The 60,948-nt window shown below is 40.6% G+C and overlaps 4 protein-coding genes across 4 annotated transcripts; all 4 read right to left on the bottom strand.

The window, feature by feature from the left end:
* Window positions 1-1,715: 1,715 nt before the first annotated feature.
* Window positions 1,716-7,220, bottom strand: LOC117246513 (uncharacterized). The gene is made up of 2 exons (XM_078164297.1): window positions 7,076-7,220; window positions 1,716-3,927 (listed from the first exon to the last, which is right to left on the bottom strand). The coding sequence occupies exons 1-2, from the start codon at window positions 7,166-7,168 to the stop codon at window positions 2,971-2,973; spliced, it is 1,050 nt and encodes a 349-aa protein (XP_078020423.1). The 5' UTR covers window positions 7,169-7,220; the 3' UTR covers window positions 1,716-2,970.
* Window positions 7,221-13,624: 6,404 nt separating this feature from the next.
* LOC144459721 (uncharacterized) lies at window positions 13,625-27,321 on the bottom strand. Its single transcript, XM_078164255.1, has 2 exons — window positions 27,016-27,321; window positions 13,625-16,067 (listed from the first exon to the last, which is right to left on the bottom strand). The coding sequence occupies exons 1-2, from the start codon at window positions 27,106-27,108 to the stop codon at window positions 14,355-14,357; spliced, it is 1,806 nt and encodes a 601-aa protein (XP_078020381.1). The 5' UTR covers window positions 27,109-27,321; the 3' UTR covers window positions 13,625-14,354.
* A 3,457-nt stretch (window positions 27,322-30,778) lies between these two features.
* LOC144459724 (uncharacterized) lies at window positions 30,779-40,396 on the bottom strand. Its single transcript, XM_078164281.1, has 2 exons — window positions 39,983-40,396; window positions 30,779-37,508 (listed from the first exon to the last, which is right to left on the bottom strand). Exons 1-2 carry the CDS (start codon window positions 40,073-40,075, stop codon window positions 36,300-36,302), a joined length of 1,302 nt encoding a protein of 433 aa, XP_078020407.1. The 5' UTR covers window positions 40,076-40,396; the 3' UTR covers window positions 30,779-36,299.
* A 9,611-nt stretch (window positions 40,397-50,007) lies between these two features.
* LOC144459722 (uncharacterized) lies at window positions 50,008-59,578 on the bottom strand. The gene is made up of 2 exons (XM_078164256.1): window positions 58,998-59,578; window positions 50,008-54,942 (listed from the first exon to the last, which is right to left on the bottom strand). The coding sequence occupies exons 1-2, from the start codon at window positions 59,088-59,090 to the stop codon at window positions 53,314-53,316; spliced, it is 1,722 nt and encodes a 573-aa protein (XP_078020382.1). The 5' UTR covers window positions 59,091-59,578; the 3' UTR covers window positions 50,008-53,313.
* Window positions 59,579-60,948: the final 1,370 nt, after the last annotated feature.

The raw sequence follows: 60,948 nt of genomic DNA, 5'->3' as shown, positions 1-60,948 counted from the left end.
AGAGCTGACCAATCTGCCTGGAACTTGACCTTACCTCCAAACTTCCCTTCTAATCCCCTTCTTTCTAAGACTGTCAACCTCACCTCTAAAGCCTCAAGCTGTTTAACACTCAGGCTGCCTGTTCTCGGGAAACAGCACTTATTGACCCACAAATCTAACTGAGCCACGCTCTCCTTTCCACAATTAATCTCCACAAACTTCATGCCTCAGGCTCAATTTTCCCTTTTGAGGTATTGCTCTGTCCAGATCCCATTGTAATCAAACTCTCAGTTTTCTTAGTAGTATTAGAAGTAAGTCAAATTTGTGGAAGCAAAAATCAATCTCAAAACATGTGCAAACTTATCACTTTAAAGGAAATTTTTTTTTCTACCTTTACCCTAAAATGCGCACGACTTACAAAAAGGAAATAAAGAAAAACGCGCTTCACTCACTCTGTTCCACTTTGATAGCAAGTGTCTCTACTTCTTCTCTAACCCAGACAGCTTCTCACCACCTTTTCTTCTGCCCTGAACAGCTGAAATAATCAGGTGTTGTGTTAGGTTCCTAACCTACACTACTTTAGGTCCCTGACCTAAACTGAGCTCACACTTTTCCTGCACTCAGTTTCCCAGAAACGGTGCCTGGCACATCTGCCAATCTATCACAATAGGTGGAAAAGTCTTTTCCTGCGCAGTCCTCAAAACTCACCAGGAAAGACAGCAAGGTGTTGACAGCCACCAAGTTCGTTGGACCCCAACGGTGAAGGGAATCCTGGTTTTCCAGACGTCAGGCCCTCCTCTCAACCTTCCTTTGTGGGGGAGTTTGAGGTGTAAGAGCCTCAGCTCTTGCTGTGCGCACAGTCTTCACACCGTCAGTCCAGAATTCCAGAATCCGCTCACAGATGAGGTTCCTTCGTGGTCGCCAATTTTGTGGTGGCAAAACTACTATTTAATGAACAGTTTAAAGAAAAAGTCTTCACACGTCGACTGTCTTTCTTGAGTTTTAATAAGCATTCATGAATGGAGACACTCAAACATACAACCGCATGAACAGTCAGTCAGTCAGTCAGTGCCCAGCAAGTCCTCTCGCCCTGCTATCTTTATAGTTCCCATAACACATGCACATCAACAGTCAAAATATGTGGCTCCTTGACATTCCTAAAACACATCTCCTCAGACTAACAAGGACACTTCTTGTCCTCCCTGGCTCATAATCTTGGTGTCTGAGCCTCCCTGGCTCGTGACCTTGGTGTCTCTCACTGCTGTCACAGTAGGGGTTAAATGAGCAACACACATCATTAGGCTAGAAGCTCAGTTTCATCAAAACAAGTAACCTTATACAACATTATAGGTTAAATATCAGAATTTTCCATCACAATAATCACACTCCTGATTTCTGTTGTTTTTTTTCTCTGGAGCTAAGTGTCTTATCAATACAGTCATTTTTTTGTGGTCTTCTCTGCTCCCTTATCTGCCATTTTATGTCCTTTCATACCAACATGCAGCAGTTACTGTTGCTATGGCAGCAGAAAATAATAATGAAAACACTAACAGGGTGTATGCAGGCGTTAGAGTGAAACCAAAGAATGAATCTCAGGACGCTGAGACGCTCCTCAGGATCAGCTCCACAGTTTTATAGCTTCTATAAAACTGTGGAGCTGATCCTGAGGAGCGTCTGAGCTTTAGTAGTGAGACTGTGACAGGAGCAAAGACCAACACCAGGAACTTTAATCCCACTGCAGAGTCTACAAACTATTTTTATTAAAGGCTGAACTCATCTGATGATATGGACATTACAATCCTCCACACACAAACAAACAGGCTTCAACTCAACTTCTGTCTCTGTACCTCCAACAAGAGTCAAAAAGAAGAAGAGCTCCGCCCTGCTGAACCTCCGTCTTTATACAGGTGGAGCTCAGGAAGAAAAACTCAGCTGTCTTCTACATGTGGACAAACACAGGACATATGCAAGACACTGGATAAGACATCAAATATGTTACAAATGATAACATACATCATATTAATCTGGTATTTAAGTTGTTGATGATGCTCAGAGCTCAGAAGACTTTGGTGTCCTGATGTCATCAACAGGAGCAAACAGTCTGAGCTGGAAACCTGAACATTGTGGAGGGGTTTTCATGTCCCTGTCATACTGGGAGCTGTGGTGTCCCAGCCATTGCTCCTGGTCGGGTCTTGAGAGACAAAGTGGTCCAAGGGGAGGGGCCAGACTAACAGTGAGTCAACAGACCATGATGGATCAGACCTGGAGCACCTCACCATGACAACACAAACAGAGCCCCCTTCTGGAGGCAGGCTAGAGAGGGAAGCTGCACACGGGACCAAAAATCAGTCAAGTCACTAAACATTTCATTCAGCATGTTGAGTCAGTTTCTGAGACTGCAGAGCCTGTCTGTGACAGAGGTCTCAGGCTGATGCAAATACTTTGATCACAGTCATGGTAAGAGGCATCACTATCAGTTTTCAAATGCTTATTTGGTCAATCAGCCTATATATATCTACATGGACTTGACTCATGGGGCTCGGTGGGGCACAGTCCCAAAGATCAACATGGAGTCACCATCCTGTGGGCTCACCAGTCGCAGAGATACGCTTCAGGGTCGGGTGCATTGTGAGCCGCAACATTGCCCCGGACAGTTGCATGATTGATTTTGAAAAGTTTGTGGTCAGCTCTCACACATGGGAGTCCTACAGGGAGGAATCTGTTGGTCCAACATAGAGTTACAGTTGAAATAAAAAACAGATAAAAATAATCAAAGACAAAAGTAAGACATCAACACATCTATCAGGGCATGGGGAGGAAGCAGTAGGAAGATGTTTGCCTGGCCCTGAAAATGTCCAAAACAATGCAGGGTAAACACATTTGTGGGCTTTAATGTCACTACCAACACTGGTCACATCAGGACGGGTTCTCTCTGGTGTGAACACGTTGGGGGATTTTTAGGTCATACTGTTAGATAAAAGCTTTCTCACACTACTCACAGCTGTACGGGTTCTCTCCTGCATGCCGGCATTGGTGGGTTCTCAAAATACTGCACCGGGCAAATAATCTTCCACATTGGTCACACCAGTACGGTTTCTCTCCTGTGTGAATACGTTGGTGGCATTCTAAAGCCCCTGATTGTGCAAAGGCTTTGCCACATTGATCACAGCTGTACGGTTTCTCTCCTGTGTGAATACGTTGGTGGACTTTTAAGGGCCATGACAGTGAAAAGGCTTTGCCACATTGATCACAGCTGTATGGTTTCTCTCCTGTGTGAATGCGTTGGTGGACTTTTAAACTCCCTAACAGTGAAAAGGCTTTACCACATAGATCACACCTGTATCGTTTCTCACCGGTGTGAATATGTTTATGAGATATTAAGATTCCGATGTGGGAAAACTTTTTCCCACATTGATCACAGCTGTATGGTTTCTCTCCTGTGTGACTGCGTTGATGGGTTTTCAAGTGACCTGACTGTGTGAAAGCTTTGCCACATTGATCACAGCTGTACGGTTTCTCTCCTGTGTGAATTCTTTGGTGAGTTTCAAGGGACGTGCGTTGCGAAAAAGTTTTCCCACATTGGTCACAGCAGTGCGACTTCTCTGCAGTGTGAACACGGTGGTGACTTTTTAAGTTACGTAGAGTGGTGAAAGCTTTGCCACATTGATCACAGCTAAACAGTTTCTCTGCTGTGTCAATGTCTTGTTTTTTTGAGCTCCCTGACTCTGTGAAATCCTTCCCACTTTGGAAAACACTGGACAGTTCCCCTTCAATGTGAATGCGTTGATGGGCTTTGAGGGCACTGCAGCGCAAAAATGTTTTCTCACATTGATTGCAGCTGTATGGTTTCTCTCCAGCTTGAACTCTTTGATGAATTTTTAAAGATCGAGATGTTGTGAAGGATTTGTCACGGTGGTGACGTATAAGTTCCTCTCTTCCTCTCTGTTCCTATAGCAACAAACAGAAAAAGAGTTAATGAGTTGTCACGGTGCAGCCAGCCAACTAAAACCATAAATAACATTGAAAGCATGTCTGCCAAACATAACCCACAATGTCTGACTAATGCATTACCACCAACAAATGTTATGATAAATAACTTACAGAATAGTTTTTATTTAGGTTTTGACTTTTTGATAGGAATTGATACCAATACTACTTATCAATGTGACTCTCACTGATACTTCTCTCCATAATTTAGTGGTTTAGTGGTTTTGGATTGGACCTGAGATTCTTGACTTGTGCTCATGTCTCCCCCATGACTTTACAGGCTAACCGCCACACCAAAGTCTTTTCTCATTTTCTTTAAATATTTATCAGTTACTTTTCATAACCCACATAAACCATTTGTCATAAATCAGACCAGACTGCTTTCATTGACTTAACAATGGCAGCATCTACAAACCCAACACAGTGGGTGTCGCTACATGTACCTTTAAATTTGCTTTGCAAGCCGCCAATAAACATAGAGAAGAACAACAACTGCAGCACGCTGTCTAGAGGGTAAAACACGTCGCAGTGTGGATGTCTTTCACAGTTTCAGAGGAAGACAACAGGATTACACCGAGGGTCTGATGTCTGACCACCCGACAACCCCCAGATCAACAAACAGCCTGGAACCGGTGAACAGGTTATATATCCCGCTTTATAGACACAGCGCTGAAGGACCATCTCCAGAGTGTTAGCACGAGCTAATTAGCAGCAGCGGCTAACATCCAACACCGAGCTTTTAAAAGGCTCGCCTCTGTAGTTAAATGTATTAATAACCGCTCGCCATGTGGTGCTACAGTTAGACATTATTTGTATTGTAACCTCTCTGACTGCGTGTGTGTGTCTGAGCTGAGTGTTAATGTGTGAGATGAATCAACAGTAGCTGTAGGCTGGTGTATGATGGGATGTTGAGACGGCGTCTGGGCGTGACAATATATAAACATGTGATCCAGCAGATGTAAGGCGGAGCTGCTGATGTTGATGTTCATCAGCTGTCAGTGTTTGTCTGTTAGTAGAGACTCCACTCTGCAGTGTAGTTTATACAGAGAATTACACAGTAACACTGGGCTTCTTCATCATCATCACCATCATCATCATCATCATCATCCTCTGTCTTAACATTAATGTTACATTTAATACTGATTAAAATGTGTCAAATGAAGTCAGTTTGATTTGGTTCGGTCAGAGCTGTGGAATATTAAATCAGTCTTTCTGACCCTCAGGTGAACATTAACTACAAGTTATACACTTCTTTTAAAATACAAAAATGTGAATTTATCAGTTATCAGTATCGGTTAAGAAAAATCCCTATTGGTGCATCCCTAGTTTTTTCAGTATCTCAGATAAGCAAACGTACACGCTATGATAACTGTCAACTTCCATATCACAGTATACCTTGAAACTGGTACATCGCTGCAACCTTACAGCACACATGGCCAAACTGCCGCCTGCGTCACCATATGACACATCTGTTTTTCTATACATAACGACATTTCCACCATAAACTGGTGCACAACACTTCAAAATGCAGTAAAATAAACGTTTGGTGCTCAGACACACACACATCCCTGCCAGTGTTAAAATTAAATCGTGCTAATCACCCTGTACTGTCATCTCCATATTGTAACAGTGTGGTTTAAATTTCCACTCTCGGCTACTTTCAACAGCTCAGGCTTGTTGGAGATGAGTCAGGCCTGCGCAGATTCGATCACCAGTGATTGCAGCACAATGCATGCTGGTTAGATTTGTGTCCAACTTCATCCTGACTTGCTCGTCCATCATACAAAAGGGATTTTCGAAGGGAGATCCAAGATGGCGGCGTAAACAGTATCACTTTGCAGACTCCGGTAAACACTGTCAGACTATGTCCTGAAAAACTGTTAACTTCCACAAAAAACCTCCCAATGTGTAGATATTTACACCAAAATTCACCAAGTCTTGTTGAGATAAATGCCTTAATTGCTCATCCAAATGTGAAGGAGAAGGCTAATAATAACTGGGCTGCTAGCTGAGTGGGTACCGGACTTCCAGACCACGACTACAACCTGTTAGCTGTCAAGGAGGCATGTGATGATGAAGACATCGACACAACGGAGTAAGATTTACATATATAGTGTTATATGTTGTTGACTTGATGGATGAACATGGCCATTTTATTCAATGTGATTCCTTTGTAGAAAAGTTTCATTTAAAATGCTCCGTCAGAGAGTTCAGTCCAATTTGTAAAGCCATTCCGCTTCCTTTGAAACACATGACACAAAGCACTCTTACATATTCACATGTGGTTATTAAGTTGCCTGAAATAAAGATTGGTGAAGTGTATGTTGGTGAGAAGAAATGTAATAACAAAGTCATTGCTAATGTTTTCAAATGCAAATTGTTTTCTGATTTTCAAAAGTAAGAATAATCCATAACGGGAACATTTTAATTAATAAATGTTTCCATTATCTTAAATGGCCAATTTCACCAAAAGTAAAAGACGTTCACTTTAGAATTGTAAACAATGTTTATCCAGCCGCTGAAACTTTACCACAAAGATTTCACTTTCAAGTAAATCCTTATGTGTATTTTGTTCAAGAGAACCCGAAACTATTGAGCATTTATTTTTATCATGGGTAAATATCATATACACCATTGCAAATGGAAAAACTGTAAAGCCTCCATATTTTGCTTTAAAAATGAACTGAAGAATTATTTATCGTCCATTAAGATATGATCTAAAAATAATCAGTCCCTTAAAGACCTGTATGAAGTCATGTTTAAGTCTCTTACATTTTCATTTCATCCTTGCTGCTGTTCATTTTCTTTAAATCTCCAACGAGCCTATTGTTTCTTCTGCGAGCTCTCGCGAGAACACGCGACGCACTGCGCGGGAAAATACCCTGCAACACAGACCGTCTCAAGTGTTTCTTTACTCTGAGTGAGTTAAAGATGAAAACAGGAAACACGGAGACATAAAAACCTTTTTGCTTTGTTACATTTCCTTTCTCCAGATGTGATGTGGAACCAGAGAATGAGCGGATGATCCACGGAGCCTCGAGACTCTTCCTCGTGTCTTTAGTGTGGCTGCTGTCAAGCCCTTTTTATCCATGACGTCATCAACACTCACCTCAACATCGCTGCTATCAGAGGACGAGCCTGCTGCTTGTCTTCTCCGGACCTTGTTGCTCCGGTGCTCCGGGTTCTGCTTGTCCTCCTCCATTCCGCTCCTCTACTGCTCCTCCTGCTCCTCCTGCTCCTCCTCTCTCATGGACTCTGATGTCCTGGGCTGAGTCGTTAGAAGCCTTCCTGTTATAAGCCCCGCCCCTCTTAGTTACTGTTGCTAAGCAAGAAGATTTCCCGCCAGGAAGTAATGAGTTCTTTTCAAGTTGCTTGAATAGAAAAGTTGAATGGGGGATCTATAGAACTTTAGGGACTGTTCTTTATTTATCAGAGGAAGGGGTGACTGGGTGCAACTTTTTTTTTTACCCTCCCTGAAGCTCCAAATATTTTTCCTCGAGCCTCCCTGAGTTACTGGGGGAAAATCCACCAACCTCCCTCCACCATATAATAGATTTTTATAACATAGCTTTTGATGTCTGAAAGTTAAAAGTTGAAGACAGAAACCTGGAGTTGAAAAAAAAGCCTCAGTTTAATTAACAGTTCGTACAAACAGTTTATTCAATATCACTATTTCAAGCTCACATTTATTTATTTAAATGTTTTTACAGAAGCATTTGTCACACGTGATGCGTCCAATTACAGTCGGAAATTTGAAAATCTAACAATGATTTCTGTTTTTACAGTTTCTGGCTGATAAATGGTGTCATTCTGGTGAATACTGTGTTTTTGATTTTGTTTTGCTTTCAGAAAACTTTGTTTTCTTTACTACACTATCACATTTTTTGGCACCCTGTACCATGTCATTTTGGGCATACTACACTGTGACTTTTATTTTGACATACTATACTATGACTTTTGTTTTTAGCGTGCTGTACTTAAACATTTTTGTTGATTTTTTGCCATATACTTTGACTTTTTTCTTACATATTATTTTATGATTTTCATACTACACTATGACATTTTTTATGTACTATACTCTCAAGGCAATTGAATCAAACGCAACTGGACATAGTTTTGTCTTAGAAGACGTTTCACCTCTTTTCCAAGAGGCTTCATCAGTTCATGCTTGTCTGACTAGGCTGGAACTAAAAAACAAGTCTTCACAAGACCAATGATGTCACTGGTTCGTTAGTGCTCCAATGGTGTGTCAAAGACGGTCGTTGAAACTCCTGCTGCAACGGTGGTCGTTGGACTCGTTAGAGTCACATGAGGCCATTTGTGAACGACCATTGTTTTTAGAGGTTAAGCTGTTAAGTCTCCTGGGCAAGGATGAAAGGACAGCATTATAGGTGGGGGATAGGTGGTGTCGCAGACCTCCTCCTCTGTTGAGAGATGGTTTTTCCAATTTCACATAGATGGCTTCTTTTACACCTCTTTCAAACCATCTGTCTTCCCTGTCCAAAATGTGCACGTTGCTGTCTTCAAAGGAGTGTGCTTTCTCCTTGAGGTGTAAATAGACAACTGAGTCTCGCCATGACAAGTTAGCCCTTCTATGTTGGGCCATGCGTTTGTTTAGTGGTTGTTTTGTTTCACCAATGTACAAGTCTGGGCATTCCTCACTGCATTGGACAGCGTACACCAGGTTGCTCTTCTGGGTGTGTGGTGTACGGTCTTTTGGATGTACCAGTCTTTGTCTGAGTGTGTTACTGGGTTTGAAATACACAGGGATGTGGTGTTTGTTGAAGATCCTCCTGAGTTTTTCAGATACCCCAGACAAAAAAAAACCCAGGTTAAATACCTGTTTTGTTTCCACACTAGTTCCAGCCTAGTCAGACAAGCATGAACTGATGAAGCCTCTTGGATAAGAGGTGAAACGTCTTCTAAGACAAAACTAAGTCCAGTTGCGTTTGATTCAATTGCCTTGAGATAACTATGACCTGGATAAATGAGAATATCCACAGGTATTTACTACACTATGTCATTTTTTTCTTAGCATGATGCACTTTGACATTTTTCTGGCACACTATACAATGACATTTTTCCCGCCATACTACACTGTGTGTTCTCACACACACATTCTTATACTAACTGATTAACATGCTCATATACTCCACATTTAATAATGACCTCATGTACTCAGTAACTCACCTATAATCCTGTCTATTAGGGATATACCATAATATTGGCACATCATCAGTATTGACCGATATCTTTAAAATGAACTATCAGAATCAGCCAACATGCTTTTTCTTATTCCGCACAATGAATGAATATTACATTCAAGTATTGTATTTAGTGTCTGCATCTGCTGGTGGGCCATCATGATAAGAGTATACATGCTTAATATTATGTTTATTCCACTACAGAAGAGACCTGATGATCCCCTAAAATAAGTGGGAAAAAAGTGGATATATCGATATTGGTATTGGTATTTTTTTTTTTTGACTTTGCTTCTTTTTATCATGTCCACACATAATCATCTCTTCCACATTATATTTGTTGAAGTTGTCAGATAACCAGATAAAACCTTAACCTCTGTTTCTGTCTGAGCCAACGAGACAAACTTTCATGTGTTTGTTGCCGTGTCAGCCACGGTCCAGAGAGACGACAATGATCTGTCACCCACCCCCAAAAAAGCCTCTCAGAATGTGGAGAGTTCACACAAGTCACCTAAACTGATGTGACAAAAACACATCTGATGAAAAAAGCGAGGTGTTTGCACTCCTGAATTCAGCACCAAAAAGTGTCAGTGAAACTGTGGAGCTGATCCTGAGGAGCGTCTGAGCTTTAGTAGTGAGACTGTGACAGGAGCAAAGACCAACACCAGGAACTTTGATCCCACTGCAGAGTTTACAAACTATTTTTATTAAAGGCTGAACTCATCTGATGATATGGACATTACAATCCCCCACACACAAACAAACAGGCTTCAACTCAACTTCTGTCTCTGTACCTCCAACAAGAGTCAAAAAAAAGAAGAGCTCCGCCCTGCTGAGCCTCCGTCTTTATACAGGTGGAGCTCAGGAAGAAAAACTCAGCTGTCTTCTACATGTGGACAAACACAGGACACATGCAAGACACTGGATAAGACATCAAATATGTTACACTTGATAACATACATCATATTAATCTGCTATTTAAGTTGTTGATGATGCTCAGAGCTCAGAAGACTTTGGTGTCCTGATGTCATCAACAGGAGCAAACAGTCTGAGCTGGAAACCTGAACATTGTGGAGGGGTTTTCATGTCCCTGTCATACTGGGAGCTGTGGTGTCCCAGCCGTTGCTCCTGGTCGGGTCTTGATAGGCAAAGTGGTCCAAGGGGAGGGGCCAGACTAAACGTTTCATTCAGCATGTTGAGTCAGCGTCTGAGACTGCAGAGCCTGTCTGTGACAGAGGTCTCAGGCTGATGCAAATACTTTGATCACAGCCATGGTAAGAGGCATCACTATCAGTTTTCAAATGCTTATTTGGTCAATCAGCCTATATATATCTACATGGACTTGACTCATGGGGCTCGGTGGGGCACAGTCCCAAAGATCAACATGGAGTCACCATCCTGTGGGCTCACCAGTCGCAGAGGGACGGCGACCACCGACACCATGGCCTCCCTCCCACTGACAGTTAGCAGAGTTCCCCACTCCTCCAGGGTGGCAGAACAACATCCTGCATCCCACGAAGTGACCTCGGCTCCGCGCCGGGTGGCTCATCGTCCCACTGCAGGGTCTGATCAGCGACCTTCATCCCGGCAACTGACTTCCTGTCGCAAGATCCTGAAGGAAGCCTTCCTTGCCCTGCACCAACGGGGAGTCCTTCGGGGTCTCCTGTTGCTTCTCCACCACCGTGCTCACCGGCTCAGATGCACCATCCCCAGCCGACGGCGTCAGCACACAGCACAGAGGCTGAATGTGCACTCTCCAGCTCTGAGAACCCACTACTGTCAGGTCCTCGTCCCGTCTTTTCTCCAACTACATTAATTGTCGGTGATTCCATAATCAGAAACGTCCGTTTCTTTAACGCTGCCACTCATTGCTTTTTATTTATTTATTTGTTTATTTATTGAGAGGACAGTGCACATTAATGAACATTGCTGTAAATGTGCCAGTGTTAGCCAAAGGCTAATTTTCAACTGCAGTCCTCTGGCATGATGTTAAAAAGACCTCAGGCCAGACCTGGCTTTCCTGGAGCCACAGTCCCTATCACTTTGGATAAACTCCCAGGGCTGCTCCGCTCACTCCCTCTACTCCCTCTACACGGCAAGTGATTGTCCTCGTGGGGACAAATGATGCAGCTCGGAAGCAGTCTGAACTGACCAAGAAGGATTTTAACGACCTTCTTAACCTTTTAAGCACTGTTTTTACATGTCAACACGCAATTACAATTATTGTCACCTATAAGCCTCCAAATGCCAATACAAGCTCCTATTTATCGAAGACTGAAAACCCAGAACAAATCCTGTCTCCTCTATGACCCAGTGGAGTCAGTACATAAAAAATTCACTACTGCATACAAGATACAATCTCAACAGAGTAAATTACCATGGGTAAATTCTGAAATTCTGCAATTACTCAAACAGAAGGCACATTCTCTTCAAAGGTATAGATCATCAAAAACGCTGGTGAATAAAACACATTTTATTGAGATCAGAAATAAATGTTCGACTGAACTGCGTAACGCTAAGATTGCTTATTTTCAAAAGCAAATTACTCAAGCTGCATCTAACCCTAAAACATCATGGCAAACACTTAAAGTCATTACTGGGGAAAATGAAAAAAAAGAATGTCAATATTCAGATTTCTCTACATGAAACTCTTATCACTGAATCTGAAAAGATTGCAAGTGCTTTCAATAATTATTTTGTCCCATCTGTTAGAGAATTAGCATCAAAATTTGATACCCCCTTTTGTCCCCCATCAGTTTTTTTTCATCACTTTTCCTTCTATGAGATTACACAAACAGAGCTGTCTGAGACATTTAATTCTTTGAAAAATTCTCATGCCCGTGATATTTATGGTTTGAATATGCATTTTTTAAAGATTCAGGCTGATAGTTTCATGCCCCTTTTACATCATCTGATGAATCTCTGTATCAGGCTTTCTGTTTTTTTTGCAAAGCCTTTGATATGGTGAATCATCAGATTTTATTGCACAAACTTAGTTCATTTCAAGTTTCTTCTTCTGTGGTAATGATGCTCTCATCATACTTATCAAACAGGTCTCAGGTGGTCAGAATCGGTCATATAACATCTTCCCCTTTAATATGTGATATGGGTGTTCCACAGGGTAGCATCTTGGGTCCCTTACTCTTTCTATTGTACATCAACAATCTTCCCGATGTGTGCAGATACTCCAATTGTCTGCTATATGCCGATGACACTGTCATTTTTCTCTCTGACACAGAGCCTAATATTGTAAACTTTAAACTCTGCTCTGATCTTGGTATCCTACATGACTGGTTGAATGGTAACCACTTAACTATCAATGTCAAGAAAACGGAATGTATGTACTTCCACTCGCCCAAGAGATCAATATTCATCTCAGACCCAATCCACTTTGCTAATCAAAACCTATCCATTACAGAAACCTATAAATATCTTGGAGTATCTCTTGATTCACATCTCACTTACCGTAATCATGTTCATTATTTAACAAAGAAACTCAACCAGAAATATGTATATACCAAGATCAGACCATATCTTACCAACGTTATCTCTAACACGTATCTACATGCAGTCATTCTCTCAACAATATCCTACTGTCTCCCAATCTGGTCCCTCACCACAAAATAAATTACTGAACCAATAGCCAGACTGTACAATAGAGTTTATAAGATCCACGGTAAATTTCTCCTCTGGACTCACCATTGTACTGCACTTTCAAATTTGAATGCCTTGACCTTTCAGAACTACACAAATAATCAGGCTATTAAATTTTATCATTGGATACAAAACAATAACATGTCTCCAGCACTTGCTGATCTAGTTCCAAGACACAACACAGGACAGGAATGCATCACTAGATCAGTCTCCCAAGCACATATCCCAGCACCAGCCTATAAAAATAGCTATGGTCAGAAATCATTTTTTCACACATATACCAAACAATTGAATGAGATCCCATTTCATATTAGAACAATAACCTCTGTTGTACATTTTAAACAGGCATACAAACACTGCCTGATGGAAGGATACACCCACAACCACTGATTTAACCCATAATTTGTGCGTACTTCATTCAAGTCCATGCCTCTCTATATGTTCATGTTACTGTTTGCTTTTATGTTTTTGTTAGATGTCACTGTTTTTGTGATATGTTTCTGTCTTTATGTGTTGCAGAACCAGAACCTACTGTAAACCAGTTTTAACTGAGTCAGGCCTGATTAATTGTGACTGATCTATATTATGTTATTTTTACAGGAAAGGATTAAAAGTAATAATGAATGAATGAATGAATGAATGAAATGAGTGAATGAAAGATACGCTTCAGGGTCGGGTGCATTGTGAGCCACAACATTGCCCCGGACAGTTGCATGATTGATTTTGAAAATTTTGTGGTCAGTGTACAGAAATTGCTCAACTTCAGCAAACACTGAAATGAAGAGACTCGGAGAACCACGGAGAAAAGTTACAGCCAGTGGGATTACTTTAATTGCAAAGTACAACTCAACAATACAGGTCGTAGAAAACAGCGGACACAGCCCCGCTCATGCAACTTCCAAAAACCTTTATACTATCTGAGTGAGTGAGCATCTGTTCGTTTGTGTGCGTGTGTGCAGATGTGCCTGGGTCTGGGACCTAACCGTTCTGCCAAGTTTGATTTCCTGGAAATGATCGTACAAGAATTACTCAATTTCTCAAAAACAACTCCTAAAAGGAGTCCTTCCCAGTAACTCCAAAGTACAACAACTCGACAGTATTCAAAAACAACTTCTTAAAAGGAGTCCTTCCTATTGCGAAATCTGACATCTGGTCAACTGTTTCTATGACCTTTTGAAACTGACATTATTTTCACATTTGATATAGAACAATACATTATCTGCCTCTACATCAGCTCTCACACATGGGAGTCCTACAGGGAGGAATCTGGTGGTCCAACATAAGGTTACAGTTGAAATAAAAAACATAAAAATAATCAAAGACAAAAGTAAGATATCAACACAGCTATCAGGGCATGGGGAGGAAGCAGTAGGAAGATGTTTGCCTGGCCCTGAAAATGTCCAAAACAATGCAGAGTAAACACATTTGTGGGCTTTAATGTCACTACCAACATTGGTCACATCAGGACGGGTTCTCTCTGGTGTGAACACGGTGGATTTTTAGGTCAAACCTTTCGATAAAAGCTTTCTCACACTAGTCACAGCTGTACGGGTTCTCTCCTGCATGCCGGCATTGGTGGGTTCTCAATTGACTGCACTGGGCAAACAATCTTCCACATTGGTCACACCAGTACGGCTTCTCTCCTGTGTGAATACGTTGGTGGCTTATTAATGTCCATCTGTGTGCAAAGGCTTTGCCACATTGATCACAGCTGTACGGTTTCTCTCCTGTGTGAATACGTTGGTGGCTTTTTAAGACCCCTGACTGTGTAAAGGCTTTGCCACATTGATCACAGCTGTACAGTTTCTCTCCTGTGTGAATACGTTGGTGGGTTTTTAAGGTCCATGGCGTTGCAAAGGCTTTACCACACTGATCACAGCTGTATGGTTTCTCTCCTGTGTGGATACGTTGGTGGGATTTTAAGGCCCCTGACTGTGCAAACGATTTGCCACATAGATCACACCTGTACAGTTTCTCTCCTGTGTGACTGCGTTGATGGGGTTTCAAGTTACCTAACTGTGTGAAAGTTTTGCCACATTGATCACAGCTGTACAGTTTCTCTCCTGTGTGACTGCGTTGATGGGGTTTCAAGTTACCTAACTGTGTGAAAGTTTTGCCACATTGATCACAGCTGTACCGTTTCTCTCCTGTGTGACTGCGTTGATGGGCTTTCAAGTTACCTAACTGTGTGAAAGCTTTGCCACATTGATCACAGCTGTATGGTTTCTCTCCTGTGTGACTGCGTTGATGGGTTTTCAAGCTACCTAACTGTGTGAAAGCTTTGCCACATTGATCACAACTGTACGGTTTCTCTCCTGTGTGACTGCGTTGATGGGTTTTCAAGCTACCTGACTGTGTGAAAGCTTTGCCACATTGTTCACAGCTGTATGGTTTCTCTCCTGTGTGACTGCGTTGATGGGTTTTCAAGCTATCTAACTGTGTGAAAGCTTTGCCACATTGTTCACACCAGTACGGTTTTTCTCCTGTGTGACTGCGTTGATGGGTTTTCAAGTGATTTGACTGCGTGAAAGCTTTGCCACATTGATCACAGCTGTATAGTTTTTCTCCTGTGTGACTGCGTTCATGGGTTTTCAAGCTACCCAACTGTGTGAAAGCTTTGCCACATTGATCACAGCTGTATGGTTTCTCTCCTGTGTGACTGCGTTCATGGGTTTTCAAGCTACCTAACTGTGTGAAAGCTTTGCCACATTGATCACAGCTGTACGGTTTCTCTCCTGTGTGACGCCGTTGATGGGTTTTCAAGTTACCTAACTGTATGAAAGCTTTGCCGCATTGATCACAGCTGTACGGTTTCTCTCCTGCGTGAATTCTTTGGTGAGTTTCAAGGGACGTGCGTTGCGAAAAAGTTTTCCCACATTGGTCACAGCAGTGCCACTTCTCTGCAGTGTGAACACAGTGGTGACGTTTTAAGTTACGTAGGGTGGTGAAAGCTTTCTCACATTGATCACAGCTAAACAGTTTCTCTGCTGTGTCAATGTCTTGTTTTTTTGAGGTCTCTGACTCTGTGAAATCCTTCCCACTTTGGAAAAAACTGGACAGTTCCCCTTCAATGTGAATGCGTTGATGGGCTTTGAGGGCACTGCAGCGCAAAAATGTTTTCTCACATTGGTCACAGCTGTATGGTTTCTCTCCAGTTTGAACTCTTTGATGAATTTTTGAAGATCCAGATGTTGTGAAGGATTTGTCACGGTGGTGACATATAAGTTCCTCTCTTCCTCTCTGTTCCTATAGCAACAAACAGAAAAAGAGTTAATGAGTTGTCACGGTGCAGCCAGCCAACTAAAACCATAAATAACATTTAAAGCATGTCTGCCAAACATAACCCACAATGTGTGACTAATGCATTACCACCAACAAATGTTATGATAAATAACTTACAGAATAGTTTTTATTTAGGTTTTGACTTTTTGGTAGGAATTGATGCCAATACTACTTATCAATGCGACTCTCACTGATACTTCTCTCCATAATTTAGTGGTTTAGTGGTTTTGGGTTGGACCTGAGATTCTTGACTTGTGCTCATGTCTCCCCCATGACTTTACAGGCTAACCGCCACACCAAAGTCTTTTCTCATTTTCTTTAAATATTTATCAGTTACTTTTCATAACCAACATAAACCATTTGTCATAAATCAGACCAGACTGCTTTCATTGACTTAACAATGGCAGCATCTACAAACCCGACACAGTGGGTGGCGCTACATGTACCTTTAAACTTGCTTTGCGAGCTGCCAATAAACACAGAGAAGAAGAACAACAACTGCAGCACGCTGTCTAGAGGGTAAAACACGTCGCAGTGTGGATGTCTTTCACAGTTTCAGAGGAAGACAACAGGATTACACCGAGGGTCTGATGTCTGACCACCCGACAACCCCCAGATCAACAAACTCTCTGGCACCGGTGAACAGGTTATACATATATATATAGGCTGGTGTATGATGGGACGTTGAGAGATGTAAGGCAGCAGATGTAAGGCGGAGCTGCTGATGTTGATGTTCATCAGCTGTCAGTGTTTGTCTGTTAGTAGAGACTCCACTCTGCAGTGTAGTTTATACAGAGAATTACACAGTAACACTGGGCTTCATCATCACCATCATCATCATCATCATCATCATCCTCTGTCTTAACATTAATGTTACATTTAATACTGATTAAAATGTGTCAAATGAAGTCAGGTTGATTTGGTTCGGTCAGAGCTGTGGAATATTAAATCAGCCTTTCTGACCCTCAGGTGAACATTAACTACAATAGGCTCGTGACAAACTGTCAAAAAGGGCTGTAGTTTTTGAGATACCCCATACCGGAGGTAGAACAAAACCTAACAATGTTTTTCCTCATCTCTAAGGTCTCACATATATGAAATGGATTCTTAGGTTTAAATATTTTACTGCAAACATTGTTAAATTGATACATATTGTTATACACCCTAAACCTAAAAAAGAACCAAAAATAGCCTGTGCTGAATCCAGCAGTACTAAATATGTGAATATAACATGCATAGTCAGTGTGTTATATCACTAAATGTATGAAGTGTTCCAAATGAAGGAAAGTGAAACATTGACATAATCAAGTCTCCAAAGCCCATTATCAATGGTGAGAAGAATGTTGACCAATTCAGTGTTACTACAAACTAAGTAAGTCACTTGAGGTTACTGCTGCCTATATGTATGATGCATTTCATAAATGGTAGGTTCATATGACACCTTTTAATATATAGTTCCTATGGAAACAAAGATTGAAATTGAAAGGAGACAAGAAGGCGACAAGGATACAGGATTGTAGTTTGGCCTTGATGATCCTTTTAATAAAACTATAAACAAAACTCTCTGAGGAGGAATGACCCCTCTCCTCACGCTAAACTCTATCTCTTTGGCTGGTGTTTTTCATGGGCTGTGTAGTCATCACTGTCACTCATCCACATTATCTTCAGTGACAAAGTGGGTCATATTTGGGCAGTCTGGGAAAGAGCAAGAACAAAACTCAGTGCATGTCAAGCCCACTGAAAGACACTGGCATTTGCTTGTGCCATTGTACTTTCCATCTTTATAATACAGGTGGGTGATGTCTCTAACTTCCTTAGGTGCTGGTGCCTTCTGGAACACGATAGGTTCAACTGACCCATCTTCTCTGAGCCTCCATCCTCTACCAGCTAGGTTCCAGAGATGAGGCTTGGCCAGGTGGCTGTGATGCCACACTGCTGTTTGGTATAAGGCTCTTAACACATGTTGCTGGAAGGCATCTTCTGTTGGGGGTAGATTTGCTGCCGATGAATCTGTGGTAAATGCTCGTTTGTACCTCAGCTCATCGAGGTTGGTGCAAGGATGGCAGGTGGCTTTGAAAATGGTAAGGAGGTCAAGAGGGTTAGCAAGTCAGGTGCTGACTGCTTGACAGATCTTTACAGTGACCAGGAAGAGGCTGACACAAGACTGGTGTTACATGCAATACACCTTGCAGAGTCACATTCCCGTCTCATTGTCAAATGTGATGATACAGATGTACTGGTTTTGCTTGTGTATTATTCAAGCAAAGGGATGTTTGAATCCTTACAAGTGTCCATGCACTCTGGACATGGCTGAAAGGAAAGATTTGTCCCAGTTTGTTTACGCTCTTTACGCACAAAACACGTACCGAAATGGAACCGAAACCGTGGCCCAAAAACCGAGGTACGGACCGTACCGTGGGTTACCTGTACCGGTGCACCCCGAACTATTACCCAGTCCCAATCCCAAAAAAAGAAATACAAAAGGAGATTTGATGATCAAGATGAACGACTCAAACTCTTTGAACGTCGGATGGAAGGCAATACTCAAGCCATAAAAGAAAATAAAGATGAAATCGGTAAAATGAAAGAAGAAATAATGTGCCTGAAAAAGGAAAACATCTCCTTGAGACAGGCGTGTTTGGAGCATGTCAGATACAAAAGAAGATGGGACCTCAGGCTAATAGGTCTTCCTGAAAAAGAAGAAGAAAACACAAGAGAGGTGGTGATTGGAATCCTTACCCGGGTGAATCCACGGCCAATGGATAAACTTGGTGAGACAGTGGACACAGTACATCGCTTGGGAAAGAAGAATGACGCCACTACCAACAAAATGCCCAGACCAATAATCATACAGTTTGCAATGCCAACTATTCAAGATGAGATATGGAAAAATCAAGAGAGGCGAGAGTCTGCACAGAGATGAACATTCAGTTCAAGGAGGACTTTTCAAAGGAGGATCGTGAAGCTCCGGCTAAGCTGTGGCCCAAGGTGCAAGAAGCCAGAAGAAATGGGAAAAGAGCCTTTCTCAAAGAAGGCTAAGCACTCATTGAGGGACACAGAATTGATCCATAACTGATATTTTCAGCAAGGTAATATTCAAGCACTTTGTCAAAATATACATGGTTTCATTACAAGTATATTTGATGAGAATTTAAACTGATAATACTTCATAAGACAAAATTTAAAGCCCAATAAGTTGGTATGGTTATGTTCTAAGGGCAACATATTTCATTCCTGCATTATAAGCAAGTTAAAGACATATTGAAAACAGATACATTATAGATTATGTCTATTTCTTTTTTATCTTTGAATGTTAGGGGGTTAAAAACAGTGTTAAGTGAAAAGCAATCTTTTTATTTTGCAAGGAACAAAAATCAAAATGTGTTTTCTTACAAGAGACTCATTCTGTTATGACTGACGAAAAGTTTTGGAAAGGTCAGTGGGGCGATTCTGCCTCTTTTTTTGCACATGGAACTTCTCATTCAGCTGGAGTAATGGTATTATTTAACAGGTTTCCAGGCATGATAACTGACAATCAAACAGATACATAACGTCATTGGTTAATGGTAGTAGTAGAGATAAATGACAAACGTTACATTTTAGTGTGTATTTATGGTTAGAATAATAAAGCTGTGGACAGGGACATGTTTGCAGAGCTAGGTAAACTTGTGAATGATGGAAAATAACCTACACTTCAGATCAAGTGATAATGGGTGGAGACTTCAACATAGTTGAAATGTGATTTGGAGATTTCAAAACTGCCTATTAAATTGTCAGATTTCCATAAACAGGTACTGCATTACTGGAAAATGATATAGACCCATAATTTCACACCACATGGCTCCACCTTGTGGAATAATAGAACCATTACAATTAGTAAGAAAACCTTGTTTAAAAAAGAATGGTATGAGAAAAAAGTGTTATATGTTGTTGACTTGATGGATGAACATGGCCATTTTATTCAATGTGATTCATTTGTAGAAAAGTTTCATTTAAAATGCTCCGTCAGAGAGTTCAGTCCAATTTGTAAAGCCATTCCGCTTCCTTTGAAACACATGACACAAAGCACTCTTACATATTCACATGTGGTTATTAAGTTGCCTTTTGGTAAATTTAATAAACCAACTTGGGTGGCAGTACCAGAAACACAGACGTTTCGGCAGAAAGTTTCCAACTTAGGTGGCAGTACCAGAAACACAGACGTTTCGACAGAAAGTCTTCTTCAGTGTGAAGAAGACACACTGCAGAAGACTTTCTGTCGAAACTTATGTGTTTCTGGTACTGCCACCTAAGTTGGAAACTTTCTGCCGAAACGTCTGTGTTTCTGGTACTGCCACCCAAGTTGGTTTATTAAATTTACCAAAAGGACATTTGTAAGTGCTGGCATTTTTCCCTTTTTTGCTGTTTCTGGCTGTGCACCTGCCGAGGGGATTATTTTGAGAGTGCTTGCTTCTTTCCTACGTTATTAAGTTACCTGAAATAAAGATTGGTGAAGTGTATGTTGGTGATAAGAAATGTAATAACAAAGTCATTGCTAATGTTTTGAAATGCAAATTGTTTTCTGATTTTCAAAAGTAAGAATAATCCATGACGGGATGGTCAAGCTCCGTCATATCTTAGAGAGCTCATAGTGCCATATTATCCCACCAGAACACTGCGCTCTGAGAACGCAGGGTTACTCGTGGTCCCTAAAGTCTCCAAAAGTAGATCAGGAGCCAGAGCCTTCAGCTATCAGGCTCCTCTCCTGTGGAATCATCTTCCTGTTACGGTCCGGGAGGCAGACACCGTCTCCACATTTAAGACTAGACTTAAGACTTTCCTCTTTGATAAAGCTTATAGTTAGGGCTGGCTCAGGCTTGTCTTGTACTGTGCCAACCCTAACTCAGCTTCTTCTCCGGAGCCTTTGTGCTCCACTGTCTCTCGGATTAACTCATATCGCAGCGGTGCCTGGACAGCGTGACGTGTGTGGTTGTGCTGCTGCCGTGGTCCTGCCAGATGCCTCCTGCTGCTGCTGCCATCATTAGTCATTAGTCATACTTCCACTGTTATTATACACATATGATTATTGTCACATATGTATACTATCAGATATTAATATATACTTTCAACATATTGTACCACAGTAGCCAGAATTATAATACTATTACTTTCATTAATGTTGTTGTAAGCTACTGTCATTACCGTCTGTCCTGCATCTCTCTCTCTCTCTCTCTGTCCGTCTCTGTCTCATTGTGTCACATGGATTACTGTTAATTTATCATGTTGATCTGTTCTGTACAACATCTATTTCACGTCTGTCCGTCCTGGAAGAGGGATCCCTCCTCAGTTGCTCTTCCTGAGGTTTTTACTGTTTCTTTTCCCCGTCAAAGGGTTTTTTTGGGGAGTTTTTCCTGATCAGCTGTGAGGGTCCAAAGGACAGAGGGATGTCGTATGCTGTAAAGCCCTGTGAGGCAAATTGTGATTTGTGATATTGGGCTTTATAAATAAATTTATATATATATATATATATATATATATATATATATGTAAAAATATAAATATGTCGTTTTCATGATCTGAATCTGTGAAATGATTCAAGATGTCAGATGAATGTAATGCAGTAAAACGTACAGTATTACTTCTGAAATGTAGTGGAATAAAAGTACACGGGAGCATAAAATAGAAATACTCGAGTAAATTAAAAGTACCTCGACGCTGTACTTAAGTAGCTTCAGTACTTCAGCAAATGTATGACTTTAGTTTCCACCACTGTCCATTAGGTCCATTAGTCAACTAGTCGCCCGCATGTTTATGATATTAATGTAATTATTAAATTATATATTTTGGTCACTTAGTCGCAGAAAAAAACAACAACAAACAAACAAACATGAAACTCTGTTAGGAGCTGCGCCTTATCAAAATAAATCCAAACCGGTTTGCTAAGTTTTAAACAGTGTTATTTTGGCAGTTATTTTGAGAGCGCACTGTGTCTTTTAAAATTGTTGCTGTTGCATGTTTTCAAACATGTCAACAAAAACAGCTAGCCTATCAAGAAAGTTTTTAGCCTTTTAAGAAAACACTCTAAAACTTAAATTTAACTTCAGGGGACATACAAGTTCACCGTAGCCTACTTTTTGCTGGTTAATCTGTGAATCGCCTTTAACGGGACTTTAATGTGAAAGGACAGACACAGGAAGTGTCCACGCTCAGCAGTCAGACAGGAGTCAGGTTCATTTCCCGGGCCGGTACCTGCGGTTATTCCACAGGCTAGTTAATAACATGTCGGGCAGGAAATCCAAAGTGTGGGATCATTTTGAGAAGGTGAAGGACGAACCCAAGGTGATATGTAAACTCATCTTCACTGGTCGACTACAAACATGACGTATCATCTGAAACATGGAAGTAGCTACATGCCCATTAGCCCACAGCGTCATTAATAGTGATGTCATGAGAACTGATGCTCATGATACCTTTTGATACCACGATGAAAAAAACCCAGCGATACTCAGTGTTTGAAAAACCGGAAGAACCGATACCAGCGTAAGAATCAGTGCTATGATTCTTCTGGAACTGATGGGGACAGTATACGCCATATAGCGTTACAGTCCATGCCTACATTCAGAGTGAGGGGGTGACGAGGAAGAGGAGAGAACGGCTGCCTGCTAAAGCCCACATTCAGAACCAGTCACGGCTGCACTTTAGGCCAGAGAATAGATCTGTTAGTAATATATGCAGTTTAAAACACCATTTTGTCTGTTTATTAATTGATTTGAACTCGTTCCGAGTTGCTTCTGAACCGTCCATGCGGAGCCTTGCCTGGACTCCTGACATCTCCCTCTCTCCCCCAGCCCCTCCCCTGGGAGAGAGTCCGGTGGTCTCCTATGAGCCCAGCCTTCAAGACGGGCAACACTCTGTTAAATGTCATTCAGTTCATCAGAAATATCCCAATTAAAATCAGTAGCCTAATAAGCAGATATGTTCCATGTTATTTTGTTTAATTTCAACAACACAGAGAACAGCTTCATGCTGCATGTGAGCTAACGGTCAATGTTTTTACAACAAAAAATAGGTAAAGATGAAAAGAGAAAAAGAACAAATATAAGTAATATCAATCTGTTGATAGAAATGTTATTTTATATGCAAACATTTTAATAAAGTATTTCTTGTACATGGGGGCAGCTTTACTAAAAACTACAGTATATTTTTAACATCACAATTAACAAGTCATGTGGAAAGCAGGCGAAACAACACACACTAAACAGGGAACCAGAGTGCCCCCCTACAGAGGCTGAGCCCCCAGTGTCCTCAGATCCTGGACACGCCCCTGTTAGAGTCTGTAAATTATTAGGTTCGTTCGAGATGAGCCAGGCCTGTGCAGATCATAGGTGCAGATTCGATCACCGGCGATCGTCGCACAATGCATGCCGGTTAGTTTTGTGTCCGACTTCATCTCGACTTGCTCTGATGTATTACAAAAGTGGACGGCGATAAAACCGTGAGAGCCAGTTTTTAGAGCCAGGCGCTGCAGTTGCTCTCCACCGACTGCACCGCCTGGCTCTCAGCTGATCTAACAGCTGATTGGTTCAGATGTTGACTCAACAATATGACGTTTTAGATAAACTACTCATTTTTGTTGAATTTTAGAGATTAAGATTGTATTTGTCTGATCTGAAGGTTTATTCTGTGACAGAAAACATGTTGTGTGACTGACGGTGAAGGTTAGTTGTCAGAGACTAAATAGACCTACATTCATCATAAACTACACAGAGTCTACTGTATATTAACACTAGGGATGGGTCACAATTTTCGAATAGTCGTTTTATTCTGAAAAATCGATTTTTTAATGCGACTATTACTATTCGCCGTCTTATTTCCCCCCTTTATTTGACATGCAATTCAGCTCCTAACCGCAAGAGGGCAGTCTAGGATTACTACAGCGGTGTGAGATGGGCTACCAGCTAGTTTGATGCTCTTCTACAAACAGGAGAAACACGCAGAGACTACTAGAGTCATCAAAAAGTTCTGTGTGGAACAACTTCGACAAAATAAACGAAAATGAGGTGCAGTGCAAACTCTGTGAGGCAAAGCTTGCGTATCACATGTCTACAACAAGTATGCACAGTCATTTGAGAGCAAGGCACGCAGGAGGCAGCGAGGGACCGTACGGCCAGGGTCCACCGAGCCCGTCAGTGGCGCGACACGTCTGCAGCATGAGTCCCGTAGCAGCTCGCCCCCCTGTTAATCAATTACAGCGACTCCACCAGCAACAGGAGCAGCGTGACAACCCCCGTCTGTCGCGTGACAACTTTCTATTTTATGCGGCTCTTCTATTTTTGTCGCTTTATTATTCGAAAAATCGTCAAGTAGCCTAGTTGCCATGATTTTCGGATAGTGTTTTTGCTTGTGCTGCCCATCCCTAATTATCACTGGACTTTTTTAATTATTGGAGTATTTAGCAACACAGACACTTGTGGCCAGTGAGGATTCTTAAAATAACAGATGTGAAGCCCTGACTGTATCTGACTGATCTTTAATGAAAGCTGTTGTCTAGTATTTTTTTTTGCTTTGAAAATATGAACCTTATTGTTGAACACAGTGGGTCTCATTCATGAAACGTGAGCAGACGGAATTTGTGCGTAAACTGTTCGCAGACGGAAATTTACGTGCATGTCTGCATTCATCAATATTTTAGTAGCTCCGATCTTTTCGTAGCTACTAACAAAATCTACTCCTGCTCCTGACCACTCGTAGTGCTTGTGTAAATTTAGTAAAGCATATAAATATTGCTCTTCACTATTGGAAATTACAATTTTAATTCGTGTTGCACTCTGTTATGTACACAATACACAGATGCCTTTGAACAAGACAAAATATTAAAACTATAACACATTTAGTTACATTAGTTGGCAATTAGCAGGTTTAAGATCCAGATTAGGTTCATGATTGTGAATTATCTATGTAAATCGACTCAATAGATTACACATTCTTTCTACATGTTGAATGATGATAATAAAAATATCTGTGAGGACAGCCGGATCACAGCCTCTTCAGCCTCGGTGCCTGGGTTCAGCAGGAGCAGCAGGTAAAAGAATTATTTGAGACAATACGTGTTTTTTTTGTTTTTGTTTTTGTTGTTGTGGCTTTTTGATCATTTGAATGAATAAATCTGATTTGAAAAATGTTTAATTTACGTTGTATTAAACAGAGCTTTAGGCTATTAAGATTCAAATAATTTGAAGATGATGCATACAAACTGCTGCAGGCTATATGTTATCGCATCATTTGTTAAAATAAATGTTAAATAGCTCTACATTCCGACAGCCATCACTGATTTAGAGTTTATCCATTACGCACAAAACATCTCTGGCTTCCTGTTCCCACTTCATTCAAAACCCCACAAATGAATCTTCTGTTTGTTTGGTGACCGCTACGCTATCAGTGATGGTTTTCAGAATGTATTATGATACAACACCTTACCGTCTGGGTTTGATGTTGACTCCAGTGGAGGCATGTTGCTGTCTCCGTCAGAAATAATTCCTGACAGAGAGGTCTCCCCAGTTATGCCAGCGATGTGCTCGTGTGCAGCAGATAGTTGTGACTGTGAGCCTCCTCCTCCTGTGGCTGCTGTATTTTTTGTGTGTGTGCTTATGCGTTTCTTTGCCTCCAGTTTCATATCAAATCACCTCTGACATGTTTCTTTGTACCACGGAGACAACATTAACAGCATCTGTTACCTCCCTCCAGGCCTTCACTTTGCCTGTCCCTGTCACACCACTACTAACTGAAGACAATAAAATGTTTTCTCTTAAGTCCACTTCACCCAAAATTATTTCCATCTCCGCTTCGGAAAAATTCTTTTTTCTTTCTCTCTCTTTCTTTGTTTGCGCCATGACTGACAGGTCGACTGGATGCACCTGCACCTCCTTATATGGTGGCCATTGGCTATTCATGGGCGGGGATTTATGCTGATTGCTGATTACCGGGAGCGCGCTGTCACTTTACGATGGATTGGCATTCATGATCATACACACGTGTTTACGATCAAATCTGAGTTGCCCGCAGCGTTCCTGAATCCAGAGTAGGTTTTTAGTAGAGTAGGCTTTTATGTGCAAATCTACACACAGATTTACTCACTTTTCATGAATGAGACACAGTGTATTCAGCCTGTGTAGCTGAGGGGACGGGTCAAACTGACATGATGCTGATTTACAGGAGAATTCATGTCAAATGGAGGATAAACCATGAACATAAACTACAGATCACCTGTAAAGCATTGTAATAAATTAATCTATCATAATTAAAACAACTGGAGACTGAAAACAAACTGATATATGAGTCTGATCACTTTTTTAATGAACTGACATCATTCCAGACAGGATGTTAGTGTGTCTGTGACTTCCTGTACGGACTGAAGGCTGCTGGAAACTGTCCGACTTCACCGCGGCTTTTTGTCACCGCCTCCTGCTGCAGCTCTGCTCTCGTCTATTCTCCAGGCGAGGCGCAGTTCATCTCCAACGAGCTTAAGAACTGACGTTGTTCGTTCTGCAAGCTCTCGCGAGATCACGAAATGCGCCGCGCGGGAAAATCTCCATGAAGAAACCACACAGAGCCGTCAGTGTTATGTGTACAAAACATGAGCTGATAACAGCTCCACTATAACTGGACACCCAGAGACAACAACCTGTCCTTCATCACCACCTGTCTCTGTCCGTCAAACCGGAAGTCCACTGTCCCTGAATCCCAGCAGACAGAACAACCCGGAGCACTGACCGCAGACTGGAAACCAGTACAGGAGGAGAACAAAATGGCCGCCACGAGGCTCAGAGTGAACCAGAGAATGAGCGGATGATCCACGGAGCCTCGAGACTCTTCCTCGTGTCTTTAGTGTGGCTGCTGTCAAGCCCTTTTTATCCATGACGTCATCAACACTCACCTCAACATCGCTGCTATCAGAGGACGAGCCTGCTGCTTGTCTTCTCCGGACCTTGTTGCTCCGGTGCTCCGGGTTCTGCTTGTCCTCCTCCATTCCGCTCCTCTGCTGCTCCTCCTGCTCCTCCTGCTCCTGGGCTGCGTCAAGTAGTATGGATTGTAGTAGAGCAAATTAGTATGTCCGAACCGTAGTAGGGAGGAGCAGTATGCTACCACCCCTACTAAACACGCCTACATTGTAGTATGATCGCAGAGCATACTGCGGGGCTACTACTTACCCAAAATGCACCGCGGGCTTCTTCTTCGTCTTCTTCTTCATTGTAGACGTTACACGGCATGTTACCGCCCTCATCAGTCTCCTATTTAAATGCAACGTGCTCGCTGCCAGGCAAGATTCAAAACACACACACACACATATATATATATATATGAGAGAAGACCACAAAAAAATGACTGTGTTGATACGACACTTAGCTCCAGAGAAAAAAACAGCAGAAATCAGGAGTGTGATTAAACAGAGACTGAAGGAAAGGTGGGGAAGCACTGGGAGGAAGAGAGGAAAGGACGGTGGTTTAGAATTGGCTTGATTTCTTTAACAAACATGGGATGAAGGCGATGAGCAATGAAAGAAGAAATTACCCAAAAATAGCAAGAAATTAGAAAAAAAGAGAAAATTAAAAACAAGAAAAAACAAAACAAGAAAATGAGCTGGAAGGAGTGCTTATAAATTATAATCTTTGTGTAACATAATTTTAAAATGTAATTATAATTATAGTTATCCCCAGGCTTATACCTTTTTTTTAATTCTTTAAAAATAATTTTCCATGTTTATTTATTTAAAAACAAATTGCAATATGTGGGACATTTTTCACCAAGTTGCTCATTGCTCATTTTCCTGTTTCTTTTTTTTACTCCAGGTTTTAATATTGCCAAACTTAATCATCATTTGTTTTAACAGTACTAGTATTTATTATTATCATTACTTATTTTATTATTGTCATTTGTTGTTGTCTTTTGAATGTCAGACGAATGTGAATGTCCAATATCAAACTAACTTAATACCGGCATAAAACAGACCGCTTTGTTCATAATCATAATAGCAGAAATACATTTTTGACCAATGAAAACTGTGTGTGTTGATAATTGGATATTTGTGCAACTTAAATCTTTAGCTTGTTGCATATATATATATATGTATATATTTATATATATATATATATATATATATATATATATATATATATATATATATACAGTACAGGCCAAAAGTTTGGACACACCTTCTCATTCAATGCGTTTTCTTTATTTTCATGACTATTTACATTGTAGATTCTCACTGAAGGCATCAAAACTATGAATGAACACATGTGGAGTTATGTACTTAACAAAAAAAGGTGAAATAACTGAAAACATGTTTTATATTCTAGTTTCTTCAAAATAGCCACCCTTTGCTCTGATTACTGCTTTGCACACTCTTGGCATTCTCTCCATGAGCTTCAAGAGGTAGTCACCTGAAATGGTTTTCCAACAGTCTTGAAGGAGTTCCCAGAGGTGTTTAGCACTTGTTGGCCCCTTTGCCTTCACTCTGCGGTCCAGCTCACCCCAAACCATCTCGATTGGGTTCAGGTCCGGTGACTGTGGAGGCCAGGTCATCTGCCGCAGCACTCCATCACTCTCCTTCTTGGTCAAATAGCCCTTACACAGCCTGGAGGTGTGTTTGGGGTCATTGTCCTGTTGAAAAATAAATGATCGTCCAACTAAACGCAAACCGGATGGGATGGCATGTCGCTGCAGGATGCTGTGGTAGCCATGCTGGTTCAGTGTGCCTTCAATTTTGAATAAATCCCCAACAGTGTCACCAGCAAAACACCCCCACACCATCACACCTCCTCCTCCATGCTTCACAGTGGGAACCAGGCATGTGGAATCCATCCGTTCACCTTTTCTGCGTCTCACAAAGACACGGCGGTTGGAACCAAAGATCTCAAATTTGGACTCATCAGACCAAAGCACAGATTTCCACTGGTCTAATGTCCATTCCTTGTGTTTCTTGGCCCAAACAAATCTCTTCTACTTGTTGCCTCTCCTTAGCAGTGGTTTCCTAGCAGCTATTTGACCATGAAGGCCTGATTGGCGCAGTCTCCTCTTAACAGTTGTTCTAGAGATGGGTCTGCTGCTAGAACTCTGTGTGGCATTCATCTGGTCTCTGATCTGAGCTGCTGTTAACTTGCGATTTCTGAGGCTGGTGACTCGAATGAACTTATCCTCAGAAGCAGAGGTGACTCTTGGTCTTCCTTTCCTGGGTCGGTCCTCATGTGTGCCAGTTTGGTTGTAGCGCTTGATGGTTTTTGCGACTCCACTTGGGGACACATTTAAAGTTTCTGCAATTTTCCGGACTGACTGACCTTCATTTCTTAAAGTAATGATGGCCACTCGTTTTTCTTTAGTTAGCTGATTGGTTCTTGCCATAATATGAATTTTAACAGTTGTCCAATAGGGCTGTCGGCTGTGTATTAACCTGACTTCTGCACAACACAACTGATGGTCCCAACCCCATTGATAAAGCAAGAAATTCCACTAATTAACCCTGATAAGGCACACCTGTGAAGTGGAAACCATTTCAGGTGACTACCTCTTGAAGCTCATGGAGAGAATGCCAAGAGTGTGCAAAGCAGTAATCAGAGCAAAGGGTGGCTATTTTGAAGAAACTAGAATATAAAACATGTTTTCAGTTATTTCACCTTTTTTTGTTAAGTACATAACTCCACATGTGTTCATTCATAGTTTTGATGCCTTCAGTGAGAATCTACAATGTAAATAGTCATGAAAATAAAGAAAACGCATTGAATGAGAAGGTGTGTCCAAACTTTTGGCCTGTACTGTATATATATATATATATATATATATATATATATATATGCAACAAGCTAAAGATTTAAGTTGCACAAATATCCAATTATCAACACACACAGTTTTCATTGGTCAAAAATGTATTTCTGCTATTATGATTATGAACAAAGCGGTCTGTTTTATGCCGGTATTAAGTTAGTTTGATATTGGGAAAATGAGCAATGAGCAACTTGGTGAAAAATGTCCCACATATTGCAATTTGTTTTTAAATAAATAAACATGGAAAATTATTTTTAAAGAATTAAAAAAAAGGTATAAGCCTGGGGATAACTATAATTATAATTACATTTTAAAATTATGTTACACAAAGATTATAATTTATAAGCACTCCTTCCAGCTCATTTTCTTGTTTTGTTTTGTTTTTTCTTGTTTTTAATTTTCTCTTTTTTTCTAATTTCTTGCTATTTTTGGGTAATTTCTTCTTTCATTGCTCATAGCCTTCATCCCATGTTTGTTAAAGAAATCAAGCCAATTCTAAACCACCTTCCTTTCCTCTCTTCCTCACAGTGCTTCCCCACCTTTCCTTCAGTCTCTGTTTAATCACACTCCTGATTTCTGTTGTTTTTTTCTCTGGAGCTAAGTATCGTATCAACACAGTCATTTTTTTGTGGTCTTCTCTGCTCCCTTATCTGCCATTTTGTGTCCTTTCATACCAACGTGCAGCAGTTACTGTTGCTATGGCCACAGAAAATAATAATAAAAACACTAACAGGATGTATGCAGGCGTTAGAGTGAAACCAAAGAATGAACACGCGATAGACGCTATAAAACTGTGGAGCTGATCCTGAGGAGCGTCTGAGCTTTAGTAGTGAGACTGTGACAGGAGCAAAGACCAACACCAGGAACTTTGATCCCACTGCAGAGTCTACAAACTATTTTTATTAAAGGCTGAACTCATCTGATGATATGGACATTACAATCCTCCACACACAAACAAACAGGCTTCAACTCAACTTCTGTCTCTGTACCTCCAACAAGAGTCAAAAAGAAGAAGAGCTCCGCCCTGCTGAACCTCCGTCTTTATACAGGTGGAGCTCAGGAAGAAAAACTCAGCTGTCTTCTACATGTGGACAAACACAGGACATATGCAAGACACTGGATAAGACATCAAATATGTTACAAATGATAACATACATCATATTAATCTGGTATTTAAGTTGTTGATGATGCTCAGAGCTCAGAAGACTTTGGTGTCCTGATGTCATCAACAGGAGCAAACAGTCTGAGCTGGAAACCTGAACATTGTGGAGGGGTTTTCATGTCCCTGTCATACTGGGAGCTGTGGTGTCCCAGCCGTTGCTCCTGGTCGGGTCTTGAGAGGCAAAGTGGTCCAAGAGGAGGGGCCAGACTAACAGTGAGTCAACAGACCCTGATGGATCAGACCTGGAGCACCTCGCCATGACAACACAAACAGAGCCCCCTTCTGGAGGCAGGCTAGAGAGGGAAGCTGCACACGGGACCAAAAATCAGTCAAGTCACTAAACATTTCATTCAGCATGTTGAGTCAGCGTCTGAGACTGCAGAGCCTGTCTGTGACAGAGGTCTCAGGCTGATGCAAATACTTTGATCACAGCCATGGTAAGAGGCATCAATATCAGTTTTCAAATGCTTATTTGGTCAATCAGCCTATATATATCTACATGGACTTGACTCATGGGGCTCTGTGGGGCACAGTCCCAAAGATCAACATGGAGTCACCATCCTGTGGGCTCACCAGTCGCAGAGATACGCTTCAGGGTCGGGTTCATTGTGAGCCGCAACATTGCCCCAGACAGTTGCATGATTGATTTTGAAAAGTTTGTGGTCAGCTCTCACACATGGGAGTCCTACAGGGAGGAATCTGGTGGTCCAACATAGGGTTACAGTTGAAATAAAAAACAGATAGAAATAATCAGTCAATCAATCAATCAATTTTATTAATAAAGCCCAATATCACAAATCACAATTTGCCTCACAGGGCTTTACAGCATACGACATCCCTCTGTCCTTATGACCCTCACAGCTGATCAGGAAAAACTCCTCAAAAAAAACCCTTAACGGGAAAAAAACGGTAGAAACCTCAGGAAGAGCAACTGAGGAGGGATCCCTCTTCCAGGACGGACAGACGTGCAATAGATGTCGTACAGAACAGATCAACATAATGAATTAACAGTAATCCGTATGACACAATGAGACAGAGAGAGACAGAGAGAGAGAGAGAGACAGACGGTAATGACAGTAGCTTACAACAACAATGAAAGTAATAGTATTATAATTATGATTCTGGCTATTGTGGTACAATATGTTGAAAGTATATATTAATATCTGATAGTATACATATGTGACACTAATCATATGTGTATAATAACAGTAGAAGTATGACTAATGATAACAGCAGCAGCAGGAGGCATCTGGCAGGACCACGGCAGCAGCACAACCACACACGTCACGCTGTCCAGGCACCGCTGTGATATGAGTTAATCTGAGAGACAGTGGAGCGCAAAGGCTCCAGAGAAGCCAAGTTTGTGACATGCGGTACGGCCGAGAGAGAGAGAGAGAGAGAGAGAGAGAGAGAGAGAGAGAGAGAGAAGGAGAGAAGGTGCCCGGTGTATTATAGGGGGTCCTCCGGCAGACTAGGCCTAAGTCAGCCTAACTAGGGGCTGGTACAGGGCAAGCCTGAGCCAGCCCTAACTATAAGCTTTATCAAAGAGGAAAGTCTTAAGTCTAGTCTTAAATGTGGAGACGGTGTCTGCCTCCCGGACCGTAACAGGAAGATGATTCCACAGGAGAGGAGCCTGATAGCTGAAGGCTCTGGCTCCTGATCTACTTTTGGAGACTTTAGGGACCACGAGTAACCCTGCGTTCTCAGAGCGCAGTGTTCTGGTGGGATAATATGGCACTATGAGCTCTCTAAGATATGATGGAGCTTGACCATTTAGAGCTTTATAAGTTAACAGTAGGATTTTAAATTCAATTCTGGATTTTACAGGGAGCCAGTGCAGAGAAGCTAAAACAGGAGAAATATGATCTCGTTTCTTAGTTCCTGTTAGTACACGTGCTGCTGCATTCTGAATTAGCTGGAGAGTTTTTAAGGACTTACTAGAGCTACCTGATAATAGAGAGTTACAGTAATCCAGCCTTGAGGTAACAAAAGCATGGACCAATTTTTCTGCATCTTTTCGGGTCAGGATAGGCCTAATTTTCGCAATATTACGCAGATGAAAAAATGCAGTCCGTGAGGTTTGTTTTAAATGAGAATTAAAAGACAAATCTTGATCAAATATTACTCCGAGGTTTCTTACGGTAGTGCTAGAGGCCAGAACAATGCCATCTAGAGAAACTATGTCATCAGATAAAGAGTCTCTGAGTTGTTTGGGGCCAAGAACAATAACTTCAGTTTTGTCTGAATTTAACATCAGGAAATTGGTGCTCATCCAGGTTTTTATGTCTTTAAGGCAATTTTGAAGTTTAGTTAATTGATTACTTTCTTCTGGCTTCATCGATAAATACAACTGTGTATCATCCGCATAACAATGGAAATTTATAGAGTGATTTCTTTTTTTTTTAAAGACTATTTTGTGGGCTTTTTGCCTTTAATGACAGGACAGAGTGTGAAATGGGGAGACAGAGAGAGAGTGGGGACTGACATGCAGCAAAGGACTGCGAGGCAGATTAGAACCTGCAGCCGCTGCAGCAAGGCAATGCCTCTGTACATGGGGCGCCGACACTATCCACTACGCTACCGATGCCCCTACAGAGTGATTTATAATGATGTTACCTAAAGGAAGCATATATAGAGTAAATAGGATTGGTCCGAGTACAGAACCTTGCAGAACTCCAAAACAAACTTTAGTACGTAAGGGGGTGTCGGTGGCTTAGTGGTAGAGCAGGTGCCCCATGTACAAGGCTGTTGCCACAGCGGCCCGGGTTCGACTCCAGCCTGTGGCCCTTTGCTGCATGTCACTCCCTCCCTCCCTCCTTCACGCTTGTCTGTCCTGTCAAATAAAGGCTAAAAATACCCCCAAAAATATCTTTTAAAAAAAAACAAAACTTTAGTATGTAAGGATGACTCATCATGAATGTAAACAAACTGAAAACGATCAGATAAATAAGATTTAAACCAGCTTAGTGCTGAACCTTTTAGGCCAATTAAGTGATCCAGTCTCTGTAGCAGAATTTGATGGTCAATAGTGTCAAACGCCGCACTAAGATCTAATAAAACAAGTACAGAGACGAGTCCTTTGTCTGAAGCAATCAGAAGGTCATTTGTAATTTTAACTAGTGCTGTCTCAGTGCTATGATGCACTCTAAATCCTGACTGAAATTCCTCAAATAAATTATTATCATGGAGAAAATCACACAGCTGGTCTGTGACTACTTTCTCAAGGTTCTTTGACATAAAGGGAAGATTAGATATTGGTCTATAGTTGGCTAACACCTCTGGATCCAGGGTGGGCTTTTTAGGAGAGGTTTAATTACAGCTACCTTAAAAGACTGTGGTACATAGCCTGTTAATAAGGATATATTGATCATATCTAATATATGAGTGTTAACTAAAGGAAAGACCTCCTTAAGTAGCCTAGTTGGCAGGGAGAAGCAATCTAAATATATATTAGGTCTTACAGCTGTGTTTGAGGTTAGATAGGTACTATCTGAGGACAGGAGGTCATGAATTTTGCCTCTAATAGTTAGAATTTTGTCATTAAAAAAGCTCATAAAATCATTACTGCTAAGGGCTAAAGGAATACAAGGCTCAATAGAGCTTTGACTCTCAGTCAGCCTGGCTACAGTGCTGAAAAGAAACCTGGGGTTGTTCTTATTGTCTTCTATTAATGCTGAGTAATAGTTTGCTCTGGCATTGCGGAGGCCCCTCTTATAAGTTTTGAGACTGTCTGTCCAGACTAAATGAGATTCTTCCAGTTTGGTTAATCGCCAATTCCTTTCAAATTTTCACGATATTTGTTTTAACTTACGGGTTTGAGAGTTATACCAAGGAGCGAACTTTCTTTGCTTTGTTAACTTCTTTTTAAGAGGAGTTACAGAGTAGAGTGTTGTTTGCAGCGAGCCTACGGCACTATCAACAAGATGATCAATTCAGAGAGTTTAAAGTCGGCATGGGAAACCTCTGTTACTGAAGGACATGGTATTAAATTTAACGATGGCGTAATCATTTCCTTAAATAATCAATGACAGAAGTAAGATATCAACACAGCTATCAGGGCATGGGGATGAAGCAGTAGGAAGATGTTTGCCTGGCCCTGAAAATATCCAAAACAATCAAGTCAAGTCAAAATTTATTATCGCCCAAAATCACAAGAAATGCCTCAATGGGCTGTATATAAAAACACATAAGCAAATTACAAATAACACAATAAATAAAATATATAAAAACAAGTGAATGGCTATGTAGAACAAAATAAACAAAAACAAGACAAAAAAAAAAAAACTTTTGAAGGAATCGACTGTGTGGGCTTCACGGATTTGAATGGGAAGGTGGTTCCAGAGGAGAGGGGCTCGGTATGAGAAGGCTCTACCACCTGCTGATGATTTATTAATTTTGGGGATGGATAGGAGACTGACATTATGGGATCGTGGAGGCCTGATTGATAAATGTGGAGTAAGTAGAGATGATAAGTAGGACGGTGCAAGTCCGTGTAATATTTTATAAGTTAAAAGTAGAATCTTGAAGTCCGATCTAGTGTGTACAGGGAGCCAGTGTAATGAAATGAGAACCAGCGTGACATGGTCAAATTTTCTGGTTCTGGTTAATATCCTGGCAGCAGTATTCTGAACGAGTTGTAGTTTCCTAATGGTTGAATTTGGTAAGCCGGAGAAAAATGTATTGCAATAATCTAATCGGGATAAGACAAAAGCGTGAACCAGTGTTTCTGCATCAGTCATGGAGAGAATGGGACGAATCCTGACAATATTGCGTAGGTGAAAATATGCTGTTTTTGTGATATTATTAATATGGTCTTCAAAGGAGAGATTTAGGACCGAATAAAATACCGAGATTTCTAACATGGGGGCTTTGTGAAATGATAGAACCAGCTAAGTTTAAGGTGAGATTGCAGAATTTGTTCCTGATGTGCTTTGGACCTAGGATTAACATTTCAGTTTTTTCAGTATTTAAGAGAAGAAAGTTTGACGACATCCATTGTTTGATTTCTTGTGTGCACTGTACTTGATGAATCACTTTATGAGAGGTGTCAGGCTTGATGAATATGTAGAGCTGAGTATCATCTGCGTAAAAGTGGGAACCTAAACAACAATGCAGGGTAAACACATTTATGGGCTTTAATGTCACTACCAACACTGGTCACATCAGGACGGGTTCTCTCTGGTGTGAACACGTTGGTGGATTTCTAAATCATCCCGATCAATAAAAGCTTTCTCACACTAGTCACAGCTGTACGGGTTCTCTCCTGCATGCCGGCATTGGTGGGTTCTCAATTGACTGCACCGGGCAAATAATCTTCCACATTGGTCACACCAATACGGCTTCTCTCCTGTGTGAATACGTTGGTGGTATATTAAGGCTCCTGCCACTGCAAAGGCTTTGCCACATTGATCACACCAGTACGGTTTCTCTCCTGTGTGAATACGTTGGTGGTTTTTTAAGGCTCCTGACAGTGAAAAGGCTTGACCACATTGATCACAGCTGTACGGTTTCTCTCCTGTGTGAATACGTTGGTGGCTTTTTAAGACCCCTGACTGTGCAAAGGTTTTGCCACATTGATCACAGCTGTACGGTTTCTCTCCTGTGTGAATACGTTGGTGTTTTTTTAAGTCCCATGACAGTGCAAAGGCTTTGCCACATAGACCACACCTGTATTGTTTCTCTCCTGCGTGAATACGTTTATGAGACATTAAGGTTCCCATTTGAGAAAACGTTTTCCCACACTGGTCGCACCCGTATGGCTTCTCTCCTGTGTGACTGCGTTGATGGGTTTTCAAGTTACTTGAGCATGTGAAAGCTTTGCCACATTGATCACAGCTGTACGGTTTCTCTCCTGTGTGACTGCGTTGATGGGTTTTCAAGTTACTTGAGCATGTGAAAGCTTTGCCACATTGATCACAGCTGTATGGTTTCTCTCCTGTGTGATTGCGCTGATGGGCTTTCAAGTGATATGACTGTGCAAAGGCTTTGCCACATTGATCACAGCTGTACGGTTTCTCTCCTGTGTGAATTCTTTGGTGGGTTTCAAGGGACGTGCATTGAGAAAACGTTTTCCCACATTGGTCACAGCAGTGCGACTTCTGTGCAGTGTGAACACGGTGGTGACTTTTTAAGCTACGTAGAGTGGTGAAAGCTTTCTCACATTGATCACAGCTAAACAGTTTCTCTGCTGTGTCAGTGTCTTGTTTTTTTGAGGTCTCTGACCCTGTGAAATCCTTCCCACTTTGGAAAAAACTGGACAGTTCCCCTTCAATGTGAATGCGTTGATGGGCTTTGAGGGCACTGCAGCGCAAAAATGCTTTCTCACATTGGTCACAGCTGTATGGTTTCTCTCCAGTTTGAACTCTTTGATGAATTTTTAAAGATCCAGATGTTGTGAAGGATTTGTCACGGTGGTGACGTATAAGTTCCTCTCTTCCTCTCTGTTCCTATAGCAACAAACAGAAAAAGAGTTCATGAGTTGTCAGGGTGCAGCGAGCCAACTAAAACCATAAATAACATTTAAAGCATATCTGCCAAACATAACCCACAATGTCTGACTAATGCATTACCACCAACAAATGTTATGATAAATAACTTACAGAATAGTTTTTATTTAGGTTTTGACTTTTTGATAGGAATTGATACCAATACTACTTATCAATGCGACTCTCACTGATACTTCTCTCCATAATTTAGTGGTTTAGTGGTTTTGGGTTGGACCTGAGATTCTTGACTTGTGCTCATGTCTCCCCCATGACTGTACAGGCTAACCGCCACACCAAAGTCTTTTCTCATTTTCTTTAAATATTTATCAGTTACTTTTTATAACCCACATAAACCATTTGTCATAAATCAGATCCACTGCACAGCACTTATTCACAAAGACAATGTGGCTCTTAAAGCTGGTCCCCCTGTTGCTCCCATTATTTCCTTCTTCCAAAACAGTGGTGAAGAACACCAGCAGTTAATGTCAGGAGTTGAGTTTCCATTTAAACAAAATTATTATGACTGCTGTGCCAAATTAATCCGAGCACACTAGGGCTGCCAAGGTATGAGATTTTCATAGTACAATAACCGTCTAAGAATATAATGCGTTTCAGGATATCACAGAATTTATATTATGATTAGTGTGAATGATCCTTTTTTGATCTATTTTATACTTCAGATTTATATTGTTTAGCATTTATTGGTGACAGAAAAGAATGAATTTCATTCTGCAAGGAAACGCGTGTCCTTACTGTGCATATGACAATAAACACTTTGAATCTTGAATCTATATGTTTTATGAAGACCCTATGTGTGTTCTTTTTTTATCTTTGAATGTTCGGGGGTTAAAAACAGTGTTAAGTGAAAAGCAATCTTTTTATTTTGCAAGGAACAAAAATCAAAATGTGTTTTCTTACAAGAGACTCATTCTGTTATGACTGACGAAAAGTTTTGGAAAGGTCAGTGGGGCGATTCTGCTTTTTTTGCACATGGAACTTCTCATTCAGCTGGAGTAATGGTATTATTTAACAGGTTTCCAGGCATGATAATTGACAATCAAACAGATACATAATGTCATTGGTTAATGGTAGTAGTAGAGATAAATGACAAACGTTACATTTTAGTGTGTATTTATGGTTAGAATAATAAAGCTGCGGACAGGGACATGTTTGCAGAACTAGGTAAACTTGTGAATGATGGAAAATAACCTACACTTCAGATCAAGTGATAATGGGTGGAGACTTCAACATAGTTGAAATGTGATTTGGAGATTTCAAAACTGCCTATTAAGTTGTCAGATTTCCATAAACAGGTACTGCATTACTGGAAAATGATATAGACCCATAATTTCACACCACATGGCTCCACCTTGTGGAATAATAGAACCATTACAATTAGTAAGAAAACCTTGTTTAAAAAAGAATGGTATGAGAAAAAAAGTGTTATATGTTGTTGACTTGATGGATGAACATGGCCATTTTATTCAATGTGATTCATTTGTAGAAAAGTTTCATTTAAAATGCTCCGTCAGAGAGTTCAGTCCAATTTGTAAAGCCATTCCGCTTCCTTTGAAACACATGACACAAAGCACTCTTACATATTCACATGTGGTTATTAAGTTGCCTGAAATAAAGATTGGTGAAGTGTATGTTGGTGAGAAGAAATGTAATAACAAAGTCATTGCTAATGTTTTGAAATGCAAATTGTTTTCTGATTTTCAAAGTAAGAATAATCCATAACGGGAACATTTTAATTAATAAATGTTTCCATTATCTTAAATGGCCAATTTCACCAAAAGTAAAAGACGTTCACTTTAGAATTGTAAACAATGTTTATCCAGCTGCTGAAACTTTACCACAAAGATTTCATTTTCAAGTAAATCCTTATGTGTATTTTGTTCAAGAGAACCCGAAACTATTGAGCATTTATTTTTATCATGGGTAAATATCATATACACCATTGCAAATGGAAAAACTGTAAAGCCTCCATATTTTGCTTTAAAAATGAACTGAAGAATTATTTATCGTCCATTAAGATATGATCTAAAAATAATCAGTCCCTTAAAGACCTGTATGAAGTCATGTTTAAGTCTCTTACATTTTCATTTCATCCTTGCTGCTGTTTATTTTCTTTACATCTCCAACGAGCCTATTGTTTCTTCTGCGAGCTCTCGCGAGAACACGCGACGCACTGCGCGGGAAAATACCCTGCAACACAGACCGTCTCAAGTGTTTCTTTACTCTGAGTGAGTTAAAGATGAAAACAGGAAACACGGAGACATAAAAACCTTTTTGCTTTGTTACATTTCCTTTCTCCAGATGTGATGTGGAACCAGAGAATGAGCGGATGATCCACGGAGCCTCGAGACTCTTCCTCGTGTCTTTAGTGTGGCTGCTGTCAAGCCCTTTTTATCCATGACGTCATCAACACTCACCTCAACATCGCTGCTATCAGAGGACGAGCCTGCTGCTTGTCTTCTCCGGACCTTGTTGCTCCGGTGCTCCGGGTTCTGCTTGTCCTCCTCCATTCCGCTCCTCTACTGCTCCTCCTGCTCCTGATCTCTAGTCGCTTCCTCTTCTTCTTCTTCTGCTCCTCCCTTTTCCTGCTGATTCTTCTTTGAGGTTTATTGGCGGTTGGCAAACAACGTCATGTGGCATTACCGCCACCTACTGGTGCGGAGTGTGGACTGAAATGTCAAATAATCCATTTTATAATAAGAAATACATTTGGGGAAAAAAACAACAACAAAAAACTCATGTCTTCTCAATCATAATAATTTCTTTTAGATAATAAATAGTAATCAGATTAATTCCCTGAGTTCTTCTGTAAAATATCTTTTCAGGTTTTGAATCAGTCGCTTTTTTTCATCTTCATATTTCTGACAGTACATAACAGGCTGTACTGTCTCTTCTTACCCACAGTGATCACATCTCTGTGTTATGTTTGCATATTTTGAACAGTAAATCCAGGTCTTGATATTATTATTTCTTCTCTCCTTCTTGTACGTCTCATTTCTCTGAATCCCCTTTGAATTCTGTCAACCCTTTAAAACCTGGAGTGACATCACAAAAATGTCCAAATATTGCAAATAAATAAATAAATACATGAATTAATTAATATAGAAATGTATTTTTAAAAAAGCATGGGGAAAACTATAATTATAATTATCATTATTCTTACATTTTAAAATTGTGTTACAGAATTATTATAATTCTTAATTTAATTTAATTATTTTTTATGAGCACTCCTTCCAGCTCATTTCCTTGTTTTGTTTTTTCTTAACAAATTTTCTTGTTTTTAATTTTCTCTTTTTTCTCATTCTTGCTATTTTTGGGGGGTAATTTCTTCTTTCATTGCTCATCGCCTTCATCCCATGTTTGTTAAAGAAATCAAGCCAATTCTAACCCACCGTCCTTTCCTCTCTTCCTCCCAGTGCTTCCCCACCTTTCCTTCAGTCTCTGTTTAATCACACTCCTGATTTCTGTTGTTTTTTTCTCTGGAGCTAAGTGTCGTATCAATACAGTTATTTTTTGTGGTCTTCTCTGCTCCCTTATCTGCCATTTTATGTCCTTTCATACCAACGTGCAGCAGTCATTTCATTTCATTTCTTTATTCACACATCAGTTAAAACCATGTACAACATGCTCATTTTTGTAGTTATCTTATGTGAAATGGGACACGCTAGGAAGCTTAAAAAGCTTTTTAAGAGGGGCCCAGACACAAAATAAATACATGTAACAATAAAACATACCCCCCCCACACACACACACACACACACGCACACACACAGAAAACAAAAACAGAAACACATACAAGAGCTACCCTAACCTAAGGCTAAGCCCTAATCCTAACAAGGTCCAGGTGGTCACCTCACCAGCAGTCCAAGAAGAATTAAGCTACATGTAGGAAAAAGAGATTACCTTATCAAAATCATGACTGAGAGTATTTCAACAACAGATGCCTCCTTAGTCTATTTTTAAAAACAAGTATAGATGGGGACATTTGCAAGTCTTTATCAAGATTGTTCCATACCTGTGGACCTTTACAAACAACACTGAGGCTGGTACATTTGAGTTTTCATTTTTTTCCCCTAATAAAATGCTTCTTCCTAGTCTGATATGAATGTGGAGGAAAGGAAATTGGAATCAGGACACAAAGTCTTTCGTTGAGCTTATTAACAACACAAAACATAGTACAAGCATTATGAAAAGTATTAAGTTCAGTAATTTTTTAGAAAGCCATAACGATGAAAGAGCGGGTCAGAAGGAGCATCAAATTTAGACCAAGACATGGCACGAATGATTTTCTTCTGCAGAATTATCAATTTCCCTAGGTGGCTGGGAAATGTATTGCTCCAAATAATATTGCAATGATTAAGATGAGGCTCAAATAATGACCGATATAATGTTACAAGTGCTTCACCAGGTAAGAAATGCCTCAACTTGAAAAATAACCCAACATATTTTGATAGTTTCTTAGTTAATACATCAATATTCAATTCAATTCAATTTTATTTATAAAGCCCAATATCACAAATCACAATTTGCCTCACAGGGCTTTACAGCATACGACATCCCTCTGTCCTTAAGACCCTCACAGCGGATAAGGAAAAACTCTCCAAAAAAACCCTTTAACGGGGAAAAAAAACGGTAGAAACCTCAGGAAGAGCAACTGAGGAGGGATCCCTCTTCCAGGACGGACAGACGTGCAATAGATGTCGTACAGAACAGATCAACATAATAAATTAACAGTAATCCATATGACACAATGAGACAGAGAGAGAGAGAGAGAGAGACAGAGAGAGAGAGAGAGAGATGCAGGTAATGACAGTAGCTTACAACAACATTAATGAAAGTAATAATATTATAGTTATAGTTCTGGCTACTGTGGTACAATATGTTGAAAGTATGTATTAATATCTGACAGTATACTTGTGTGACAATAGTCATATGTGTATAATAACAGTAGAAGTATGACTAATGACTAATGATGGCAGCAGCAGCAGGAGGCATCTGGCAGGACCACGGCAGCAGCACAACCACACACGTCATGCTGTCCAGGCACCGCTGCGATATGAGTTAATCTGAGAGACAGTGGAGCACAAAGGCTCCGGAGAAGAAGCCGAGTTAGTGACATCCAGAATGGCCGAGTTAGCAAGATGCAGTAATAGAATACGAGAGAGAGAGAGAGAGAGAGAGAGAGGGAGCCCGGTGTATTATAGGGGGTCCTCCGGCAGACTCGGCCTAAGTCAGCCTAACTAGGGGCTGGTACAGGGCAAGCCTGAGCCAGCCCTAACTATAAGCTTTATCAAAGAGGAAAGTCTTAAGTCTAGTCTTAAATGTGGAGACGGTGTCTGCCTCCCGGACCGTAACAGGAAGATGATTCCACAGGAGAGGAGCCTGATAGCTGAAGGCTCTGGCTCCTGATCTGCTTTTGGAGACTTTAGGGACCACGAGTAACCCTGCGTTCTCAGAGCGCAGTGTTCTGGTGGGATAATATGGCACTATGAGCTCTCTAAGATATGACGGAGCTTGACCATTTAGAGCTTTATAAGTTAACAGTAGGATTTTAAATTCAATTCTGGATTTTACAGGGAGCCAGTGCAGAGAAGCTAAAACAGGAGAAATATGATCTCGTTTCTTAGTTCCTGTTAGTACACAAGCTGCTGCATTCTGAATTAGCTGGAGAGTTTTTAAGGACTTACTAGAGCTACCTGATAATAGAGAGTTACAGTAATCCAGCCTTGAGGTAACAAAAGCGTGGACCAATTTTTCTGCATCTTTTCGGGTCAGGATAGGCCTAATTTTCGCAATATTACGCAGATGAAAAAATGCAGTCCGTGAGGTTTGTTTTAAATGAGAATTAAAAGACAAATCTTGATCAAATGTTACTCCGAGGTTTCTTACGGTAGTGCTAGAGGCCAGAGCAATGCCATCTGGATAAAATATCTTATCAGATAAAGAGTCTCTGAGTTGTTTGGGGCCAAGAACAATAACTTCAGTTTTGTCTGAATTTAACATCAGGAAATTGGTGCTCATCCAATTTTTTATGTCTTTAAGGCAGTTATGGAGTTTAGTTAATTGATTACTTTCTTCTGGCTTCATCGATAAAAACAACTGAGTATCATCCGCATAACAATGGAAATTTATAGAGTGATTTCTAATGATGTTATCTAAAGGAAGCATATATAGAGTAAATAGGATTGGTCCAAGCACAGAACCTTGCGGAACTCCAAAACAAACTTTGGTACGTAAGGATGATTCATTACGAACGTCAACAAATTGAAAACGATCAGATAAATAAGATTTAAACCAGCTTAGTGCTGAACCTTTTAGGCCAATTAAGTGATCCAGTCTCTGCAGTAGAATTTGATGGTCAATTGTGTCAAACGCCGCACTAAGATCTAATAAAACAAGTACAGAGACGAGTCCTTTGTCTGAAGCAATCAGAAGGTCATTTGTAATTTTAACTAGTGCTGTCTCAGTGCTATGATGCACTCTAAATCCTGACTGAAATTCCTCAAATAAATTATTATCCTGGAGAAAATCACACAGCTGGTCTGCGACTACTTTCTCAAGGATCTTTGACATAAAGGGAAGATTAGATATTGGTCTATAGTTGGCTAACACCTCTGGATCCAGGGTGGGCTTTTTTAGGAGAGGTTTAATTACAGCTACCTTAAAAGACTGTGGTACATAGCCTGTTAATAAGGATATATTGATCGTATCTAATATATGAGTGTTAACTAAAGGAAAGACCTCCTTAAGTAGCCTAGTTGGGATGGGGTCTAAGAGACACGTTGATGATTTAGATGAAGAAATCACTGCGGTCAATTCTTGAAGAGAAATTGGGGAGAAGCAATCTAAATATATATTAGATTCTACAGCTGTGTTTGAGGTTAGATAGGTAGGCCTACCATCTGAGGGCAGGAGGTCATGAATTTTGCCTCTAATAGTTAGAATTTTGTCATTAAAAAAGCTCATAAAATCATTACTGCTAAGGGCTAAAGGAATACAAGGCTCAATAGAGCTTTGACTCTCAGTCAGCCTGGCTACAGTGCTGAAAAGAAACCTGGGGTTGTTCTTATTGTCTTCTATTAATGCTGAGTAATAGTTTGCTCTGGCATTGCGGAGGCCCCTCTTATAAGTTTTGAGACTGTCTGTCCAGATTAAACGAGATTCTTCCAGTTTGGTTAATCGCCAATTCCTTTCAAATTTTCGCGATATTTGTTTTAACTTACGGGTTTGAGAGTTATACCAAGGAGTGAACTTTCTTTGCTTTGTTAACTTCTTTTTAAGAGGAGCTACAGAGTCGAGCGTTGTTCGCAGCGAGCCTACGGCGCTATCAACAAAATGATCAATTCGGGAGAGGTTAAAGTCGGCACGGGAAACCTCTGTTACTGAAGGTATTGGTATTGAATTTAACGACAAAGTAATCTTTTCCTTAAATTTTGTGACAGCACTATCTGATAAACATCTAGTATAGTAACTGTTGCTGAGTGGAGTGTAATCGAGTAAAAAGAAATCAAAAGTAATCAGATAATGATCTGATAGCAAGGGATTCTGTGGAAAGACTGTTAGATTATCAATTTCAATTCCATACGTCAGAACTAGATCGAGGGTATGGTTAAAACAGTGAGTGGGTTCATGTACACCCTGACTGAAGCCAATGGAGTCTAATAATGAGATAAACGCGGTAGCCAGGGAGTCATTATCAACGTCGACATGAATGTTAAAATCGCCTACAATAATAACTTTATCTGATTTAAGAACTAAACTGGATAAAAACTCTGAGAATTCAGATACAAATTCAGAATACGGGCCAGGAGCACGGTACACTATAACAAATAAAAGTGGCTGCGAGGTTTTCCAGGTCGGATGTAAAAGACTAAGAACGAGGCTTTCAAATGAATTATAATCTAGTTTAGGTTTAGGGCTGATTAACAGACTAGAGTTAAAAATGGCTGCAACTCCCCCTCCTCGGCCGCTGCCTCGAGGAATGTGGGTATTATTATGACTGGGAGGAGTGGACTCATTTAGACTAACATATTCATCTTGACACAGCCAGGTTTCAGTGAGACTGAGTAAATCAATATGATTATCTGATATTAATTTGTTTACTAACACTGCTTTAGACGATAGAGACCTGATATTTAACAGTCCGCATTTAATTCTCCTGTTTTGTCTTTCTGTCACAGAAGAGGTTTTAATTTTTATGAGGTTGTTATGCACAACTCCTCTTTGTTTAATTTTAGATTTAAATAATTTAGGTGGTCGGGGGACAGACACCGTTTGTATAAAACTATGAAAACTATGGCTGGGTAACTGAACTAGAAGCTCAGAGTGGCGTATAGAACTGCGACTCAGAGTCCTGGTCTCAACTCTGGGTTGTCAGGGATTTAAATTACTAATAAAATTTGCCAGGTTCCTAGAAATGAGAGCAGCTCCATCCAAAGTGGGGTGAATGCCGTCTCTCCTAATAAGACCAGGTTTTCCCCAGAATGTTTGCCAATTATTAACGAAACCCACATCGTTTGCTGGACACCACCTGGACAGCCAGCGGTTAAATGATGACATGCGGCTAAACATGTCATCACTGGTCAGATATGGGAGGGGTCCAGAGAAAACTACGGAGTCCGACATCGTTTTTGCATATTCACACACCGAGGCAATATTAATTTTAGTGACCTCCGATTGGCGTAACCGGGTGTCATTGCTGATAACAATCTTACTGAATCCACGTTTAGCTTTAGCCAGCAGTTTTAAATTTGACTCAATGTCGCCCGCTCTGGCCCCAGGGATACATTTGACTATGGCCGCTGGTGTTGCTAACTTCACGTTCCTCAGAATAGAGCTGCCAATAACCAGAGTTTTATCCTCAGCGGGTGTGTCGCTGAGTGGGGAAAAGCGGTTGGAAACGTGTACAGGCTGGTGGTGAACCGTGGGCTTCGGCTTGGAGCTGTGCTTCTGGCGAACCGTAACCCAGCCTCCCGGCTGAACGGGAGTTACCGGAGGACAGTTAGCAGAGGCTAAGGCTATGCTATGTGGCTCCGCACCGGCTACAGGGGGCTGGCTAACTACCGCAGCTACTGAATGGTTTTCCATCGTACGGAGCCGCGCTTCTAATTCACTAAGCCTCGCCTCCAACGCAGCAAATAAGCTGCACTTATTACAATTACCACTGTCGCTAAAGGAGGCAGAGGCATAACTGAACATTTGGCACACCGAGCAAGAAAGAGCAGGAGAAGGAGAAGCCATGGCTAAGCTAAAGTAGCTAACAAGGCTAAGAGCGTGCAAACAACAGCTAAGAGATTAGCGAGAAAGTCGTAGAAAGAAGGAGAGCTATAAGTGCTTAAACAGAACCAGTGTGGGTTATGACTTGAAGTAGACGTTAAAGCAGCGTTAAAGCAACTGAGGTGAGAAAGCAGGCTAGCAGAATTCACCAGAGCAGTACAGAGACACTGTCACAGAAACACCGGAAATGACACAACTCGCTTACCGCAATACGTCCCCTGAAATTTACGAACTCGTCCATATGAACTCCCAGGAATCTAGTGGACGTCACTCTCTCAATAGGACTGTCATTTATTTTAATATCAATAAGTTCAAGGTTGCTCCAATTTCTGTTTGATCGAGAAATGATAAAGTTTGTCTTGTTTATATTTAGAGATAATTTATTGCATTTTAACCATGTATCAACCTTGATCAATTCATCACTGAGATTCTTTTGCAGATCATTTATGTTCTTGTGTGATAAAAATAAATTAGTATCATCCGCGAACAGAACTTTGTGTAGAATGTTAGAACAATGTATAAAATCATTTATATATAAAATAAAGAGGAGTGGTCCTTGGATAGATCCCTGGGGGACACTGTAAGGCCCGTTTCCACCGCAGGAACTTCGGGATAAATTTACGGGGCCGGGGCCGTTGGTGCGTGTCTCCACCGCAGGAACCACCCCAGAAGGACAGAGTTCCGGAACTTTTACAGGGGCTAAACAAGTCCCTGCCTCGGAGTAGGTACTCAGAACGGCCCAAGAGACTCCTGGCTGGGGCTTGAGGATTACTTGGTGCTGACTGGATATACTCAAGGAGGGATGTGACGTCAACAGAAAGCAACAAAATAGCCGGCATTTTTAAAACTCAGCAGACAAGGGTTAGCACGTTCATAGCTTGTAAACAAACTCAATAACCGGTCCATGAAAAAAATATTTTTTCCAGCGGATATCTTAGTTACAACATGATTGAGCTAGCAAAGCAGTTTTGTGTTGCTATGTGTGGTATTTATTCAATTTTGGGAAATCACGATGTCTAGAAAGCATCAGCTGACAGGGACAGCTAACAGCAGCAGCAAAGCTAACATCAGGACGTCATCTGTTAAAAGCCTCCCGTTGTCATGTTATTTAAAAGAATTTCAAAATCAATTGTGTCAAAAGCCTTTGACAAATCAAGGAAAACTCCAATGCCTAACTCGCCTTTATCAATACAATCATACATTTTTTCCAACAGATTCAGAATCACTATAGAGGTGGAGCTCTCTTTCCTAAAGCTATACTGTTGTGGAGATAGGATTTAAAATTTTTTAGACAACTCTCTCCAGTACCTTGGAGAAGACAGGTAAAATCGATATGGGCCTATAATTATGCAAGTCATTTTTATCCCCCGACTTAAACACTGGTACGATTCTTGCAGTTTTTGTCATGTCAGGCACAACTCCACAGAGTAAGGAGAGATTGATAGAGTAGACCAGAGGCTCCAAAATTTCACTTATAATAGCTTTAAGAATTTTACTACAAATGTTATCTACACCAGCTGTGTGCGAGCTCTTCATTTTCATAACAATTTTCAACACTTTGTCTCTATCAGTTGGCCTAAGGAAAAGAGAGTTCAAATAATTGCCTCTGAGGTATTGTCTAAATGTGGCATTGTGTGGTTGATTAATCTTTTGAGAGAGGTTTTTTCCACTAGAAACAAAATGATCATTAAATTTACTGGCGAGTTCATCATTGTTGGTGGCATTTCCAGTGATATTCTCAGCATTTTTGAAGTTTCCCTTGATTTTGGCATCAGGGAGAATAGTATTTTTATGCTTACGACAAAGGATTTCATTTAGTACCTGCCAGGATTTCTTTTGGTCACCCTGATAAACTTTAATGCGTTCAGTATAGTACCTTTACTTACTCACGCGAATTACTTGTGTGAGCTTATTTCTATACTTTATATATGTTTCTTTATTTGCATCACTAGGGTTTTTAACAAATTGTTTGTATGATTTATTCGTTTTATTGATAGATTTTAAAATACCCTTTGTAAGCCAGGATTTCTGTTTAATGGCACTTTACTTTATGAGTCTTTCAGGTATAGTACAATCTATGCAATCGGTGACTTCATTAATTAGTACATTATATGCAGTATTCGGGTCCTTACAATTATAGACAGAATCCCACGTTTTAGTTCACAGGTTTGCACAGTTTTTGTAAAGACTTTTCATTTAAAACCTTAACTTTAGTTTTGGTAGGGGAATCATCAACGTTCTTAACAAGATCAGTGAATAAAACAATAGGATAATGATCTGTTATATCTGAGAATATTACACCAGAATCTATACGAGCTTTGTGAGAATTTGTGAGGATATTGTCGATTATTGTCCTGCTAGACTCTGTAACTCTAGTGAATGTATTGATTGTAGGAAAAAATGAAAAGGAATGTAAAATATTAATAGTCATTTGTCATAGTATCATCCTTAACGAGGTCTATGTTAAAGTCCCCGAGAATGAAACATGTTTTATTTGTTTTGTTTATACGATATGAGAGTTTTTCTAAATTCATTTTGAAGATGTCAATATCAGAGTCTGGTGGCCTGTAAATTACTCCAACTGTAATGTTTTTACTACTTTCTACGTCTATCTCTATGAAAAGAGAATCAGAGTGACCATCTGCAATAATAAATTCATCACCAATGCTAACTGAGAGTTCAGAGGCTGCATACAAACAGACTCCTCCTCCTGATCTACCAGATCTATTTTTATTGTATAATTTATATCCATCAAGATTAAGGCCATATAAGATCCTTCATTTAGCCAGGTTTCACTGCAGCCAATGACTGTTACTATGGCAGCAGAAAATAATAATAAAAACATTAGTTTGAAGGTGACAAGGAACTTCATAATGAGAAACTGAGTGATGGTGTTGTTGTCATGGCAACACACTGCTTTACATTAGTGTAAATAATAAATGTTAATGCTGAGGAGGCCGATCACAACAGCTCAACAAACACTGACAGATGGAAACAGTTTGAGATGACGAGTCAGAGCGTCTCTTTGTGTCCAACATTAAAAACAGCTCTGATTATTACAGCAGAGACCCTGACAGGAAACAAGTCCAACAGCAACAATCACATTTGCTGACACAACAGGATGTAAACAGGCGTTACAGTGAAACCAAAGAATGAACACGCTATAGACCAAATCACAATTTTTATTTACAAGAACTTGCAGGGAGAAAATCCTCACGTTACAAACATTATAAATTTAGATAAATTTTCTACTTTGTGGAACGATACAGTTTACCTTTAATCTTGAATCTTTACCTTGCAGTCACAGTCTTTTCCGATGGATATCTGAAGCTGTTAAATCAAAGTCACCAGACTCATTTTATGTAGCAGAGCACAGAGTTGCTGCCTCATTTAGTGAGTGTGTGAGGTAAAGCTGAGCAAATATTCAAACATAGCGTACACTTACACTGATACTGAGTTTTTCAGGTGGCCAAAATCTGTTTTGCTGCGGCCCCGTCCACAACAGTAACAGGCTGAATAAACTACAGAGTGGATGTGCTGCAGATTTTCACACAGTCTGATGGAGACTGTGTTCAAGGACCTCGCCTGGTTTAATGAGGCAGCATCACTTTAATAACAACTCCAACTCAACTCACCATCACAGAGTGAGAGTACAACTGTGGAGCTGATCCTGAGGAGCGTCTGAGCTTTAGTAGTGAGACTGTGACAGGAGCAAAGACCAACACCAGGAACTTTAATCCCACTGCAGAGTCTACAAACTATTTTTATTAAAGGCTGAACTCATCTGATGATATGGACATTACAATCCTCCACACACAAACAAACAGGCTTCAACTCAACTTCTGTCTCTGTACCTCCAACAAGAGTCAAAAAGAAGAAGAGCTCCGCCCTGCTGAGCCTCCGTCTTTATACAGGTGGAGCTCAGGAAGAAAAACTCAGCTGTCTTCTACATGTGGACAAACACAGGACACATGCAAGACACTGGATAAGACATCAAATATGTTACACATGATAACATACATCATATTAATCTGGTATTTAAGTTGTTAATGATGCTCAGAGCTCAGAAGACTTTGGTGTCCTGATGTCATCAACAGGAGCAAACAGTCTGAGCTGGAAACCTGAACATTGTGGAGGGGTTTTCATGTCCCTGTCATACTGGGAGCTGTGGTGTCCCAGCCGTTGCTCCTGGTCAGAGGGGTACTCCAGAAAGCGGGTTTAGTGAAAACTCTGAGTAGGTTAACCCTGAGATGAGGGAAACTCTGGGTTTTCAGTTCCAGAAAGAGAGGTAACTGAAACTCTGAGTCAGTCACCATGGTAACAGACTTTGTGAACCTAACCTGCTCGCTGACAGGTTTTCTTCAATAAACCCTGAGTGTTTCTCTGTCTCCTCCCTCTTACACGCTGTTTCATTTCCTCATTCATTCAGTCCGTGTCAAAGCTTGTATGGAAGCGCATTCATTAGCGGAGATTTACCGTCTGTCACAGTCTATATCCTGCTGGATATTAGTTTGTTACTCAGGACTGTCTTAAGTTACTGAGTTTATGCACATCAATCATTTCTTTGGACATCGGTTTTTGTCTTTACATTCAAATATTACACAGCGAGAATTCACCCTCAGCTCAGAATCAAACCTCTGTCCTTTTTATATTTATTATTTTTTATAACACTGTGCACAAGGATCAGACTGTCAGTCTGTTAGAGCAGCTCCCAAATGTTTATTGCACATAATGTGTAGGTCTAATTATTTACATTTTAAAAATCGGTATGAAGCTTTAGACACGTAATATCAATGACTAATGATTTCTATCACTGATGTCATTGGTCGCACTGATGGAACATAATTCCTATAGCCTAATATTGGGGATTATATGTTAATATTTCTGAGTGAGCAATGGTGCAGCATTTCACTGTCTTTAAATTTACTACATTTATAGCTGAAATAAAGTCACTGAATGCTGTTGAGTCAAGACACAAATAGATGTCCAGCATTTTAAAATCTACTGTATTTTAACCTCAACGTCTTTTCAAGTGCAAATCACCAAACATATTATTACTGGGTCAGACTGTGAGTTTACAGTCATGTCTTTATGTCTTTGATCTATAGCCTAGCCTATATGTTTTAAATCTTCTGCCTCCTGTGTTTTTCCCCATCAGATTAAATCTGAACAAATATATTATTACATATTATTAATATAATGTAATGTATGTACAGCCTGATACACAGTCAGATTCCACCACTTTATCTTCATTAAGAAAAAATGTAAGTCTGATAAATGATGAATAAACGGACAACACTGAATAAAACTTTTTCATTAACTTTATGGTTAACTTATTTACACTTTCCTCGCTCTGACTCAGGCTCTTCTTTTAAAGATAAACGTGCACCGTCTGCTACACATGCATTAATATCTCTACATCCACTGGATTAAAATGGAGGCGCTGTCTTTTATTTACCTGTTGCCATGGTGAATCGTGGAGTCGGAGCTCCATTGATGATGGCTTTTTATTGTCGGCTTAACTCAGAGTGAACATACTCAGAGTTGACTGAACTAACTCAAATCAGCTGTTCTGGAACCGGTAACTCAGAGTTTCCCATCTCAGGGTAAATCAACTCAGAGTTCATGGTTAGACTCAGAGTTTGTTGAACCTCCTACCTGGAATACCCCTCAGGTCTTGAGAGGCAAAGTGGTCCAAGGGGAGGGGCCAGACTAACAGTGAGTCAACAGACCCTGATGGATCAGACCTGGAGCACCTCGCCATGACAACACAAACAGAGCCCCCTTCTGGAGGCAGGCTAGAGAGGGAAGCTGCACACGGGACCAAAAATCAGTCAAGTCACTAAACATTTCATTCAGCATGTTGAGTCAGCGTCTGAGACTGCAGAGCCTGTCTGTGACAGAGGTCTCAGGCTGATGCAAATACTTTGATCACAGCCATGGTAAGAGGCATCAATATCAGTTTTCAAATGCTTATTTGGTCAATCAGCCTATATATATCTACATGGACTTGACTCATGGGGCTCGGTGGGGCACAGTCCCAAAAATCAACATGGAGTCACCATCCTGTGGGCTCACCAGTCGCAGAGATACGCTTCAGGGTCGGGTGCATTGTGAGCCGCAACATTGCCCCGGACAGTTGCATGATTGATTTTGAAAAGTTTGTGGTCAGCTCTCACACTTGGGAGTCCTACAGGGAGGAATCTGGTGGTCCAACATAGGGTTACAGTTGAAATAAAAAACAGATAAAAATAATCAAAGACAAAAGTAAGACATCAACACATCTATCAGGGCATGGGGAGGAAGCAGTAGGAAGATGTTTGCCTGGCCCTGAAAACGTCCAAAACAATGCAGGGTAAACACATTTGTGGGCTTTAATGTCACTACCGACATTGGTCACATCAGGACAGGTTCCCTCTGGTGTGAACACGTTGGTGGATTTTTAGGTCTATTCGATAAAAGCTTTCTCACACTAGTCACAGCTGTACAGGTTCTCTCCTGCATGCCGGCATTGGTGGGTTCTCAAAGTACTGCACCGGGCAAATAATCTTCCACATTGGTCACACCAGTACGGCTTCTCTCCTGTGTGAATACGTTGGTGGCATTTTAAGGCCCCTGACAGTGCAAAGGCTTTGCCACATTGATCACAGCTATACGGTTTCTCTCCTGTGTGAATACGTTGGTGGCGTTTTAAGGATCCTGACTGTGCAAAGGCTTTGCCACATTGATCACAGCTGTACGGTTTCTCTCTTGTGTGAATACGTTGGTGGCTTTTTAAGACCCCTGACTGTGCAAAGGCTTTGCCACATTGGTCACAGCTGTATGGTTTCTCCCCTGTGTGAATATGTTTATGAGATATTAAGGTTCCTATTTGGGAAAACTTTTTCCCACATTGATCACACCTGTATGGTTTCTCTCCTGTGTGACTGCGTTGATGGGTTTTCAAGTCACGTGACTGTGTGAAAGCTTTGCCACATTGATCACACCTGTACGGTTTCTCTCCTGTGTGACTGCGTTGATGGGTTTTCAAGTTACGTGACTGTGTGAAAGCTTTGCCACATTGATCACACCTGTACGGTTTCTCGCCTGTGTGACTGAGTTGATGGGTTTTCAAGCTACGTGAGCATGTGAAAGCTTTACCACATAGACCACACCTGTATTGTTTCTCCCCTGTCTGAATATGTTTATGAGATATTAAGGTTCCTATTTGGGAAAACTTTTTCCCACATTGGTTGTACCTGTATGGGTTCTCTCCTATGTGACTGCGTTGATGGGCTTTCAAGTTACTTAACCATTTGAAAGCTTTGCCACATTGATCACAGCTGTACGGTTTCTCTCCTGTGTGAATGCGTTGGTGGCGTTTTAAGGTTTCTAACTGTGCAAAGGCTTTGCAACATTGATCACAGCTGTACGGTTTCTCTCCTGTGTGAATACGTTGGTGGCGTTTTAAGGCCCCTGACCGTGCAAAGGCTTTGCCACATAGATCACACCTATATGGTTTCTCACCTGTGTGAATATGTTTATGAGATATTAGGGTTCTGATTTGGGAAAACTTTTTCCCACATTGATCGCACCTGTATGGTTTCTCTCCTGTGTGACTGCGCTGATGGTCTTTCAACTTACTTGGGCATGTGAAAGCTTTGCCACATTGATCACAACCGTACAGTTTCTTTCCTGTGTGAATTCTTTGGTGAGTTTTAAGGGACGTGCGTTGCGAAAAAGTTTTCCCACATTGGTCACAGCAGTGCGACTTCTCTGCAGTGTGAACACAGTGGTGACTTTTTAAGCTACGTAGAGTGGTGAAAGCTTTCTCACATTGATCACAGCTAAACAGTTTCTCTGCTGTGTCAATGTCTTGTTTTTTTGAGCTCCCTGACTCTGTGAAATCCTTCCCACTTTGGAAAAAACTGGACAGTTCCCCTTCAATGTGAATGCGTTGATGGGCTTTGAGGGCACTGCAGCGCAAAAATGTTTTCTCACATTGGTCACAGCTGTATGGTTTCTCTCCAGTTTGAACTCTTTGATGAATTTTTGAAGATCCAGATGTTGTGAAGGATTTGTCACGGTGGTGACGTATAAGTTCCTCTCTTCCTCTCTGTTCCTATAGCAACAAACAGAAAAAGAGTTCATGAGTTGTCACGGTGCAGCGAGCCAACTAAAACCATAAATAACATTTAAAGCATGTCTGCCAAACATAACCCACAATGTCTGACTAATGCATTACCACCAACAAATGTTATGATAAATAACTTACAGAATAGTTTTTATTTAGGTTTTGACTTTTTGGTAGGAATTGATACCAATACTACTTATCAATGTGACTCTCACTGATACTTCTCTCCATAATTTAGTGGTTTAGTGGTTTTGGGTTGGACCTGAGATTCTTGACTTGTGCTCATGTCTCCCCCATGACTGTACAGGCTAACCGCCACACCAAAGTCTTTTCTCATTTTCTTTAAATATTTATCAGTTACTTTTTATAACCCACATAAACCATTTGTCATAAATCAGACCAGACTGCTTTCATTGACTTAACAATGGCAGCATCTACAAACCCGACACAGTGGGTGGCGCTACATAGGCTTGTGCCAGTTTGAAAATTTTCCAACCGGTTTGATTTAAAGCCAAATATCTAACCGAACTGATATCGATTTATATACCTACCTCGTCTTTCTTAACTAGACCATGGCTTTAAGGTTCATAATAAAACGTTATGAAAGCAGATGTCTTGGGTTACAAACAACAGGAGGTGATATCATTAATTCACAGGAGGAATCGATAAGGGAATCGATAAAGAATCGGATTGATAAGCAGAATCAATAATGGCATTGATATCAATAAAATCCTATCAATTCCCATCCCTTGAGACAAACTAAACAAAACACTTATAGGCTCCTCCACTTCATTTAAAAACATACATAAACCTTATTAAGTTGTCATAATGCATGTTTCAATGCAAGACAATTTGAAAAGACACAGCACTGAAGGACCGTCTCCAGAGTGTTAGCACGAGCTAATTAGCAGCAGCGGCTAAGATCCAGCACCGAGCTTTTAAAAGGCTTGCCTCTGTAGTTAAATGTATTAATAACCACTCGCCATGTGGTGCTACAGTTAGACATTATTTGTATTGTTACCTCTCTGACTGCGTGTGTGTCTGAGCTGAGTGTTAATGTGTGAGGTGAATCAACAGTAGCTGTAGGCTGGTGTATGATGGGATGTTGAGACGGCGCCTGGGTGTGACGATATAAACATGTGATCCAGCAGATGTAAGGCGGAGCTGCTGATGTTGATGTTCATCAGCTGTCAGTGTTTGTCTGTTAGTAGAGACTCCACTCTGCAGTGTAGTTTATACAGAGAATTACACAGTAACACTGGGCTTCACCATCATCATCATCATCTTCTGTCTTAACGTTAACGTTACATTTAATACTGATTAAAATGTGTCAAATGAAGTCAGTTTGATTTGGTTCGGTCAGAACTGTGGAATATTAAATCAGCCTTTCTGACCCTCAGGTGTACATTAGGCCCGTTTCCACTGAAGAAGTTCCTGGTACTATTTGGGGGGCAGGAACTACTACAGGAACGTCCTCTCGCTCGGCCCTCTCAACCGCCGTGTCTCCACTGAGAGACCGGAGTAGGAGGAAGGTTCCTGTACAGTTACTGTGCTCTGGATGTGACATAATCGTTCTGCGACCATTTTGACCGGGGCGACGTAGGGACGTAGTTAGCTGTTAGCCATTAGTGGTGTCTGTAATAACTCAGTAACTCAAACGGTCCGTGAAAAAAATATTTTTTCCAGTGGATGTCTCAGTTACAACATGATTGAGCTAACTGGAGTAGTTTCATGTTGTATCCAACAACGGGAGACTTTTAACAGATGACGTCCTGATGTGAGCTTTGCTGCTGCTGTTAGCTGTCCCTGTCGGCTGCAGCCACTACTGATGACCTACCAACGTGTAGATATTTACACCAAAAATCACAAAGTTTGGGCTTCTTGAGATAAACGCCTTAATTGCTCCTCCGAATGTGAAGGAAATGGCTAATGCTAACCAGGCTGCTAGCTGAGTGGGTACCGGACTTCCAGACCACGACTACAACCTGTTAGCTCTCCAGGAGGCATGTGATGATGAAGACATCGACACGATGGAGAAAGATTTTGCCAAAAGTCTGCACAAGCACACAAGATTACTAGGGATGCAACGGTTCTCTATAAAATATTGAACCATTTGGTCCGCCCCGCACGGTCTCTGTGTCTACATGGTCGCGTGTTTACCATCCTCCTCTGTTCTCTGTATCACAGACACGTGTGCACAGACAGAGACGAGCACATAAGAGTGCGGCTTGGGCCGCATTTTCCTGACCGACAGTTATAACCGAGCCCAGCCAGAACCCCTACTAAATACACAGTCTATGGAGCGGAGCCTGTGTTGCGTTCAGGTGTTGTCACGTAAATAACAAATTCCATCACTTGAATAGACAACACAGCAGCATGTCAAGTGATACTAGAATTTGTTTACAGCAAAATGCAGTTTTTGCTGACAAGCAAAATAAAGAGATAATCTTGTCTTCCTGAAAAAGAAGAAGAAAACACAAGAGATGTGGTGATTGGAATCCTTACCCGGGTGATTCCACTGTCAGTGGATAAATTTGGTGAGACAGTGGACACAGTACATCACTTGGGAAAGAAGAATGACGCCACTACCAACAAAATGCCCAGACCAATAATCATACAGTTTGCAATGCCAACTATTCAAGATGAGATATGGAAAAAATCAAGAGAGGCAAGAGTCTGCAAAGAGATGAACATTCAGTTCAAGGAGGACTTTTCAAAGGAGGATCGTGAAGCCCCGGCTAAGCTGTGGCCCAAGGTGCAAGAAGCCAGAAGAAATGGGAAAGAGCCTTTCTCAAAGAAGGCTACGCACTCATTGAGGGACACAGAATTGACCCATAACTGATATTTTCAATTTGATATTTTCAACTGATATTTTTTGATAATGGGTGGAGACTTCAACATAGTTGAAATGTGATTTGGAGATTTCAAAACTGCCTATTAAATTGTCAGATTTCCATAAACAGGTACTGCATTACTGGAAAATGATATAGACCCATAATTTCACACCACATGGCTCCACCTTGTGGAATAATAGAACCATTACAATTAGTAAGAAAACCTTGTTTAAAAAAGAATGGTATGAGAAAAAAGTGTTATATGTTGTTGACTTGATGGATGAACATGGCCATTTTATTCAATGTGATTCATTTGTAGAAAAGTTTCATTTAAAATGCTCCGTCAGAGAGTTCAGTCCAATTTGTAAAGCCATTCCGCTTCCTTTGAAACACATGACACAAAGCACTCTTACATATTCACATGTGGTTATTAAGTTGCCTGAAATAAAGATTGGTGAAGTGTATGTTGGTGAGAAGAAATGTAATAACAAAGTCATTGCTAATGTTTTGAAATGCAAATTGTTTTCTGATTTTCAAAGTAAGAATAATCCATAACGGGAACATTTTAATGAATAAAAGACGTTCACTTTAGAATTGTAAACAATGTTTATCCAGCTGCTGAAACTTTACCACAAAGATTTCATTTTCAAGTAAATCCTTATGTGTATTTTGTTCAAGAGAACCCGAAACTATTGAGCATTTATTTTTATCATGGGTAAATATCATATACACCATTGCAAATGGAAAAACTGTAAAGCCTCCATATTTTGCTTTAAAAATGAACTGAAGAATTATTTATCGTCCATTAAGATATGATCTAAAAATAATCAGTCCCTTAAAGACCTGTATGAAGTCATGTTTAAGTCTCTTACATTTTCATTTCATCCTTGCTGCTGTTCATTTTCTTTAAATCTCCAACGAGCCTATTGTTTCTTCTGCGAGCTCTCGCGAGAACACGCGACGCACTGCGCGGGAAAATACCCTGCAACACAGACCGTCTCAAGTGTTTCTTTACTCTGAGTGAGTTAAAGATGAAAACAGGAAACACGGAGACATAAAAACCTTTTTGCTTTGTTACATTTCCTTTCTCCAGATGTGATGTGGAACCAGAGAATGAGCGGATGATCCACGGAGCCTCGAGACTCTTCCTCGTGTCTTTAGTGTGGCTGCTGTCAAGCCCTTTTTATCCATGACGTCATCAACACTCACCTCAACATCGCTGCTATCAGAGGACGAGCCTGCTGCTTGTCTTCTCCGGACCTTGTTGCTCCGGTGCTCCGGGTTCTGCTTGTCCTCCTCCATTCCGCTCCTCTACTGCTCCTCCTGCTCCTCCTGCTCCTCCTCTCTCATGGACTCTGATGTCCTGCTCCTGATCTCTAGTCGCTTCCTCTTCTTCTTCTTCTTCTCCTCCCTTTTCCTGCTGATTCTTCTTTGAGGTTTATTGGCGGTTGGCAAACAACGTCATGTGGCATTACCGCCACCTACTGGTGCGGAGTGTGGACTGAAATGTCTAATAATCCAGTTTATAATAATAAATAAATTTGAAAAAAAACAACAACAAAAAACTCATGTCTTCTTCATAATAATTTGTTTTAGATAATAAATAGTAATCAGATTAATTCCCTGAGTTCTTCTGTAAAATATCTTTTCAGGTTTTGAATCAGTCGCTTTTTTTCATCTTCATATTTCTGACAGTACATAACAGGCTGTACTGTCTCTTCTTACCCACAGTGATCACATCTCTGTGTTATGTTTGCATATTTTGAACAGTAAATCCAGGTCTTGATATTATTATTTCTTCTCTCCTTGTACGTCTCATTTCTCTGAATCCCCTTTGAATTCTGTCAACCCTTTAAAACCTGGAGTGACATCACAAAAATATCCAAATATTGCAAATGAATAAATAAATAAATACATGAATTAATTAATATAGAAATGTATTTTTAAAAAAGCATGGGGAAAACTATAATTATAATTATCATTATTCTTACATTTTAAAATTGTGTTACAGAATTATTATAATTCTTAATTTAATTTAATTATTTTTTATGAGCACTCCTTCCAGCTCATTTCCTTGTTTTGTTTTTTCTTAACAAATTTTCTTGTTTTTAATTTTCTTTTTTCTCATTCTTGCTATTTTTGGGGGGTAATTTCTTCTTTCATTGCTCATCGCCTTCATCCCATGTTTGTTAAAGAAATCAAGCCAATTCTAAACCACCGTCCTTTCCTCTCTTCCTCCCAGTGCTTCCCCACCTTTCCTTCAGTCTCTGTTTAATCACACTCCTGATTTCTGTTGTTTTTTTCTCTGGAGCTAAGTGTCGTATCAATGCAGTTATTTTTTTGTGGTCTTCTCTGCTCCCTTATCTGCCATTTTATGTCCTTTCATACCAACGTGCAGCAGTCATTTCATTTCATTTCTTTATTCACACATCAGTTAAAACCATGTACAACATACTCATTTTTGTAGTTATCTTATGTGAAATGGGACACGCTAGGAAGCTTAAAAAGCTTTTTAAGAGGGGCCCAGGCACAAAATAAATACATGTAACAATAAAACATAATCCAGAGTATTTCAACAACAGATACCTCCTTAGTCTATTTTTAAAAACAAGTATAGATGGGGACATTTGCAAGTCTTTATCAAGATTGTTCCATACCTGTGGACCTTTACAAACAACACTGAGGCTGGTACATTTGAGTTTTCGTTTTTTTCCCCCTAATAAAATACTTCTTCCTAGTCTGATATGAATGCAGAGGAAAGGAAATTGGAATCAGGACACAAAGTCTTTCGTTGAGCTTATTAACAACACAAAACATAGTACAAGCATTATGAAAAGTTTTAAGTTCAGTAATTTTTTAGAAGGCCATAACGATGAAAGAGCGGGTCAGAAGGAGCATCAAATTTAGACCAAGACATGGCACGAATGATTTTCTTCTGCAGAATTATCAATTTCCCTAGGTGGCTGGGAAATGTATTGCTCCAAATAATATTGCAATGATTAAGATGAGGCTCAAATAATGACCGATATAATGTTACAAGTGCTTTACCAGGTAAGAAATGCCTCAACTTGAAAAATAACCCAACATATTTTGATAGTTTCTTAGTTAATACATCAATATGGCCCCTGAAATTTACGAACTCGTCCATATGAACTCCCAG

This window comes from Epinephelus lanceolatus, chromosome 22 (genome assembly GCF_041903045.1).
Source record: "Epinephelus lanceolatus isolate andai-2023 chromosome 22, ASM4190304v1, whole genome shotgun sequence".
Lineage (NCBI taxonomy): Eukaryota > Metazoa > Chordata > Actinopteri > Perciformes > Serranidae > Epinephelus > Epinephelus lanceolatus.
This window is presented reverse-complemented; position numbering and strand designations above follow the sequence as displayed.

Excerpts from the sequence above, each read along its gene's own strand:
- LOC144459721 (XM_078164255.1), bottom strand. The coding sequence starts at position 27,108 with ATGGAGGAGGACAAGCAGAACCCGGAGCACCGGAGCAACAAGGTCCGG. Across the intron at positions 16,068-27,015 it reads CTGATAGCAGCGATGTTGAG|GAACAGAGAGGAAGAGAGGA; the intron begins GTGAGTGTTGAT and ends TTGTTGCTATAG.
- LOC117246513 (XM_078164297.1), bottom strand. The coding sequence starts at position 7,168 with ATGGAGGAGGACAAGCAGAACCCGGAGCACCGGAGCAACAAGGTCCGG. Across the intron at positions 3,928-7,075 it reads CTGATAGCAGCGATGTTGAG|GAACAGAGAGGAAGAGAGGA; the intron begins GTGAGTGTTGAT and ends TTGTTGCTATAG.
- LOC144459724 (XM_078164281.1), bottom strand. The coding sequence starts at position 40,075 with ATGGAGGAGGACAAGCAGAACCCGGAGCACCGGAGCAACAAGGTCCGG. Across the intron at positions 37,509-39,982 it reads CTGATAGCAGCGATGTTGAG|GAACAGAGAGGAAGAGAGGA; the intron begins GTGAGTGTTGAT and ends TTGTTGCTATAG.
- LOC144459722 (XM_078164256.1), bottom strand. The coding sequence starts at position 59,090 with ATGGAGGAGGACAAGCAGAACCCGGAGCACCGGAGCAACAAGGTCCGG. Across the intron at positions 54,943-58,997 it reads CTGATAGCAGCGATGTTGAG|GAACAGAGAGGAAGAGAGGA; the intron begins GTGAGTGTTGAT and ends TTGTTGCTATAG.